This window comes from Mytilus trossulus, chromosome 3 (genome assembly GCF_036588685.1).
Source record: "Mytilus trossulus isolate FHL-02 chromosome 3, PNRI_Mtr1.1.1.hap1, whole genome shotgun sequence".
In the NCBI taxonomy this organism is placed as follows: domain Eukaryota; kingdom Metazoa; phylum Mollusca; class Bivalvia; order Mytilida; family Mytilidae; genus Mytilus; species Mytilus trossulus.
In genome coordinates, this window is record NC_086375.1 from 68,465,219 (window position 1) to 68,525,822 (window position 60,604).

The following is a 60,604-nucleotide window of genomic DNA, read 5'->3' on the forward strand; positions in this document are numbered from 1 at the left end:
AATATATAATTGCAATATCTTGTTGGAATCCAAAATCACAACAGAAAAATATTATCGCTTCATTAAAGGAAGTAGTTATTTCACAACATCTTTCATAAATGATTAAATTTGTCTATTCTGTGACTAAGGTTACCTTCGTTACAGTAACACGATATATGATATTTTACAGATTCGTTTTAAAAAATTTATAATTGCAAATAGTTGTACACTGAATGAAATATTTCGTTGTTTGAACTCATCTTATGGTTATAACGTCCTAATTTACAATTTAGAATTTATTGATGCAAATTTGCTAGCAGTTACAGGATAGACACAAATTAAATAGTATAGAACTTGTTATTGTTATTTATCCTTAACGTATGTTCCTGTTTCCAATAAAATAAAGACAAAAGTAAACCAACATGCGAGGGAATTACTTGTTGGGTTGGAAAATGTTGAACATACTGAAGTGTTATCTAAGTCTTGCATTACTGGTGATCTTTTTTAAAACCTTGAAACACAATTTATGTGCATTTTTCCGTACATCATGGACAATTGTCAATTAATATACAATTTCACGGAATGAAAATATTTTAAAATTTAAACTCTTAAAAACCATCTAAAACAATCTTAACATTTAATCGAAGCCTTTTCTTGATAGCCCGAAATTTCTTTTGAATATGGTAACAGTAGACACAAAATATTTCACCATCTATAAATTCTTGTATGACATTGTAAATATTATATCTTTTTACATGTTGCTCAATAAGTACTAATTGTTTTTGATTTGCTTATAAAGAATAAGTGACTTTAAATATATTTTTAAATTCTTTAATTCGACATTTTTAGAAAATGACCCTTTTAATGGATTCCAAAATGTTCTATAGAAACAATAAATAAAAAAATAAATGGTGCTTTAAAATACCAAAGACATATACTAATGAGTCATATTGTTTTACTGCAACGAAATGATGAATATCCTACTACTGTTACAGTTAAATAAAATACTTTTTTCCGACCCTTTTTGCATGCAATCGAATGTGACGTCCTATGATTTGGTGGTACTACATCTATACTAAAATCAATATGTATATAACCTACATTACGAGCAAATATTTCTGTAAAAACTTAAAAATATTTCAGTGTATGCTAAAATGATTTATGCTATCCTAAAACGGATTTTAGTATAGTCTAAAATTCCTAATTTTTCCTAAAATCCTATTTTTTATGAATGTGACATCACCGAAAAAGACTTATCGCCGGATTTTTTTCTTCTCATTAATCATTAATGACAACACAATGGTTACCACACAAACGTCTAAGCTTATATCCGCACCTTATTTAACACCCCGGTGTTGGTAGTATCGCGTTTCTCAATCTTGAAAACTCTTTCTGTGTAGTTGAAAGTAAAATCACAAAAATACTCAACTTAGAGGAAAATCAATTCGGAAAGTCCATAATGACAAGGCAAAATTAAAATACAAAACGCATAAAAAACGAATGGACAAAAAATGTCATATTCCTGACTTGGTACAGGCATTTTCAAATGTAAAAAATGGTTGATTAAACCTGGTTCTATAGCGCTAACCCTCTCACTTTGATGACAGTCTAATCAAAGTCCGTTCTATTTACAATGATGCGTTAACTAAAAAGACATAATAAATAAAACAGTCAAAATATGGGAACAGCAGTCATCATCGTGTAACAATTTTAAAAGGAACAAGATAACAGAACACGAAAACATCTATCTACAAACACATTGTAGATTAGTTTGTCTTTTCGTCTTTAAAAAAATTAGGGGGAATGGAGAATGTGTCAAAGAGACAACAACCCGATCATTGCGCAGACAGCAGCCGAATGATATTAAAGGGTCTTCAATGCATTGTTGCCTTGTATGTCTTTTTATCAACTTGAGAGTTTGAATAACCCCTTTGCATGAATCGCCTCCTTTTATGCCTTATCACTGATTGCAAATTTATTGTCGACATTTTATTTCTCATTTTCAAACCGGTTCTGCTGTTAGAGTAGTTTTGATTGTAAGTTCTATATGCCTTGTCAATACCCTTGGCTTCCACTAATTTAACACCGTTTTTATTCATCATAATTCAAAAATTTGATAAACCTGAGATTCTTAAGTGTGATCCCCAGGATTCTTACATAAACAAATCAGTTAGAGAACTTGACATTTTAGTATGCCCATGTTACTGTCAGTTGTCCTTATTGCCAACGGTAACGTAAGTTTTGTTTTAATGTGTCTTAATTATCCTACAAGTTTAGATAAAAATTGTTGACGTAAAAAAAACAAGATAAAATAGTTAGCAAAGGTACTAGGCTTATAATTTAGTACGCCAGACGCGCGTTTAGTCTACATAAGACTCATCAGAGACGCTCATTTCAAAATATTTATAAAGCTAAACAAGTACGAAGTTGAAGAAAATTGAGGATCCAAAATTTCAAAAAAAGTTGTGCCAAATACGGCCTAGTTTATCTATTCTTGGGATAAGACAATCCTTAGTTTTTCGAAAAATTCAAAGTGTTGTTAACAGGAAATTTATAAAAATCACCACATAATTGATATTCATGTAAACACCAAAGTGCTGACTACTGGGCTGGTAAAAAATGGAAGCAAACATGCAATATTTTATCACAAACATTAATTTTGTATCTTCTATTTATATAACTGTAGTTTTACCGTGTGTATCTCCTATAAATCGTCTCGAAATATCGAATAGTATTAAAAAATACTTCAGTTGTCACTTTTGATATCATATCTATTCGTAGTGGGTAGTAAGACCTTCATAGGTACATGTTTAAGTTTATCTATCTTCACCGAATAAAAAGAGTATGGTATATTGCTTACTTATTCAATTATTATTTTTGTTTACTGCTAACGTCAAATAAAAGATAGTACGTATCTATTACTAACTAACATATTTACTACATTTTTATTTGAAGCAAAATTTTAAGAATCGAAAATAATGCAGTTCCTTTCTCAAGTATGCAAACATAAGTACGATTTATTTAATGTGCAAACAGAATCATTAAGACTGGCTTGAAAAATAGCATTTCCTCCAAGCACTGAAATTGGAAAATCTGTATATAAATAAAACTTGATAGATGTGTCTCATTTTTGTTTTCTTTTTAATTCCCATAGCAGTCTTTCGTCTTCTTAATGTGACATTTCTATATAAGATAATTAAATTTAAAAAATAAAAGAAAGACGAAAGAGTACTTCCTTCATGATCACTTCCTTTTTCCACATTCATTTCTTGCAAACGGCTTTGATTTTCTAAGTAACCTTCATTTTTATCTAACATTCTTGTTATCTGTTACAATAATCATATAATATCTGTTTGACATTATTCACAAGTAAACACAATAAGATAATCCTGTTTGATTTCATTTCTATTTATGCTGAAGATACTTAACTCTAGTTACTGTCATCTCCGTGTTTTTAGGGGGAAAGTTTAAAGTTGTGTTTTACGTTTGAATAAATACCGATTGTAGATAAATTTAAATATATAGATAAATAATGAAATGTACATTTCTCCACACGCCACCTTTAAATGCGATGATAACGTCAAAAAAAAAAGTAAAAAGTAAACAAATTTTAAAAAAAAACTTTGCCTCAGAAAATCCAACTACTGGGCTGATAAAACCATCGGGGACTAATGGTTCACCCGCAGCGGTACCGACCCAGTGATGTATAAACATTCAAATACTTTATGAACTACATGCGTACGAATTTATTTATAGTCGGCATTGTGTACAAAACAAGGACATACCATTAGTCTTATTGATCTTTTAATCGACATAACCTAGTTTCAACTAAAAAAAAGAAGATGTGGTATGATTGCCAATGAGACAGACAACTATACACACAAAACCAAAATGACACAGACATTAACAACTATAGGTAACCGTACAGCCTTCAACAATGAGCAAAGCCCATACCGCATAGTCAGCTGTAAAAGCCCCCAATAAGACAATGTAAAACAATTCAGACGAGAAAACTAACGGCCTTATTTATGTAAACAAATTAACGAGAAACAAACATGTAACACATAAACAAACGACAACCACTGAATTACAGGCTCCTGACTTGGGACAGGTACATACATTAATAAAGTGGCGGGGTTAAACATGTTAGAGGGATCCCAAACCTCCCCCTAACCTGGGACAGTGGTATAACAGTACAACATAAGAAGGAACTATAAAAATCAGTTGAAAAAGGCCTAACTCATCAGACAGACAAAAATTACAATTAGACGTTATACACTGTAACTTGTGCTTATATCCAGACAAAGTGTTCTTTTAAATTGTTGTTAAAAATTTTATATCTATGCTGTGGGGTTATTAAATGGCAACATATTATTTGTAATAAGAAATTTCAAACTTGAGACCCAATCGACAGCTTTGTATTATCTCGAAACAAAAATTCAGAAATCATTAGTCGTAGATCGTATTCTTAAAAATGAATAAATGCGGAAAAATAATCAAGGTTATTAATGATTCATATTTGTAACGCATTTTGATCATGTGCGTCTGTCCTTCAAAAGACACTTCCTGTTTTACTTGTGATAAATTAAACAGGCTTTCAAATGTGTTAAGGTCCGTAAGATAACAAATAAATAATGATAATGTAACGATTAGCTTAATTTAGAGTCGACATGGTGCACAAAACAAGGACATAGCATAAGCTCAATTGATTACTTAACTCGATTTACACTAGTTTAAACTATACAAAAGGAGGATGTGGTATGATTACCAATGAGACAACTCTCCACAGTTATTTACTGCAAACTGTAGTAACATAAAAAATGTTGATTGCTGAATTGTTTAATTAAAATAGACATATTTATAATATATATATAACATTGTTGGGTTGATGTTTAGACGAGTTGTATATACATTATGTACACGGCCATGTATCACCATCATTGATGGCGATCCGATGGATACATCTGTTGTAGGGTTGTCACTGACTCAGACGTACTTATGAATATAATTATTTTCTGTGACTGTATCTTACATTAATTTGTAGGATCCTTTACTATAGATAATTTAGCTGATCTGTAACAATAACATCTTCATGCCTTATATATCATGTACTGTAGTACGCCGCTAGATTAAAACTGACGTGGAAAGGTAACATATGGCCACCGAAAGCTCTTTTTTTGAGAGCCCAGGTGGTCGTGTGGTCTAGCGGGACGGCTGCAGTGCAGGCGATTTGGTGTCACGATATCACAGTAGCATGGGTTCGAATCCCGGCGAGGGAAGAACCAAAAATTTGCGAAAGCAAATTTACAGATCTAACATTGTTGGGTTGATGTTTAGACGAGTTGTATATATATATATTAAAAATAAATACACAAAAATAGTTTTAAAAGCAGCAATGCTGCTTTTAAAACTCCTTTTGTGTATTTATTTTTAATATATAATTCTGTACACCGCTTGAAAAGAAACTTTTTTTGTATATATATATATATATATATATTGATAAGTACGTCTGAGTCAGTGACAACTCCACAACAGATGTATCCATCGGATCGCCATCAATTATGGTGATACATGGCTGCAGTGCAGGCGATTTGGGGTCACGATATCACAGTAGCATGGGTTCGAATCCCGGCGAGGAAAGAACCAAAAATTTGCGAAAGCAAATTTACAGATCTAACATTGTTGGGTTGATGTTTAGACGAGTTGTATATACATTATGTACACAGCCATATGTCACCATCATTGATCACAGGCACTCGTCTAAAAAAAAATTCCCTATATACCTTAATATAACACAAGGTACTTAACTATTTTAACTATTTTTTTTGGAAAAATGACACCCAGTCCCTAATTCCCGTTATTTTTTTTATTTCTCGGTTGTCAAACCTACTTTAACCTAATATGCCGTAAATCTTAATTGATTTATCTACACAATGGTATATGACACGAATATCATTGTTGTCGGGATCATTAGTAGCAGGCCTCAGAAGTCGGTCAACGGGATGTTTTTTTGCATTCGTCTCAAACTTTGGCAACACCCAGTCCGCATGTAATTTTATACTGGTTTCTCATTGGTCAATCGTCTGGCTAAAAATAAATGTGGGAAATTTTGGTCAATTTACAACTCTACATTAGTGTCGTTGTGTACATGTGTGTTTCATAACAAACTTATTTGGGTTTGTTTCACATAATCTGTAAAGAATTTACAATAAAGATAATAATTCATAGTCAGAGGGAAGCTGACAGTTTTTATTCTAATATTTTTTATAATAATCCAATCACTGCGGGCTGGGTGTTGCCAAAGATTGAGACGAATGCAAAAAAACATCCCGCTGACCGTTGTCATTGATGGCGATCCGATGGATACATCTGTTGTAGAGTTGTCACTGACTCAGACGTACTTTTAAAATTAAATTATTTCCTGTGACTGTATCTTACTTTAATTTGTAGGATCCTTTACTATAGATAATTTAGCTGATCTGTAACAATAACATCTTCATGCCTTATATATCATGTACTGCAGTACGCCGCTAGATAAAAACTGACGTGGAAAGGGAACACACGGCCAGCGAAAGCTCTATTATTGTAGAGCCCAAGTGGTGGTGTGGTCTAGCGGGACGGCTGCAGTGCAGGCGATTTGGTGTCACGATATCACATTAGCATGGGTTCGAATCCCGGCGAGGGAAGAACCAAATATTTGCGAAAGCAAATTTACAGATCTAACATTGTTGGGTTGATGTTTAGACGAGTTATATATATATATATATATATATATACGAGTCTAAATTGAAAACTACGTTCAAACCTATGACTGCGTTGGATAAAAACCGCAATTTTTATACGTGTGCATGTCAAACAAATTTCGTTGTAGAAGGGTCTAAAAACAGCACAAACAACATTTTCCAAAAGACCAAAAGAGTGAAAAAGTATATTTAAACAAAACGCATTTGACTAACAGGTCGAACAACTGATGTTCTTTAACCCTGCTGACTGCCATTGGCGATTGCCAAATAAAATTGATCACAGGTTGTAACAAAATGGATCTTATTATAAATTTAATACGTCACAGAAAAAAAAAATTGTTAACTTGTGGACAGGATGTTGTGCCACAAACATTCGGTGTCAATATTTCTTTAGTACACCATATCCGGATTTCGACAATAAATGTCTCTTCAGTGATGTTAGGGATCGAAACGGTATTATATATATATATACATTTATATTGTAAGAAATGGTAACAAATTATTTGTAGTGACGTTTAAGGCAGACATTATTTCCACATTATTTTTGATATTTCACTGTGCTTTAAAAATGATAGAATACCAGAAATCTGTCTTTTGAAATAGTTTCTATTTGTTTTACCTGAAATGTTATTCATCAATTTCATGATCAATAAAAGGAAAAAATGCGGGGAGCTGACCGCTATGTTCTCTTTTGGTCCTTCCTATCAGATATATTAAGGGCATTTGTTTTATTAAATTTTGAACACATTTAATCATTTTTGAAAAAAAAACATCACATTACTTAAGGGGAAGAAAAGCTTATTATCTGTTCTTTTGATGTCTTATCAAAATGTCTATGTGTTATAAAGTTGATAAAGAAAACAAATTTTGAGACGAATAACATTGTATGTCAAATACATATAAAAATCAAATAATATAAATCGGATAGTTTGTATAAAACACGTTTTACGCCCGATTGGCTGTATCTCATTCAAAAGAATAAACCTTAATGACTCACATCTTCATCAAACATGTTCGTTTCATTTCAAACACACACTTGCTTCTCTTACGTGAAGTTTAAAAGTTATCCTATTGTTATTACAATTTTTGTTACAAGTTTAAAGGGCCACTTGCTACGAGATATATAAAACATGTTTTGTTTAATCATTTAGAATAATTCGCTTTAAGCAGCAAGTATGGTTCAATTTTGTTTGATTGTCTGATTCAATCCACAAAACTCATTTTTAAATATGTTTAAGAAATAATTCATTGGGCTTGAATATATCGTGATTTTACCACGGGTTGGCCCTTTACGTCAAATATTTAACCCTGATTAACTGTTCGCAAACGTATGAATTGCATTCGAAATAATAAGAACTTGTTATCCCAAGGAATGGATTACCTTAGCCGTGTTTGGCTTTACTGTGCGTCACTGATGAGTCTTATGTAGACCAAACATGCGTCCGATACATTAAATCAATAAGCCTGGTACCTTTGATTACTATTTTAATGACCATCGGCAGTTTATGAAGGTCAACTCGATATTAAATGTGATGGCGTCACGAAACGCGTAACAAAACGATGATGCATATCATCGAACCCATGCCCTGTATATTGTTTATTTAAGACTTTTTATAATTTGGATATACATTTTAGTATGTGATATATCAAATATTAGAATATGAGTCAAATCGGTGAACATAAACTTGACAGTCAATGCCCCTTAAAAGTGTCAACGAATTGTGGCGCTTAGATTCGAGTGTTAAGCATGGTACCGCGTTATTCAGTCTGAACTTCAATTCACTTTATGTGCAATTCTTCTTTCAATCAGTTAAATTGAGCATGAAGGAGGGTAAATATCTCACCAAACATGCTTCTCCCATAGGCATGTTTGCGTCTGTTACAAAACGGGATATTGTTAGTGTTGTCTATTTTGCTAAGGGTAGAAGGAATTGATTACACAAAATAGTTTCGTTTTTCCCTTGCGTTCACCTAATATCTCAATATTGTTATTTTAGGCATGTCGACCAAAAAAGCAAAATGGATTCTCATTTCATTTTATGATTATGAATAAGCATACAAGATTCCACCTTTTTGGACACAGTTTTTTTTTTTAATCAGAATAACATGTATTATTAAAAGTGTAAGCTTTTATGTGGCACATCTAAATACACTAAAATAAAAATCTATACATGCGATATTTTCCTTTAGAATAAAGTCAAATATATGCGGGAGATTGTATAGCTTTTCGTCAGTTGGGATCATTGATTAACTAGGACTGTCAATAATTACCTACTTTTTAGAAAAACAAATTTCTTTCAAAGATTGGAATGGCGAAGATAGTTTTACAGACACTGATATTTGAAATCTGGCACATTATGGTTTTTCAAACACTTCATTAATAAATTTCTCCATTTCTTCAAAAGGAAGTTATAGTTAAAGTATATTCGCAAACCTTTACAGTCGATTGGTTCGATGACGAATATAAACCTTTCTAAGAAGTTAAATACTATAGTATTAATGTATGGACTTTTTCATATTGGCCCTGTAACATGCCCGAGGTATTAATAATGGCCAAGGATGGTTGTAATTGCCCTGAGGCAACTCAGAGGGCCATTACAACTGTCCGATGCCATTATTTTATACCTCAAGCATGTTACAGGGCCTATATGAAAAAGTCTATATATTGATACTTTTATTAACCAACTAAAGCAACTTCATTCAAGAACAGTCTTCGAGTCTCGGATCCAAAATTATACAGCTATTCACAAGCTACAACAGGACAAATACAGAAAAAGCCAGTATTATAACATTTTTATTAAATGGTTTTATTTCTTCGATTAAACAAAGAGTAGGAAACTCACCGTAAAGAAGAAACAGGAATTTCATAGCTGAACTTCAACTTGTCTTTTCGCATTCAATTTCGCTTGGAATTTTGGTCAACATTGTGACTGTTGTGAAAGTCGTACTCGAAAAAGACTGTGAAATATTTCCGTTTCAAGTCGTTACAAAACAATGAACATCATTTAAACTTGTTTTTATGATATAATGTTTAAAAAAAATTAAAAAAATGTCACATTTATTTAAAGAAATAAACGATATTTTGATTTAATCGATGTCCCGTTCATCTGTTCATAATGCATGACTGTGATTTCGTAATGCACGGGGGTGATTTCGTAATGCATGACTGTGATTTCGTTATGCACGCGGGTGATTTCGTAATGCATGGCTGAGATTTGTAATGCATGGCTGAGATTTTGTAATGACTGGCTGTAGCGATTTCTCCGTTCATAATGACCAGATGATGAAATTTTCCTTTTATAAAGCATGGGCATTTCTATACATATTGTAGTAAGTTGGCTAATAATAAATACACCTTAACGAGAGAGCCATGTCTCTTACACGTAAAAAGTAAAATCACAAAAATACTGAACTCAGAGGAAAATCAATACGGAAAGTCCATATTCACATGGCAAAATCAAATAACAAAACGCATCAAAAACGAATAGACAAGAACTGGCATATTCCTGACTTGGTACAGGCATTTTCAAATGTAGACGATACCCTTGTAGATTTCGAGAAAGAGAGCAGGATCAGGCAGGAATCGTACCCGCAAATTTGAAAGGAATCATTATAAGTTGCAATAACTTGTTTTCTAATCCACTATAAATAATACCTTTAAACTAACTAAACCTTAAAGAGTGAATGTTGTATTTTTTTTCGTATTAATAAATTAATTTATCAATAAAAATATTTTTTTATTTAACGTACGTTCTAAATAAAATTGAAAAAGGAAATGGGAAATGTGTCAAAGCGACGACAACCCGGCCATAGATCAGACAACAACCGAAGGCCACAATTGGATCTTCAATGTGGCGAGAAACTCCCGCATCCGTATATAAATTAATAACATGCTTATTACATATTTCGTTTAGATTTCTACTACATATACATATGAAGTTTAATGCATTTTTGACGAGTTTTGTGTATAATTTCGTGTCAAACTGTTTTGACCGCAAAAAGACAAGAAATTTTTGGATTGATATCTAATTCTAAACTTTTCTTATAAATCTTGGAAACACTTTCTATTAATCAAAATAAATTGTGTACCTCATTTCTGTTTTGTGTTGGTTCCCACATTATTATTCCACCTCTAAAATGTGTCATTTGTATGTAATCTATTTGAATAAAACAAAAAAGGCACACAAGAAATGCCTTCATTGTCACTTCCTTTTTCAACTTCCAATTCGTGTTACTAGTATTTATTTCTAAGTAGCCTTCCTTTAAATAACAGTCTTGTTATCTGTAACAAGTGTCATTGGACGAATTTTATCTTTCATAATATTTATCTTAAAACATGATATTGTAGGTAAATTCATATCCAATTTACATGTTATTATTTTTCATCAAGAGCTTCAGTGTAGCGTTTTGTGCTAAACAAATGCATGTAATAAAAGAGTGTGCACATTCCTCCTTGTAAAGGTCTTCTTCTCGTTGTTATGACAATACATGTTTTAAATGAAGACGCTATACGGTTAAATAAAAAGAACCAATACCTCAAGAAAGAAATGTTGTAGACGTAACGTGCTCAGTGTGTAGAAAATTTTAACATTCCTGTATTTGAATTTTGGGCAAAGCTTTAACTTTATACTTGTTAGGCGTGCTGACTTTTTTGATCGGAGTGTCACTGATGAGTCTTTGTAGATGAAACGCGCGCCTGATGTATTATTTCATAAGCCTGTTACCTTTGATAACTATAAGCATGTCGAAATGTATCATGGTATTGTTTATTTGTGTATTTCTCTGTCCTGAATGTTCTTGCATTTCTTAGCACTGTAGTCCTGTCATGTAATCTTGTCCTTTGAGCGTTATTTTTAACATTACAATAAAAGCTCAAGGTTTGGCTTGCCACAAAACTATGTTAAACCCACCATTTTTGTCTAAAAATGTCCTGTAACAAGTCAGGAAAATGGCAGCTGTTATTTTACAGTTTTTTCTGTGTGTGTTACATTGTCGTTTGGATTTGTCGTTGTTTTACTTTGTGCATTATTTTTAATTTGTGATTTTTTTCTTTAATTTTTTGTTGCTGTAGATTCAAATTTTCCTTTAAGATATTGGATTCAAAATTCCTTTTTGTTCTGTCTTGAAAGAAAATCATTTGAAATGAAAACATGCAGTTCCATGCCTTTTTAAATACCATTTATTAACCAAAGAGCTTATAATTAATGATAAATATGTATAACAGGGATCTTGTAGTTAGTAGATAGCGCTTTAGTGTTTGCATGAATTATCATTGATATGGTCGTAACTGTAAACTATTTAAACAACTTCAATTCTTTAAGAATTTTTACCCAAAGAATATATTATTTAGCTTTATTTGGCAAAACATTTCGAAAGTGTTGGGTCCCCAATGTTTTTCAGTACTTATTGCGTATAGTGGGTAAGATTTCGTACAATGGCATGAAGTAAAATAACAGACGTCTTGCTAGTTTGATAATGTAATGAAAGCTAAAGATAGTACGTCAACTATAGTGACGTTACAATCGAGCGGCGCGCTTAACTGTACATTTACAACAGTACTATTAGTTATCGTCGTGTAATCAGGGGTGTACACATTTGTTGAAAAATTCATACATTTTGAGGTGGAATAACAGTGTAAAATTCCGTACACCCCTCTGACTACAAGAAGATAACGTAATTATTTCTTTACTCATTTTTAAAATGTAAAATTGAAAATGCAAATGAAAATTTTCCTGTGCCAAATCTTTTCAACGTCGATGTTGCTGCGCGTTGTGAAATAGATTTTTTTTATAATCGGGGAAATTCAGAAGAAGAAAAAATAGTTTGAATATTTTTATAAATATTAGTCCTCAGATTAGTTTTTTTTTTTTTTAAACAATTTTTACATTTTTTTCTTTCTATATTTAGGCCAAAAAAAATAGCCAAAAAATAATTATTCCTGGAAGAACAAATGTGTGGTGTTATTTACACCGAGGTATTTAACTAATCATATTGCAGTACTTGCAGTACTGCATAAGAAATATTCATCTTTTTTGTATTCGAGCGTTACTGTTTCGTCTTTTGTAACTGAAACGCATGTCCGGCATGCAAACAAAATTCAAATCCTGGTATCTTTGATAAGTTTGTTTTCATGCCAAAAATGTAGGTCAAAACTCATTAATTTACCTTCATTGGTTTGATAACAATTACTAAAAGTATGTGAAATGAAATATGGTAACCATAATATTAACGGTACAAATTTTACTGGAAAAAAACATGAAAAAATTATATGATTTAATATCTTTATATATGTTCAAAAATAGAAGTGAACCATTGTTTGAATAAGATCAGATTTGTATTACTTGGCTTGTGCCGTAACTGTTACCAAAATATCGTATGTTTTTCTCTACATGCGCCTTATCGTTGGAATTCCTAATTCCATGAGCAATCCATTAAAATTTATAGTTGCTGAGACCACCAGCTATCATGCTACTTGTATATTTTGACATTTTTACCTACTTTGTCTGTTTGTTTTGTTAACATCGTTGTCAATAAAATGGAATTGTGTGCGACTGAGAGATTCAGCTAGCTTTAAAACCTGGTTAAATCCATTATTTTCTACATTAAAAAAATGCATGTACCAAGTCAGGAATATGACAATTGTTATCAATTAATTTGATGTGTTTGAACTTTTATAGTTTCGCCGATTGACGACGGACTTTCCGTTTTGAATTTTCTTCGGAGTTCGGTATTTTTGTAATTTAACTTTTTGCAATAATCTATTTAGGACGTTTTATTGATACAATGATTCTTGAAAATCATGCACAGCTAAAATCACTACTGTAACTTTACTAGATGCTAAACTTTTGTTCGCCGTTAAAAAACATTACTGACTATCCTTACTGCAAAAAAAAATACAGACCATTGTAAATTCTAAATTAGAAAAAAAATCAACAAGACTACGTAGATAGATAACTTAAGATTAATGATCAAATCGGAGCAAACATTCATCGACATATGAAACTTCAAAAAGAAAACTTGACAAAAAAATATTGATCTTTGTTTCTCTTTTCGATGACAAATACTTGTGTTGTCACTTTTCTATGTTTACACTGCGGTTTTAATAGGAATTTAAATCAGTGCCGATAAAACTGTTAAAAGAAGAACATTAAAATATTTTCTAAAATCAGTGTTAGACGAAATAATAATCTAATGAAAACAGAAAAAGAAAACAGTCAAAAATATTTAAAAAATTAGTTAATGTCTTAGAATATTATTCCTTTTTTTTTTTTTTTAAGTTCGTCTATATTACCCCGAGCACTTTTTAGGGGATACTTAAAATCACCTTGTCACAATAAAGTATACCTTTCATCTACCAATATCAAATCATTTATTCCTGTTTCGAATTTGAAAGGGCCTATCTATATTTACCCGAACAACTTCCATATGTTGAATTCAATGTTATATGCATTTGGGAAAAAGACCGCCTCATAAGAAGGTTATTGTTGTGTTGATTTATTTGTCTTTCTTTACAAAATGATTACATCTTATTCGTTTATATTTTATTATAGTGTCATTGCAAAACTCTTTAGACCCTAAAAAATCTTATTTGTGTAGCAATTTCATTTTCATGCTATGCGAAAGTGATTAAGCTTGTCTTGTGATTGTTGTCTTAATAGTCTGATACAGCACTAAGCTGTTTATTTTAAAACGCTTCAAAATTCGATCATCCTAAAAACACCAATTTTAGCACAACTTAGTTTAAAGGTTAAATGTGTAGTTAACTCAATAATTGCAACCAACGGAAACATAGAAATTATGTATAAAAGAGACTTGGTGAGAGTCTAGAGTGTCGCCCTGTTTCCAAAGCTCTTAACATTAAATTTAATTTCTTTCCGGATTGTACGTAAACTGCGTATGAACGCATATTCCATGCAATAACACAAAACTCGACACTCATATAAAAACAATAATTTGAACGTTGTCTTTAAGTACGAGTTATTTACTGAAATATCATCGTCTGTGTTTGTGAGAACTGTGTATTTCATTGATAGGTTGGGTACTTCCAATCAGTTCTAAATCATGATGCATGTCACCAGTGTCATGCTCAATCGAGTCTAAGTCCAAATTTGATGCCATCTCATCGGAATTTAAGTCACTGTCTTTAGCATTAACATAAGCATCGAATTCTTTTTGTTCTTCAGAATTCAATTCGTGTTTTATATACCTTTGTTTCATGAGTTCAATGTCTGCGAGGCTAGAATCTGAAATGGACACATACGTTCCTTTGTAATAATCGTCATCTGTATCTGATAATTTTTGTGTTTGCCATTTGCTGTAATCCTCTTGGTCTTCTGATAATACTGTTTTAAGAATTTCAGGATCAATCCCAAGCTTCTTTATTTCGTCAATATCAAATTTAAAAGGCACATTTTTTGACTCGTTGTGATCGTGGCCATGATCATGTCCAATGTCAGAGTCGCCATGCATCAGTATGCCATGCAGTGTCTCTGAGTTGGGCCCTGATGGAGCAGCTGGAACATTCGCTTTTTCTTCCGAATGATCGACATGCTCCCCACTATGCATGAGATCGTGCATTAGTGTGTTTTGGTCCATGGGACCTTTAGATTTTTGTGTTGTTTCCTCTGGTCGTGAGTGCACATGATGATTTTCAACATTTTCTCCTCCATGCATTAGATTTCCATGCATCATTTGTTCGGCGTCTGGTGGACCACTAGGGTCTTTGTTAGTGATTTCAACTGGTATCTTTTCATGTACATGTTCATGCGACTTTTCTGTGTCGCCATGCATTACATCATGCATAAGTTTATTAGTTTCTTTGGGTCCAAACGATTCCACTGGCTTCTTTGGCTGCTTCGTTTTATCCTCGTTATGGTTATTTGGATGATCCTTATCATCGTGCATTAAAGCGCCGTGAAATGTTTCCTCGGCATCTTGTGGTCCTGACTTTTGTTTTGGACCTGTTTCTAAAACTGGCTTGAATTTGAGATAATTGTCTTCTGTTTTATGAGAATCACCGACTTCGTTGTCGCCATGCATAAGGACACCATGGAGACAGTTTAACGGATCAACGCACGGCTCCATATGTGGTGCTACAAATTAGAGATGATATAGTAGAAATGATGTTTGTACCGGAAATTTAATTCAAAGAGAAAAATATGCTTTTCGTTTTGAAAATTGCAACGAATTGTTCAGCAATTAACGCAAACCAATTATCTAAGGCTGTATTTATATATTACTTTTTGTGTTTGGCTACAAAATTGTATCAAAAATTTAAGTCAACATATATCTTCTGTATGTGAGAACAAACTTATCTTTTCAGAATGAAAGCCAATTCAGATTGGTTTGGGCATTTATGAAAAAGGTAAATATAAAAAAGCTTCGCACACACAAAATAAAATAGTGTTATTTTCAATTTAGAGTACCTTGTAATTGTAAATTATGGTTTTATTTGGAATAAAGATACGAGTGAACCATATAAATATCAATACTCTTCTACACTACAAACGTATATTTGCAGTCAATTTTAGAAACACTTCATAAAGAGTAACTTCTAAGAAGATATAAGAAGATGTGGTAAGGTTAATATACTTAATATTAAGGAATATATGATGTTTATTCACACATAAAAATTCAATGCGGTAATCCCCCTGGTTTTATTTAATTATTTAGATCATTAACTAAAGACAGTATCATAGATTCATGTTTAATGACTTCTCGTCGTATTTCAAAGCCTAAAAACTGCAATTTGGATATGGTTTAGTTAAATTTTAGTAAGTATCCATAACAATGTATGAAATTTTTAACAAAAGAAGTATTTATAGTTTTAAACTTCTTTAAGATATCATAAATCAATACATGTTGGTTAGATTTTTCGAAACTTTTTTTTTTTACAAAAATGTAAAATATAAAAAAAAATGAATAGTTGATTATTTTTTTTTTAAGTTTATGACAAACAAAGAGGTTGTATCCCATCCTCGGTTTAAACGATCGTCTGGTTTTTAAACTTTGATCAAAACAAACACATTCTCATGGGAATAAAAGGTCATATTTCTTAAATCAATGGTTCTAGATTGCTCATTTCGAAAGTGTTCACCTTTTAAGGTGGAAATATGAATAAGTATAATCTCTTCGTCCCTACATAAAAATTTATTTTAAAATGTAACATTCAAATTATACTTGAAGATCCTAGAGATTTAACAAAACATACTTAACATACATTCTTAATTATAAAACTTACCTTTATCGGTAGGTTTACAAAATACTCCATTTAGAATAATTCCTAACAAAACGGCAACGAAAGTTTTCATGTTTATTTCGGATGAATCAAGTCGTAAACAAATTATTCGTAACGATTTTAGTTTTTATAGAAATCAATTTATGATGCAAGTGTACACGCGTTTTTCTCCAGCGTGGAAGTTTTTATGGACAAAGGGTCGATGGCGATCAAGCTGTTGCATTTTACGTCTTTGGATCATCTCATAGAATCAATTTTAATTTTCTATAATTATTGAACTGTCAATCATTTATGGATTATTTTTTAATTTAGAGAAACCCCATCCTAATAAAACTATTTAAAATGTTCATTCAATTTTAGCTTATTTATTTGATTGAGTATGATACCCCATCACTTAATTTTTATGTTCACACACTGTTAAGTGTTATCAGCTTCACACATGAACTACAATTCCATTTTCAAGATATATACGATTAATAAAAACATGATTATTTCTAGTAAAGGTCAATCAAAGTGAAAGTTTTTACCATTTTTATTTTGTTCCGTGCATTAGAGGAACTAAACTTAGTTTGATTTTTCAAATCTATAAGTTAATCAATCTTAATATTAGAATAGTTGTGTTTGTTTTTCGCTCTAACACGGGTATTATGCAACTCCTTCTCTTCAAAATTCTTTAAAAATCGGTTAAATACGAAAATGAAGAATCTATTATGTTCTCACGAGAATCTTTACTTTAATTTTAGGTACTAACATTAAATTTTCATCAAGAGTTGCATTTTGCTTTTTTTTTTTCTTCTATTAAACAAACCATTTAAATAGAAAACTTTTCTGGAGTGTCACGCTAAATCAAAGCAACAGTAGTATACCGCTGTTAAAAAGTCATAAATCGAAAACAAGTGGACAAAATTGGTTTTTTTTGGGGGGCATTTTCAATCAATTATTTCGACCTTATAGGTATTAAGAGTTACTTGTTATGTGTCTAGTACCTCTTCTTGAATATAAACGGAGAGTTGAATCTGCGTTATGGCTTGCCAAACCTCACGCTTATATGGTAATATAAAATATAACATTAAAATGACAACATAACGGGACATGACTGTTGTTTGACTTTTTGTTTTTTGCTTCTATGATCATACCGTTGTCTATTTTTATTTTAATGGTCTTTGAAAGCAAACAGAATTGTGAATGATTTTTTGCACAAAAAGGACATAATGCTCTTGGTTATATTTTCCAAAAAATCCATGAACGACTTTTATCTATCCTGCAAAATCTTAAATAAACTGTCTCTGAAGATATTTTTCTAAAAGTATTTGAAATATCAGGTCAAACGATACCAACTATACAGACATGTAAACTTTACAGTAATTCCATTCACCAACATAGTTGACAGAATCCTTATAGTACTTGAAAAATTTCAACAACAATTTTTTTAACATTGACTAATGAATTATGAGAATGAGGTCAAGATCAGATAAAACCTGCCAGACTCAACTGCAACCCTTATCCTTCCATACACCGCTAATAGTTGACCAACTGCTTTTAAAGTGTCTGAGAAATGGACCTAATAATGTAACTTTATCATTAGTTTAGGTTGAAACGAGGTTTAGGTCAGATAAACCTGCCAGAATGACATGTGCCTCTTACAATCTATTCATACAAAACATATTGCTGACCTACTGCTTTAAGGGTCTGAGAAAAGAGACAAGCTTTAACTTTGATCACTGATACATGCAATGAGGTCGAGGTTATGTGAACTCGGTCTGACGAACATGTAGACGTTGCTATGAACCCATATACCAAATATAGTTATCTTATCACATATAAGAAGGGAGAATTTCACAGGATAAAATAAACATTACTTTTCAGGCAGTTGCTAAACCATGAAATTGAGTTCAGTGGCTATGGCTATATGGCGGACAAAACTTCATAACATTAAGTACATGTATCTGCATACAAGGTATTGAGCACCCATGTCGTCTATCTTCTGAGATATAATGCTTTTAATTATACAAATAGTTAACATCCCTTCTTCCTCTGGTTAGTAATCCATATGTCTTCTATACTAACACAATAAACATTTAATCCAGTCCAATCGAGACTAAAACTATAACTATATATATTTTTATAAATATCATGGATCTTAAAATAGATTTTTTTTTAGTTATACCAAAGTATATTTGTTTTGATTGTTTTTTGTTTTAGTTATCAGTATTCATCAAAACAATTTCTTGTAAACTTGAAATAGCTTCCTTTCTATTATACTAAATACTAAAGAGTTTCATTTAAAGAGGGCAGATATTGCGATTTTTTTCATTGTTTCATTGTAACACTTATCAATGATTTTATGGAAAGGTGTTATCTTATTGTTATGAAGTTTCATGTGTTAAAAAGTGGATTTTTTATCACTAATATTTTTAATCATCTGTTTAATCTTATGAAGTTATGTCCAACTTGACAATTAAGTCTTCCTCTGTAGTAAACCCCTGAATCTTATGTATTTGCCCATTTGTCACATAATTGTGAAACACAATAGTTTGGAATATTCAAAATCAGGGCAACATGTATGCAATGTTCTGACTAAAATTCAAATATATTCCAAATAGCATTGACTTTTATTGAGCAGTACAGGTCAAATAATTTCACAGTGGAATATTGACCAATGATGAACCACAACCTTGAGTAACAAGGTCACGTTAAAAAACACCCACATTTGTAGGTGATGGCAAATATACATATATATCAAAGAACAAAAGAATTTCAAAGCAATCATCATTAAATAATTTATTATAAATATGTTGTATTTACAATTCACTGTACAGTAATAATAAAAACATTTTAATATTTCACATTAAATACACATAAAATATAGTAATTCATGCATACATAAGTGAGAATGAAAACAAATCTAAGATATCTACAAACCTCAATCAAACTTTAATTTGAATAAATTAAATACAATTATAGAATATAAAGTTGATCTAGCCTTTGATGTACAATTGAATTTACTATCATAGATAATCTAAAAGAACAAATTCTTAATTTTTGTTTTCTTTCCAACTGCACTTTTTACTTTGCTTCAACTTACAATTTTGAAAATCATATCCCAAAACCTCGAAATAATCATCTCAATATGTAAAATCTATCAGAGTGCACATAAGTTTTCCAGTAAGTCTGTTTATCTTGTGACAACATAAATCATAAATTTCATAGGTATAATCAACTTTATGGCTCATATGAAAATCTTCACATATACTCAAATAGAGTTCATGAAGTGGTTCTTTATTTTTGATGTTTGAACAAATACAAATTTTCTGTCAAATAATTCAGTTAAAAAATTGTGTTTAATGAATTTTCAAATACTTTCGAAGAATGGGTGATAAAAAGTATCAAAGAAAACATAACATTCTGAAAGTTCTATATGTTGAGATTTGTCAATTCTTGGTACCTTTGCAGTTCACAAGATTTAAAAAAAAAAACAATAATGAAGAACATGTACATGTATCAAGTAAATTATAAAGTTTAAAATTGCTGTGGGAATAATCAACTTGAATCTCTATTCAATTCAATGTCTAATATTCTATCTTTTCATTAACATTCATAGATCATAATGTTTTGAAACAAGCAAAAACATGTTTCAAAAATCTCTTTTAAAAATACATTTCTGGACGATTTATATATGTAAGGCAATACTACAGAGTAAACTTCATAAAGCATGGATGGACTAATATTATCACAGATATAACATGCAATCTCTTTTATTTACAAACATACAATAAAAACAAATGTAAAATATCAAATATGTATATCTAATTGGTAAGTATTTGTGGCCACTAGGTATATCATGAAAAATCTAAATATATCATTGGCTAGTATTTTACAACATTACTTAAAAAGCACATTTTACTAAAAAAATCATAAATCATGTAGCACATATGAATCAACTTGCAATAATATTGGACGGTTTCCCTACATCTGATATATTTTCTAATAGATGTAGCAGAGTGATTTTTCATGCTTCATAAATTATGTAATTTGCACTTTTGAAATCATTGATTTATATTAAAAATCTACTTATCAAATTCTTATTGAGTCTTTAGTTTAATTATTTCACTCTTGCAAAGTATTTTTACTAAAGGATATTTATCCTTTATGACTTGATTTAGTATATGATTTACGTATTGAGTAATGTTACTCATACATATTCATGGGGGTTGAAATTGAACTCTTGTTTTGATTGGTTCTTAGTTATTGGCGGTTAAATTGAGTTTTCCTTTGTGTACCTTGGGTAGAATTCACCTGGACACTGGTCAGTGAAAGATGTCCATTATTTACTCAGACTATTATAGCAGAAACCCATATTTACAGATTGGGTATTTATTATATTCAGCTTGACAGTTTTCTAGACATGACTAGTAAGTTGCACTTTCTTCTTTATTAACATTTTGACACGAATTAATAGATTTGGTTAACTTTCCTATTTTCGAGTAAATACTCTTCAGAGTGCATGTTTATAACATCGGAATGAAAGATTTGAATGAGCGTATTTTTGGTAAAGAAGCTAGGTCATATTTTTATAAAGTAATGTAATATTTGCCGCTGATCATAGCGTAATTATGTAATGTATAGAGATATCGTAATAACAGTATTTTACGAATACTGCATGTAGAAAAATAGCGGCATGTATGATAAGTTACAGTATATTGTAAAAAGAAGAACGAGTTACATGTCTGCATAATGCTATTTTTATATGGACGAATTGAATACAATTGTCATGTGATTAGTATTTTATATAATTACGAAGAGTCCGTTCTTATTATTGTATTTTGGTTTTCAGGACTCTGATGTAGATTACTTCTTTGTACTTTGTGCCGAGTTCCTTATTTACTAGAGAACTCACTCCACAAGTGGTAAGCGCATAATTTGTAGTTTTTGTATCATTTTATACTATAGAAATGATAGTTATTCATGGATTATTTCCATTGGCGATTTGCGCCTTTTTAGCAAATCAGTGGTAGAATTTATATGTTGGTATTCAGACATAGTAAATACTTTTTGAATGTTGTAATATTTAATAAGTTTAATTGTAAACTTTCATATACTTGCGAGAAGTAATTTTAAGATACATTTAATTCTATTTGGTTGTAAACGCATTGAAACTGGTTACCGTTATAATTAAATGTCGGTCAGAGAAACCGGTTTGTTAAAGTACATGTGACATGTGATGTACATTTCACTACACGATTGAATGAATGAACATTCCATAGTAAATGTGTATCTACTGTTTATAGTAACACCATTATATTAGAAATTGTGTAAACTGTATTAAAATTGTCTGTGATATAATATGTGTATAATAATATATTATATATGTTACATGAACTATCATTAATGTTTATAATCTTGTTATTTCAGAGTTTTTATTCTCTGGTAATAAAACCATCCGAACCTAAGAAAGTCTTTCGTTTATTTCATTATACCGGAAGAGACCCCTTTCACATATATAAAAGAATTTACCTCCTAAATTGAGTTAAAAATATTTCTCACTCTACTGCTTTCCAGAAAAACAATGTTATCAATTTATTTTTGATGGTGAAATATTCAGAGTTGATTTTGCTCACAGGAATAAAAAGTACAAAATTGTACTAGAAGCAAATCCATGTGTATAATGAAGATATCTGAACTTACAATTACAAAAACAAATTGCTGAAAACAGAATCAAGTCATCTCTTAATATTACAATAAAATTCAAACGTTTACAACTAATATCACAATTAATGAGTGTTAAATCAACAGAAAACCAAATATGTAAGTACAGTAATCACAAATATTTAAAAGTTTAAAAATATCATTGGGTGATGTGATATGCTACATAAAAATGCTTAAAACATTTGGACGGAACATCAACAAAGTGATTTTAAAAGTATATCAAATAGTACTTCTTTATATATCAATGCTGGGAACATTTAATAAGATAGACATTTAATTCAACATAATATCTTATTTATGTTAATCTATTTAATTTACAATATTCTTGAATAATTCACTAAGGCTTATAAAGTCATTTTGATATGAATTCTTCAAAATTAATGTATACCACATTATCATAAAATATATCTCATAATGTCTTTATTTCGGTTCTACTTTTTTCAGCATTATCAGACCTCTTCCAAATCTCAAAAAAAATAATGCTTTTATACTTCAGATTAGACATTAAGAAAACTTTCATACTAAAACTTGTCATACATTCAAGTTTGCAAACCAGTAAGAATTTGTTTCTTTCTAAATTTAAAAATAAAAATAATTCTGCATTTTGATATCAACTATATATTTTCTATATCCCTCATGAGTTCTTCGTCTGAGCTGACATCTGTTACACTGACGAATGATGTTCTTTCTTTACTTCCTGCTGGGGGTACAGTACTGCCACCTGGAATGATAAACAAGTATACAAATTTGAAAAAAAAGATAATTTTTCACATTCTTAGTTAAAGGTTAAATAGCCAATGATTTTATTCTAAAATAAAAACCTAAATTTTTCATTTAATACTCTTTACACAGAGATTTGTCTTGCCTGTTTTGCAGTAAAATTAAAAGCAGTTTTGATTTTTTTTCTTTCTGTAAACAACATTAGTACTCCTTGTGGAGTAGCGGACTATCTAAAATTGTGAACAGTCAGAACCAATTAAAGGACTAGTTCCCAAGATTTGATGGATCATCTTAAATGTGTGTCTACATTAAATATGATCACAAACGATTTTAAATGGTGGCACAGACAGTTTAATTTTCTTATTAAGGAAAAATATTAATATTTTTATATGACTGGTACCTTTTGATGATGATCCCCATACACTGGTACCATATGTATTTGATGTATCAGTTGCATGACTCCCTCTTACAGATGATGCTGGCTTCCTGTAAAAAAAAATAACAACTTAAATTCAAATCACAGATATTCAATATCTCAAAAAAAAATCATATGTTTTAAGGGGATCATTATTGGCTTGACCAATTGTTACCAATTATGTTTTATCTAGCAACAGATTTTGTATATCTATTTCTCTTTTAACAATTAAAAAAAGTCCTCATACAGAATTAAAAACATTAGCTACAAAGTTATTGTTCACTAAAAAACTTGAACTTAGGACAGTATCTAAATTTTAATTAATCATGGTACATACTGAATATTTTACTAAAAATATTTGTGAAAGAGGTGGTGACGATGTATATTTTTTCAGGAATCTGTCATGAATTTTGCTAAGATATGGGGGAAATCAGGTTTTAAGGTAATTCACCTTCATTTATAAAATCACAAATATGTTGCTTATGATGCAATTTGAGAAATTCTTTTTTCACTGAAACCATTGGACATTTTAAAACATGTTTCCACAAAATTTTCACACCCTAATTGCTGTAATAATTTTCTAATTTTACATGACAACATAACTAGCTAGTGAACCAACTCATTTGAACAAGATTATCAACTTACTTCACTGGTTGTTGTTTCTTTTGGGGAGATTCATCTTCAACTGGAGAGACATCCCAGTCACTATCAGAAAAATCATCCTGAATTAAAGAGAAACAAATTTACTTATAGATATCTCTCTACAACTTGTATTCATAAATATCGTGTAGTAACGACTTCTACACAGTGTACTCAACAAACAAACCTTGTTGTTTGTCATAGGTTTTCATTTATTAAAAAAGCAACACTCCGTGAAATAGTCAAATGAACGGTTATTGATTATTGTTTTGTTTTCACTGTGAGTTTTTTTGTCACATATGGATTATATTCCTGGTTAATTGTTGTTATACCTTGATTTCAGACGCTTTCTAGTTCTGTTATATATTTTTTTATCTTTCTGGGGTTTTTTTTTGTAAGAAATCTTCAGCTTTTTTCATCAAGAATTTGTTATGACAAAGGCTGAAAAATTTAGTATAAATGTTTTGATTTCAGATTTTTCCTCTCCAAAGAATGAATACAATGATAGGTTAGACTTTAACAAGAATGTTTCCATTGTACACTGATGCCGCAATCACATTATAATTTTCTAAGTTCAGTGGACCGTGAAATTTAGGTAAAAACTCTAATTTGGCATTAAAATTAGAAAGATCATATCATAGGAAACATGAGTTCTAAGTTTCAAGTTGATTGGATTCATCAAAAATGACCTTAAACTATATCCTTATCTAGATTGGCGAATGGACAAACAGATGAACGAACGGAGGCACAGACCAGAAAACATAATGCCCATAAACTGGGCATAAAATGGGGCATAAAAACATACCAAAACATCTGGTTGTTTAGAAGATTTAGATGGACTACCTAGTCCCATGATGTCAACAGCACCTGCTCTTTTCTGGTTATCTTTTCTTCCCTGCAATGTAAAGTGAATATTTGAAATTTAAATGACTTTTAGTTACCTCATACTGTTTAACATGTGGATAACAAGGATCAATACTTCGTATTGCTATAAGACAATAAATTTTCATAGATTATAGATATATTTACCTTTTATTTAACATTTCCCCATTAAGTATGTAACAGTGACTTAAAAATTACTTTCTGTTATGTTTTTGAATAATGTACCTTTCTCAATTAATGTACACTATTTTGTCAAATATTCCAAATTCATCTCTTCTCTGATATTCTTTCAAATGCAATAAAATAATTAGCTGTATCATACTTACAGCTAACTGGTGCTCAATAGTTCTTGATAATTCTGCAACCTTTTGACCTTGAGCAGGGGATGTCGACATTCCATAACTTTGTTGTTGAGGTGTCCTTCTCACAGGTGCAGTACTTGCTTTCGGACCTAGTTCACTAAAAATGTCAAAGCATACATTCAATGTACATTATCAAATTAAAAAACTTACCCTTCTTCATAATATTGTCAAGATAAAGTTCAGCAATAACTTAACAGGTAATTTCATCATAGTTTTTAGAAATAATTCCCATGTAAACACCTTGTTTTTTTGTATATTTCGTGGGCTTGTACAACTTTGACCCATACAACAATATTATGTCCTTCAATGTAACTTTCAATGACTTCTACAAAATTAATTAGTCATACTGGTACTCTTAGTCTTGGATATATCTTGATTTTTTTTGTTATGATGCTGTCTTGTTAACAAATACTGTTTCGCTCTTTTAATTTGTATGTTTCCAGCAATGACTTTAGTCTCCCAACCAAGACGTATACCTTGAAAACTACACCTTCATGTATATGGCATTAAACATGTTTCAACATTCTTTACCTCTTATTTGAATGATTATACATTGTAACTGATGCCTTTAGGAATATTATTTTACCTCATATCTTCTGAGTCGTCCCAGTCATCATCACCATCATTTGCCAGTGGTTTAGACATTATGACCTGTGACCTAGGTGCTGCCACAGGTTGTGTATGTTGCTGTGGTTGGCGGGCAGGACTAGATGGCACATGTCGTACTTGCTGGAATGCCGGTTGGTTCTCACTCTCATCATCATCATCATCTGATTCCCACTGTGTGCTGGTCCAGTCAATACTAGAACTAAAGACACAATTTGTATTATAATTTCTATATTTTTCAATGTCAAGTTTGATTTAGGTTTCAGATGAATGGCACATAGAGGGGTATTCATTATATCATGAGTTGAAATATGCTGTAATTGGGCATCTAATACAATAGACAAGTTAATAAATATTTGTATTCAAAAGCAATTCCTTTTTTTTTCAAACTTAAAACTTTTCTGGTGTAGTAGACTTCTACAAGGTGTGCTAGGTCGAACTTAATCATGAGACGAATTTGTACAAAATTCTATTAAAGCAAAATAATTTCTGTTCTGACATATGGTTTCTTGTATGCGGCTGAAAAATATTTAAGTTTGAAAAACATTAATATCTATTTATTTAGATATATAGACATAACTGCAACTAGTATATCTCTATAACAGCTTTATAAATGAAGAATGATGAGAAGAATTAATAAAGTATTTACCCTGACTGTCCAGTTCTCTGTGGACTTGCCACTCTAGGTGCTGCCTTAGGTAGTTGTTGACTCTGGACCGGTTGAGGTGTACGTTGCTGACTAGATATTGGTTGTCTCTGTGGTGAAGTTCCAGGGCCTGGTCTCTGTGGTGAGGTTCCAGGTGTTCTAGCTGGAGAGGCTAGAAACATTGAAGCTGTACCACCAGATGGCTGAGATCGAGGTAATGAAGCACTAGGATTAGGTCTAGGTGGCATATGGCTTCTTGGAGCTGTGATGAATAAATTTATCATACATGTATCACTCTTTTAAAGTTAGTTGAAACAATTTTGTATCTATGAAGTATTGGGTGGCTAAGTTGAACTAAGTTTTTAACAATGACTTCTAATATACAGTTAAAATGCTAGTTAAAATGCTTGTATATGACACCTTCTAGCAGCAGTGAATCATCATACAAATCTTTAATGAGTTTTAAAGTTAAATGGGTGAAACAATAGTGATTGACATATGCACAGACAAGCTGATTACTACCAGTCTTTGGTTGACTAATAGACAGAGCCCTAATCAAGTCATTAATATTTTTTTATTAATAATTTAACTTTGAGCCAACTTAAATTATTTAACTAAATGAAAACTAACCTGGTGGAGGAGATCTCTTCATTTGTTTTAGTTTTTCTCTGGCTTGTTCTTCTGCTGCAGCATCATACTGTCTACGGAAGTCTGAGAACACTGGGTATTTCTACAAAACAATCAGGTGTTATCAGAGGTAAATCATTTAATGTTTTCCTTTTACTGAAACTGATTTAAGGTATCAAACTATATATACTGTAAAGCAATTAATTTTTTAAGGATATCTTTTTTCGTTTACCTTTGCAGTTATTTAATTTCGCAATTATTGCATTCACTTGATTTAGTTAACTTAGAAAGGTCCATGTTTTAAATATTCACAACCTTTTTTTACATAATTAAATCACACATGAGAATCAGTTGGTTATAACCATATTCTTAGCTTATGCAACAGTCAGCTTAAAGTACAGTGTCCGTGTTGGTTACTGTCTATACGAGAAAAGAAAATATCTTAAATCCAGGTCTCCAAAAGCTATCGAACATACACAATAATCTAAAGATGTAAATAAGATTTGGTATGGACCAAAGTTTGTTCCAGTGCTATAATGCACTAATGGTTTATATCAACAATTGTTATTGTTGGTCACTGTATTGAGAATTACCTGTTGGGTTGTTTGTCTCCTTCCTCTTAGTATTTGTAGTTTATTCCGTAAGATGTCCACTGGTAATCCTCTTGTTTCCTGGAAAATTGTAATAAAAGAAATAAGAATAAGAGATAAGATATATTTTTTATATAAGAAGGTTGACAAAGAAGTAGTTAACCTTCAGAAAGGATGAAGTTTATCATTTCAATTAAATGTAAGTTTCTTTAAAAAAAAACAATCAATTTGGTAGATAGAACATGGAATATTTATTTAACTATTTGTTAGAGTTTTTCTTTTCTTTTCTCTAGAGAATTCTCATCAAAAACTTAAAACATTACTATATAGTAAAAGGATAATTTTCAGTAATCAGTTGTGAAGCAATTCAATGCTTCTAGTTTCTAGTTTTTAATGTACAATTGTTTAACTTTTTTTTCAAGAACAAAAATTTGATAATTTTTGCTTTAATTAGCTTGGTATATTTTTTTTTAATGAGACTGCAAAGCTCATGAGAACAGGCTTTACAGTGTCCATATCATGCATGCTAGTGAACTACCGTAACTAAATCAGAAATCAAGCTTACAGGTGGAACACCTATTTTCTCGAGCTGTTCTTGTAACAGTTGTTCCAGTTCATCCCTCATTATCTTTAGTGTTGGGTTCTTTCGTAGTTCTTCTAAGAACTGTTGTGTCTTAAGAGTGATCTCTCCACTTCTGTAAGTTCTGTTAAACAATATAATCTATAGTGAATTATTTTTAATTAACAAAAACAATATCATTGTAGATATGTTGATTTCATTTCAAAGTTAATTAGGATGGGACATTATAGTACATAGCTCTATGTTATTGAATGAACACATTCCAGATTATGAGTTTTTTATGACATAAAACTGATACATTTCCATCTTGGGTTGCATTCCTCTAATTTCAACTGTTTTGAAATATATTTTTTATTGCATTCTGTTTTAAATGTTTGCATAAAATTTTACAAATTATTAACTGCAACCTAAACATATCAAAATACCAGTTCTGTTAAAAAAAAAAGATATGTATCTAAGTATATATATAATAAATATAAAGCAAGTTTACAGTTTAAAGGAGCACTAGCTACGATATATATACAAAAATAAAGTATGATTTTTTTTAGATTAATCATTAATTGAATTGGAATAATGAAATAATAATTTGCTTTTAGCAATCAATTTGCTTTAATTTTGTTGAAATAAGCGATTATACATAATTTTTGACGGATTAACTTGCAAGTGAATACGTCATCATCATTCTAACCGATATTCATGTGAACTCAATTTAACCCCCTAGCTAGAGACTGACAACGCATGCATTGTACGTGAACTGGTTATTTAAAGAAACAAAATGTCAACAATTAAAGTGAAACTACGGTAAATCAGTTGATTACTAATTCGATCCACATAAATCATTCTTATACGGTTAAAAACAATAAGAAACTTATATTTTTAATCTATAAATTCAAATCAAACAGACCTATAAAAATCCAATTGCACGTGCTGGTTTAACCTATTCATATCTTTATTTGTGTTTACATCGCTTATATGGTCATCTGAGGTCAAATCGATAGTTAATTAGATGGCATCTGGATTTTAATACACACGAAACGAACCTACATATCATCTACCCCATGCTCCGTAAACTGTTTATTTTAAACGTTTGATAGATTGGATAAATGTTTTACATTGTTATTAATCAAATGTGAGAATTTGAGTCAAATTGGTGACCATGAATTTACAGCTAGTGCCCCTTTAATATGGTTTAAAAGAAAAAAAATCATAGAATTTGATAATTTCTGATGCAACAGAAAAAGAAATGAAATAAATCTATTAACCAATCCTAAATTCCATTTGAAATTATATGGTAATATATATTTATATATATTATTCAAAAGTTTGGCATAATATATCAGCTGACATCAAAGAAACATAATTTTACTACTCATAATACAATAGTAAAATGTGTAACAGTAATCCAAAAGAGATAAAAAAATAAAATAAAAGTATTATATTCTATCCAAACTCAAAATGCATTGCAATACATTGTCAAATATCTAACTGTACAAAATCATAATATAGGGTTATTGCATGAATATTGGGGAATATTGTCCCAAGTCGAATCTAATATTGTACGAGCTTGCGAGTGCAATATATGTTCTACGAGAGACAATATTCCCCAATATTCATGCAATAACCCTTTTATTGTATAGCAATATAATATTTGAAAGTAAAAATTGGTTTAAACTAACTTGAGTAAATTTTGTCGTTGATGACGTCATGAATTTTGAAGATTTATTGCATATTAGAATTTATTGCACGCTTACTTTTGGTTATTTTCTGTGGGAAATATTATATTGCTATACAATAACATAGGGTTATTGCATGAATTTTAGGAAATATTGTCCCAAGTAGAATTTTATATTGCACGAGCTTGCAAGTGCAATATATGTTCTACGAGGGACAATATTTCCCAATATTCATGCAATAACCCTTTTATTGTATAGCAATATAATATTTGAAGTAAAAATAAGTTTAAACTAAGATTTTGTCGTTGATGACGTCATGAATTTTTAAGGTTTTATTGCACTAGTGCAATAATAGAATTTATTGCACGCTAACATTTGGTTACTTTCTGTTGAAAATATTATATTGCTATACAATAAATATGACTATTGCAGTTTATTTGCAAAACTTATAACAACCAAATTTCTTGCATATATATATCTGAAATATCAAATTCACATCAAACTTAAATATATTGTGTGTAAATATATATATATATATATATATATATATATATCAAATGATATGAATATGAATATGTAAATGGAGTATATAGGGTAAATGAAACAAATATGTTGAATGCAGTACATGATCACAGGATATACTCTCATCACAATACAAATAAAACATATTATTTTTTTAAGTTTAAGCCTTTTCTTTTTTAATGATTTAATTCATATGGTTCAAAATCTATTATCACTATAAACTACAGTCCATTTCAATTTGAAAACTAGAAACTCGAATAGTTTTCAGTTTAATTAGACCATTAAATATTGTTGTATGAAAAAATTCCAAAATAAAAATATGAATACCGTGAATTCAGAAATTATTGAAGAGTTTTAATTATTGCAGGTCACTCAATAATAAGAACTTGCATTCAGACTTCTGTGACATTTATCTATATGCAGATTTTTCTATTATCACAACAATCAAATCTCCCATTTTTGTCCTTTCTTGAAAAATTGCATTTGTAAATGTCCACATAATTTCTGAATTAACAGTATACAAATTGATGAATAGTATTTGAAAAGATTAAATAACCCAGAAAATTTGCTTGCAATGACCAATTATATTGTGATGAGAGTTTTGAATGCATGTTATGAATGCAATGGAGTTTCAGTTACATATGATATGCTTTTGGTCACATGATATTGATGTGGTATTAGATATGAAAAAAAGACAAAACAATGGAGTTGGGGAAGATATTTTTCTATACTTAAAAATTATTTTAGAAATACTAAGTATATTGTGCCAACAGCGTAACAGACATACAATCTAGACAGTGGGTCTTGTAACTAGAATAAATACATTTTGTTTATGCCATTTTTCTCTTTTAGAGTTTTGTTACTGACACTACATTTAAGCGCTCTGAACTTTGTAGTTAACATGCAATTTTTTTTTATCATTACTGTTTGTCAGTTTTGAAACAAAAAGTAAAATGTGCCGTTAATCAAAATATCAAAATAAAGTTTCCTTAAAGATTTATATAAATATTACAGCATGATAAATATGAATGATTATGAATATGTTTCATAAAATGACTTTGACAAATGAGATTGCAGTGCAACACATTGCTTGCACATGAATTTTCCCCAACATCCTCGGTTACCTTGATCTAGTTATTATATTAAATATTCGACTTCCTTGGAAACTTTCAGCAGAAGTTTCCAACAGGGAACCAGAAGCTGAGGTTTCAGATTCTTCCTGAGATGAATCAGACATAGGCTCAACTGTCTGTACAATTGTTTCCCTGAAATCACAGTCCTTGGTAATTTGTAAAAGTACTTGGTTGAAATAAAGAACTATTTTGGAATACAGTGTAACCTCAGCAGTAAACCTGTGTTATCTGGCACATTGGGGGAACAGAAAAAAATGTCTGATTAAGCACGGTGTCAGAATACTCAGGTTTTTTCTGCAAGGATAGGCATATATTGGGACCATGAAAATGTGTCACTTTAAGCAGGATGTTAGAATACTCAGGTGCCAGATAAGGAAGGTTACACTGGACTAGTTTTATGATGCATATGGAGAAGTTGCTTGAAATTGTTTAAATAGGCATACACATTTTCCAAAAAAAAAGGGGGGAATAGAAAATTGAAAAATTGTGATTTGATTGTAAATAATCAACTTACCCCATGGTACTAATCATGGATTGTCTCCCTGTACCATAACTTCCTGTCCCTGTTCCAGAATTAAGTGTACCCGGTTCTAAATATTCAAATATACAAATGTATTATATGTCAAGTGAATTGAAATTACAACTAATTTTTCTTTAGGGAAAACTTGATTTTAGACATGTTATCCATTTAACTGATGTATATGTCAAGTAATTCCACTGTGTTGTGTCAATTGCTGTTTTCTCTATATAAGATTCTAATTCTATAGCAATTTCCATGACTAATGTGACCATGGATTATTTAATAAGCTAGTATTTGAGAAATTCTCTTGTCTCTAAATCCATAATTGTAAAAGATTTCATATCTGAAAGCAATATTAGTGATAATTACATTATTTATATATTGCTTCCAAATTGTAGTATCTGGTGTTCTGAATAGTTCCGCCCTAAATTTTGAGCATCACAATACAAAATATTTACTGTCACCTTTCAAAAGTATCCAGTTTGAAAAATGTCATTAAATCAACTGGCCTTAAAATTGAAATTAGTCTGGATAAAGTCCTAGTGCAAGATGTGTGTGTGTAGCTGTTTCGATGTGGAAATGTACAATTAGTAACATGTAAAGGGAGATAATCCTACCTGTTTCCTCATCTTCATCGTCACTAGGTTCCATATGCATCTGTGTCACTTTAGTTGAGGCTCCCATTGTGGCTTGCTTTATAGTAATAAAATTTTAAGTATAAATGTCATATTAGAGTTATTTTTGATAATAATTGATTTATGTTATAATGTGATAGATACAAAAATTAGCAAAAATTAAAACACATGATAGCAGTCAATATCTCTCGAGGCATAAAGAAAATTGTAGAGCCAACTGTTAGACTTCTGGAGATCAAAATGGAAAAATGACAGAACAACTGTGTATAGGTGTTTATATGTTCTTTTTATGCAAGTTCTTTCAAAACCATATGAGAAACAATGTTTTGGTTTTAAATCCAAATTTGCTTATCATATTTCATGTGTTCAAGGTGATATACAACACAGGAAATTAAGGATAATATTTTCACTGTCAAACCATTCTAAAACAAAGCAGAGAAATAATTTTCAAATATTATTATAATTCCTTTACATACCTCTGCTGCTATCATTTCCTCTATAGTTTCAGCTTCTGCACTGTGTCTTAATTTGATTTCTATTTCCCTTGAACTCTGAAATAATACAAGGTGTTCTGAATAAAGTTTATTGATTCAAATGTTTGCAAGAAATTTGTGCACGATCTTTTTCATTTACACATTTCGTTTGCGAGTGAAAAACAAGCCTTTTTTGCAGCTGCGTACAGTGATACCGAGGTCTTTGGCAATTCTGATGTCTACGGTGTTTTTAAGAAGCTCTAGATCTCAAGTATCGTAAAATGATTGACTGCAATACACCATCTTCACAACACAACTTAAATAAACTAATAGTATGCTACTTTCCAGTGACTTCTTATGTAACAGTTCATTAAGAAATTTTTGGAATTTAATTTTTTAGTCGACATATTGCCATTTACTCGTAATAACAAATCGGTAATGACCATCCGTAATGACCATCGGTAATGACCATCGGTATAAAATGTGTTTACTTTAAATTTGACAATTTTATAAGTAAAATAAACAATGTGAAACTTCTTATTTTTATTTAGCTTATCTTTTTATTATAATATAATGATACAATAACCTATATGATAGCGTCTTTTGAATGAACGGTCAAACCATATGAAGAGTTTAGAAGTATTAAAAGTAAACTGTAACAGAGTGTTAATTACCCCGACCATATGAGTATATACCCATATGGTCATGACCATACGCGTATGGTCCAAATACTCATATGGTCCGGAACATAGACAAGAATATAATTCATGAGAAGATTGTGTTTTGGACTTATTTGTAGATCTTACTTTGCTGTATATTATTGCTGTTATCAGTTTATCTGTATCTATAATAAAATTATAGATAACCCAAAACTGCAAAATTTTCTTAAGATTACCAATTCAGGAGCAGCAACCCATTGTCGGGTTGCCTGATTAGTCTGACAATTTCAGAGCAGATAGATCCTGACCTAGTGAACAATTTTACTTGTGTCAGATTTCTCTAAATGCTTTGGTTTCAGAGATATAAGCCAAACACTGCATTTTACCCTATTTAATATTTTAGTCATATTTGACCATTTTGGTTGGTTGGCCAGGTCATCAGATATAACTTTAAAATATATAATCCAATGATGATTATGGCCAAAGTTGGTTAAATTTTTCCCCAGTAGTTTCAGAGGAGAATATTTTTGAAAAAGTTAATGAAACTGGACAGCTAAAAATGAAGTTACACAACAATGCTTTAAAAGTTCTTATTAACATTTTAATACATTAGCATAAACCTTCAAAACATAGATAGGATTGTGTGCTTGTCTGAAGACATTTTTGTTCTGACCTCATATAAAATCCCAGAAACAACAAAGTTCATTTGTGAAGAAAAAATCTGTGGTTTATGATTAACATACAAATTTTAAGACACAGTATGATTTTTCATCTATTTGTTAGTACAATTACAATCTTTACACAGATCATGAGACAAAAAGCACATCATGTTTATTTACAAACTTACTCTAAGTAAAGCTTCATTTTCTTCATGTTGTCTCTTGTTGAGAGGTGCTTTACTGACAGCAAGAGCATGGGTAGTTTTCTGAAGAGCATCATTTAACTGAAATGTAAAACAGATACAAAATAACTCAAATCAAAATATTCTTTTAAGGACAAAAATGGTTCAGATACAAATACTGTACAACACAAAATTACAATTACCACTTAATTTAATTTATATCAAAACATTGTTCAACAGGTCAAACTCAAATAAATAGTTCTTTATAATATTTTACAAATATCTAACTGTAAGAGTACAAGGTGTTTTTGTGGTTGTTTTTTTCTGTCAATGTTATGTTTTTTTTAGTAAGTGTATAGATAAAAAATATGGCTTGCAAAGAAATTTTAATGAAAGTAGCAGATAAAAAATGGCAATGAACAATTTAAAAAAACAAATAAAGTATTTGTAGCTTTTAAAGTAAAATAATGTATTTGTAGGTTTTAAAGAACAATTCATACCTATAAAGTGTTTGTAGCTTTTAAAGGAAATCATTACCTTTCTAAGATCATCAGCATGTTGTCGATTTAGTTCTTGAATGGTCTTCTGGTAATTTTTTTCTTTTTTACCAAATTTCCTATGCACTTTTCCTTCCATAACCTGAATCTAATAATTATTTCACAGAATAAACAAATTATAAATCTTTTATTTTAGCAATTTACTGTAAATCAATTTCCAAGTCTGGGTATTGTTAATTGATACAATAGAGAATTCAAACATCATCCAAATAATATAAAACAAAGTCCCACATTGTATAAATGAGGTGCAAAAGGAAAGGAGTTGCAGATAATCAAACTAATATAAGCAGAAATTACATGTCCATGTTTTTACCATGTTTACATTAAAAATCCCAATCAGAGATAAAAAAAAATTAAAAAAATACAGGAGCAAAACTTCATTTCTTCAGGAGGAATTTGTGAAATTTTGGGTAAATATAAATAATAATGAATTGTGATGTAAAATAAAGAAGAAGCCTCCAACAATTTGATGATGTACGAGTCCAGCTGTACAATTATTTAAGTGACACAAATTGTATTACCTTGTCTTGTAACTGTTCTTTCAACATAGCAAGTTGTTCTCTTTGATCTCTTAAGTTTTCCCTTTCAATATCATTGTCGTCCGTAAGCTCCCCTAGAAATGATCGATTACTCTGTCTGTGGTCAAACTGATCTTTGGCAAGTTCTGCAGCATGAAGTCTTTCATTCAGTTCCCGTATTTCGGTCATAAACTGGCCTTTCATTCTTTCTAACTGTTCCTAAAATTTGATAAATAAAAACATACAAATTTTATCCAATAATTATTCATCTGCAAAACTGATTGTGCTATCATATTTATAATTCTAAGAATGATTTAACTTGTGTCAATATAAAACTTTCAGTAGATAAAGATGCTTGCAACATGAATCATTCACATTAATAATCAAATGACTGAAAAGTATTTTCAGACATCTAATATTTTTTTTCAAATTATGACCCATCAACGTAACGGCATTGACACTGCACACCATTCACGGTCCATTGATAAATCTACCAATTAGCGTTATGACTGTGTTCACCTTCATAAAGGGAGAGCAATATTTGTATGTTATATTATAATTCTAAATTACCTTGTGTTCCTCAGTTCGGTTAAGGTCTGTAGAGATGACATTCCTTGTTAAAGTTGTTTCAGACTTCCTAACAACCTCTGATTTCTAAAAAAAATATATAAATAAATAAGAATGACACTTAAGTTTTTCCTACACTCTAACAAGCAAACATGTTGCTCTTGAACAAAAGAAATCCTTGATTTTTGCCAGAAGCTGTGATTTTTTGGTTCAACTTTCCAGTGAGACAGTGCACCATGTATTAACTTTGTTTTAGTTTATAAAAATTCAAGTTCTCCATGTTTGTTTTATTTCATTATATCAAGTTGTGAGATTTATGGTTAAATTTGTGTCTCTAACTTGGAACTCCATCATCCCAATTGATAATTAGATAAATTAAAAATAATAAGATAATTTGCAAAATTAATATATAAAATGAGTAATTTTTATAAACAAACTCTCGTGGAGTCATTACTTTGTGACCAACATTAAAAGATGTCCAAATTAAGGACCACTTTGTAAAACCCACTAAAGACTAGAATATGCCGTTAAACTATCCCTACTCCTGAGATAGTTTTGTAAAACTGGTCCTAGAGACTCAAGGATAAAGTTGAACATGACACCAGTTGATTGTACAGATGCAGCATCATATCTTATAGTGTGACTATTGAGACAATCATATTAGTGAAATTCGTTTTATTCTCTGTATGTGTTGGAATTAATAGTGAACATGTAACTTAGATATTTTACAGGAGTCAGTCTTTATGAAATACACAAACTAATACCTTTGTGAAATAGATATCCTCAACACACCCAATTTATACGTACAATTTCACTAAAACTTGTAAAAAAAATATATTGAGTATTCTTTAATGCTAGGTTTAAACTGGTTGTAGATTGATTAGCCCCTAATTAATTTATGTTTTTATAACACTTAATCTGTAACAAATTATTCAACCTATGCCAACATTTTTTCACACAATTTTATAACTAAATTTCAAAATGTTGGCATAGGTTGAATGAACCCAATGATTTATCAAAAATAAGCCAAAACAACTATACATATAATTTATGTCTAAATATCATGATGATTAAATAACTCATTCAAATGTAAGTATTTAAATCACTGTACAACTTCTGCTTAAATTGTGTTTAAAAGTGATAATTCAATTATGTGAATTGTGCAAATTAGATAACTTTGCAATTTCTTTACAAGATTATAGAAAATTCAATTAAGGTGGAACCTAACACTACAGGGAGATAACTCTGTAAAATCAGCAGAACGTTTTAATGATGTCACGTTGTTAAGGGAATATTAAGCTTCTCAATGATCAAAATAAGTTTTTTGTCAAACTGCTATATAACCAGTGTATTTTTTCTGATTAAACAGTTGGTTCAATTTTTTTGAAATTTTTATATTTTTGTCAAAAGTTCAAAGTAAATACTTTGTCAAATTTTAAGAAAATTAAACGAGCCAAATTTATTTTAGTCTGAGTGTTGGGTACCACCTTAAAACCATTATGATCCTCTTGTGATCATTTGGGGTTACGATCATAAATCTTTGGAGTACTACATGTATTATGATAGACTCAGAAATCAACCAATCAACATATTGGATTTGGCATCAGAAGCACAAATTTTGTATTCTGAGTTATGAGTAAACTTTAATGACTTTTGCATTTTTCCAATTTATAACAACTACTTAAAGTGGGCCTATTTACCATATGCATTTGAAATCAGAATGTTATCCAGATATGCAGCATAAGAATCCTTTCATTTAGTAAAATAATATTTTGAAAAACATAAATAAGCAACTGAATCTATATTTCACTTTTCTTTATCAATCCAAGATTACCTAAGACTATGAATAGAATCTTTTATATGGAGGAATAAAGATAAAATTGAGAATGGAAATGGGGAATGTGTCAAAGAGACAACAACCCGACCAAATAAAAAAACAACAGCAGAAGGTCACCAACAGGTCTTCAATGCAGCGAGAAATTCCCGCACCCGGAGGCGTCCTTCAGCTGGCCCCTAAACAAATATATACTAGTTTGAATACTAAACCATATGTTGGTTTGAATAAATCATATTTTTTTTATTGGAAATATGAAAGCTCTAACTACTGTTATATTATTTCAGGCAAACAATAATCTACTAACAGACATGCGTTCTTGTTGCAGTTGTGCCTCAGTAGCCTCCAATCTCTGTTGGAGATCCCTCAAACCCGGTGATTCTGCCATAATCTGTCTGTCGTTAGGGGTAACAGCTACAGATGCTGCTTTCCCAGAATACTCCCCATGGCGTCTCATTATGTGAGACTGTAAAAATGTGCTATTCAGGAAAGCTTTAGAGCAATATTGGCACTGTAAACAATACAAAACATTTATTAAAGTTTTTAAAAAGATGATACTTGCATGTTTGTTACTGATATAACATCATAACCAACAGTGGCTACTATAACTCAATAAAAGAATATTTTTTTAAATCATAGTTTTTAAGCCTTGCATGATTTATTCAAACATTGTTTAACAATAATATTTGAAATGTATTTCCCATTTTGTAAAAACAGTTGTCTCTTGCATTCAAAATACATATACAATTTTTAATATTAATTAAATGACATTTAATTTGAGGTTTTAACTATCAGACATATTCAAAACAAATTCTCTTAAATATCTCAATCCAGCTAAAGAAATTTCAATTTATAATGAGAAAAGAAATGTTTATCTTATGATCATGATGATTAGGTGAAGAAAAAAAGTATACAAACTGATCACACTGCATATTTTTTCCTCCCTAAATTGGAAAGTCTTCATTGCAAATAAAAAATCTTTGTTTTTATAGTTTAAGAACACATTTATTTGTCTGCATAAAACAACATTTCAATAAAACCTGAAAAAGAACAATGAACACAAGATTGACATAACAACTTTTGGGATAATGTCAGACAATACATACCTTGTTATAACTTCCAGATCCAGCATGTATTAAATGTTGCTGAGCTATTAAAAGTTTCTTCCTTTTATGACTTTCTTTCTTAACATCAGCAAGTTCTTTCTTCTGCTTTTCTAGTTCTTCCTTGGTTTTGGTACTTTCCTATAAAAAATGCAAGAGCATTTCAGTTTTTTGACAAGATGTAATGGGAGCTTTTACTCACTAAAGATACCATATACATGTGCAAGTATATAGTAAACATGAAGTTCTTGAAGTTGAGTGAATGAAAACACACCAAATTGTAAAGCATGCTCACATGAAGCTTGGTACGATTTTAAGAAGTTCTTATTTAAAGTTCCTCAGAAAATGCAACAAAAATTTCAATCGACAGGGAGTCAGAAGGCACTTTAATAAAAATTTGATGGAAGGTGGTCATTTCAGAAAGCTTGCTTGAACATTTGAACGAATTTCCAATAAAACATTTAGGCATGGTGGGTTCAATCTATGTTGCCTTCTGACTACCCAATACATTTATTTTTGGATCAGCCCTACGAATATCTCTCTAGAGCTATCAAAATTTCCCTTGGCATCTTCCACCTTTTTTTTTTGGTGAGTTGCTCCATTCAACCAGTCTATGTTGTGTTTTGGTAAGACAGTAGATAACTTAATCCAACTTGGTTTTTATTTAGGTGGTACGTGCTGGTACCCAATTCTGCAGTATAATTCAATGAACACTGAAAAAATGATTCCCATTATTTAAAATTCTTAATGTGACTTTTTTTATTTCATTTGAATCAGGTTGTGCTCAAATATTATAAAGCAAATTGAGAATCTTGAGTCTCATGTGCTTGTTTTCCAGTTGTCTATTTAAAACATATAACTGTGGATTCATTTAATTTTTGTGGGTATCAATTTTTTAAGATTTAAGGGAAACTTACACTTTCATGGATATTTAATTTTGTGGTTTTGCTATTTTTGTCAACATACAAGTCTATGAAAAAGTTTGCAATTCGTTGAACTTTTAAATTTGTGGTTCCTCTGTAACCTTGAAATCCTCAAAAATTGGCTTCCAATGAAAAAATAATAAATACATAACGTTATCTAAAATACCTCTTGAGCAGCTTTGATTTTCTCTTCAGCAGATCCTACGACACCTGTCAAATACTCCTGTGAATGCTGAAATTAGAACATTTGGTACACCTATATACAACAATTATTCAATGGTTATTCTGCCTTGTGTTAATTATGTTAGAATTTATATGCATGTATGAATAAATGGGGAATGTGAGAATTTATATATGAATAAATGGGGAATGTGTCCATGGGACACAGATGATGCCCCCTCCCCCCATATCAAATAAAGTTATAAAGGGATTCAACTGGAGTACAGTAAAAGTGAACCTACCCAAATTTGTACTGAGTTTTGTGGTAATAAGTATTTCATATAAGTTTCATAAAATTTGGTTGATACAAACTAATTTAGAGAACAGAAATGAAAAATACAGCAATTTTTCCAATTTGTAAAAGGGGCACTACTCCAAAAAATTTAGTGACAATCCCAGAATTCATTTTGAGATTATAAGCATTGCATACAAGATTCATAGCACTTTGATGAAGCAAACTAAAGTAAGAGATTGGAAACAAAAAAATCTGCATTTTTTTTCATTTATGAAGGGGCATAACTCTAGAATGATTAAAGTGACGCCCCTCCCCCCCCCAAAAAAAAAATGAATAATTCAACCTTGATTAATCATCTGTATTTTGTGGTTATAAGCATTGTGTATAATTTCAAAGCTTTTGGTTGAGGAAAACTGAATCTAGAGAACAGAAACTAAAATTTCAGCAATATTTTAATTAGTAAAGGGGCATTATTCTAGAACAATTAGAGTGACGCCCCCAAAATTCATACTTGATCTGTATTTTGTGGTAATAAGCATTGTGAATAAGTTTCATAACATTTGATTGAGGCAAACTGAAGATAGAGAATGGAAATCAACTTTTGGCATACAGACAGAAGTATAGAAGGACAAGGACTCAATGCCCCCTCTGCTAAGGCGGGGGCATAAAAATCTTAGCATTAGATACTCAGCTCATTTACCAGTTTCAACATTTTAAATTCATTCTTAAAAGTAATCTTATACACAATACCTTTACGCCCATTTTGGTGTACATTTTTTTTTTTAAATTTGATGACACCATTTTACACTGGAAAACAACATTAAACTTACCAATAAATATTCTATAGTCAACTGTGCTAGTTTGAAAAGCTTTACAAAGTTTGGATCAATCATCCGCAAATCCTGAAGTACAAAATGTATAGACATGTACAAAAGGTTATTAACATATAATTCTAATAGCAACAGTTATATTTATCAAGTCAGAGGCTTGTTTCAGAGAATTTTAAACTTCTTGTATGTGCTGCTTTAAGTTAATCTATAAAAACATTAATGAAATGTTTGCCTTCTTTGAACCATAACAAACAGGAAATACATTATTATAATAATACCTTGTTCCATATGCAAGAACAGCTTGTAGGATATACATTCAATTTTTGACAAATTAATTATACATGCACCATAATATTAAATAAACAGACATATAAATAATAAAATGTTAACTACATTAAAATACATTAAATCACTTGTAAATAATACAATTTCGAGTAAAACGCAGAGTATGAAATTCATAAAATTATTAAAAGTTAGTAGTGTAGTTTCTCTGCTAATTTTAAGTATTTACCAAGATTGTTCAGTTCTTTAACATACTGTACAGATAACAATTGTATCAATTTATAAGTAGAGGGGTGTCTCCAATAATATTATAGACTATAGAGAATAAGTCTTTATCGTTAATTCATATATTTTTCGAGTATCAACATACTGGCTGTATCACTGAAAATATTTGGCAATACATTGTGTGACGTCATAATTATCAATAAACAGAATAATAGGTAGTTTCGTTTTTGATACTGACTATATCATGTGGAATATCTCAACTCGTCCTAACGGGCTCGTCTCGATATTCCACATGATATAGTCAGTATCAAAAACGAAACTACTTATTATTCAATATATATATTGGTTTAACACTGTCTAACCAGTGCTTGCTTTAAATTATTAAGAATTCTCATTCTAGCTTATAAAACAGCTTAAAGCAATGCATAACTATTATTCAAATATCTTACCATTTCAGATTCTATATTGCAAAATGTTATGTTTAAAATGTTTTCCTGTAGGGCATTAAAATCTAAAGTCCTTGAGATATGATCAAGATCAACAGAGGAAATCTTTCTCCAATCCACTCTTTCATATCTTTTTCTAAATGCAAAACTTTTCCCATTTCCCATTTTTGATGCATTATTGTTAGGATATCCATTCATATAAGAAACTGAGTGGTCAGGCATCGGAGAATACATCATTTGTGTTGCCATGGTGTCCTAGGATATAAAAAAACAAAATTATACCATGTGCATCTTTTTTATAATGAAAATAGTTAGTTTAAACATATTTATTTATAGTGGATTGGGAAACAAGTTTTGCAACTTATATTAATCCCTTTCCACTTTGCGGGTGCGAGTTCTGCCTTGTAGCGGCATTAGCCTACTCTTTTTCGAAATTAACAAGGGTGTCTTTTACGTGCAAGAGATATGGCTCTCTCTTAACACGGGTCAGCCATTTATCGTCCCCTTCCGACGGACTATCATCGTTTCCTCAAGACCATACTCGCAAATGGTGTCGAGGGAGAGACGAAAATTGAGTTCCTGAAATTTTCATCCCAGACGGGAATTGAACTAGGAACCTTTGTGTTAGTAGTCCGATGCACTAACCACTACACCACGGCTCTCTTTATTACATCATATATGACAATGTATGATGTGTCTCACAACCATAAATAAATTATGGTACAAAAAACTATGCATGTCAATGTGACCAAATGCTGATAACTGCTGTAATAAAAAATAATATATATATTTTAACAATATGTCATGTATGTGCTTTTAGAAGAAAAAAAAGTATAAATTAGGCTACATACATGTACATTCTAATGTTAAATTTGTTCTGCATATTCATAGGCAAATCCAGGACCCCCTTAAGTGGAAAAAGTGGTTCATTATATATAGGGTATCACTAAAACATGACTTGAGTGGGTCCCCTCTCATAGCATTCACACCAATTTAAGAAGGGGTTTTGGCAGTTTTACTTGCAACTAATATCAAGGTTAAATGTGGTAATGAAATATGCAGTTAAATCTAAACATGACATGTTGGATCATTTTAACCATGTCCCTCAATCATAGACTTACAGCATGAATCACATTATTTTCTGATTGAAAGTTTGACTGTTTTAGTTGTTTTTGACAATTAATTTAATACAATCTAGTTAACAGGCATAAATTCGTAATAATATCTGTATTTTCTGTAGGTCATTTCAGGTAATCATGGTAATAATGTGCATTGGTGTCATAAAAGCCACAGTCCAATAAGGGTCACTATAAGGCTAATTCTTAGACAAGAGTGGAAAATCTTGTGTAATAAACGATAATTCCTGTCTTCCTAACTTAATGTAATCAACATGTTATTGACATTTCATGCTCAGAACATTTCCATACATCGTCCATGTAAAATACATATTTAAATTTAAATATAACTGTTTTACCTGAAACGCTATCTTCCCTTTTAAGTATAAATGAAATCGCTCAACTCAAAATAATTGTCTGTACATATTTAGTATTGTAGTTCTATATATCTACTTCATATAGATTATTGTACATGTAAGTATTGAATGTAGGAAAGAAAGTCACAGGACAAAAAGTCACAATTCATTTTTTCTGATTATTTCTTTTTTTAATAAAAAACGCTTATTTTTACAAAAAAAAATTTGTATTTTTCTTGAACTATTGTCATGATTGTATAGAAACCAACTTTGTAAACAAAATTTATCCAAAAAATATCAAAGATATGACTTTTTGTCCTGTGACTTTCTGTTCGTTTACCTATGTACATGTATTATAAATCCAACACCCACTGGCACTGATGTATTAACCCTTACTATGCTGTAAAGCCTATATTTAGGCTTTCTGTACTCCTTTCAAATGCCAACGGGCTTTATTTAGGCTTGACAACGGTTGCCTATTTTGCCTGTTCTGTAACAATACACGGTACGTCACAGATTTGTACGGTATTACATTGAGGCTCGACACGGGGTTGAAATACTTGAAAATTTCGGTTTATTACAATTATCAGACTTCTCATTGGCGCCGTTATATGACATTGACGTAATATCAAAATATGACGTCATACATGTAGAAACCATCGTAGAATAATGGCCGTTTCAAGAAATATGTGAAAGAAGCAAGCAGGACAACTAACCGTCAGTCTTTTTAAAACTAACATAATTATTCCAGTCAAGGAGAGCTGGGTTTTATAAGTTAAAAGAAAAAATACAGAACTAGTACATATGTTAAATGAAGACAGATTATGATGACCCGTTTAGTTATCAATTTCTGTGTCATTTGGTCTGTTGTGGAAAGTTATCACATTGGTAATCATAGCACATCTTTCCCCTCTTTCTTTTTTTAATATCATTTTGTTTTTTAAACTATGATGAAAAGACGTGATACAAGTTTAAATGAGGAACTCAATTTCTTAAATAAGACTTTTCATTTCAATGAAGTTAATTATGTTTTTTTATTTTATTATTCCAATAGTTTAAAAAAAAATTGCAAACCCTGCAGCTTGAAAGTCCTTGAAATAAATCTCTGTGACTTTTTATCATAGTTATAGTGAACGGTCGTGTGCTCTTTTATTCTTCCGCTGACGACCTGCTGCCTGAAAATAATATTGTTGACTTCGGCACTATTTATAAAAAAATAGTGTACAGTCTTCGACACAATACTTCCAAGTGTATACAACAAAAGAGCAAATATTTTAGTATATTGTTTCCAAAATAAAACCTTCTTTAAATTTAACATATTTCAGCAAATATCAATATATTTCAAAAAATGAAACTGATATGATGGAATAAGAACTTTTGCAATGAATTACACTGAGAGGGGGCGGAGGGTCCTGATCCCGAAATTCCGGGTTAAAAACATGAAATCCCGAGGTCCCGAAATTAAAGAAATTTAAATTCCGATATCCCGAATTTCGACAAAAGAATTCCCGGATCCGGACGTCCCGAAAAAGGTCATGCCCCTTCCCCCTTATAAAACTATTACCTTTACTTTACAATACTGATAAAGGGTATTCAAGTACCTGCAATCAACTTCATTTCAACGTCTTACACATAAACGTCACGAATAACACTCTTTTTGATGACGTCATGTAATTTGTCAGTACATTTTGAAAATAAAATAAAAACAATGTTTTTATAATGTGAACTATGTAAACTTAATGTTTACAAAGTCAAGTACATCAACAGAGACATACTAGGTCAGGAATGTGTACACTTATTGTATAATATATGCGGAAAATATGCATTTTACCTCGAAATAATGGGTTTTTCTATGTATGAAAGTGATCATTATTTGGACTGAATTGTGACAGACAAACATAGAATAAAAATATGTGTGTGGGTGCACTCCCCCTTCTCCCAATAGGACAGTGGTGAACCGGCACACAATTTATAAACAAAATATGTATTATTGAAAATTATAACAATAGTATTACAATTTAACAGGAAATTCAAATATGGAATTCAGAAACAAGTTTGATTTTTTATTTTAAATCTGGGTCCCTTATTACTCGGCATATTTAAACCAAAAACAATTATCAATAAACAAAACACAAATAAGACACAGTGTAGATCTGACAGTATTCGCACACTGAAAGCTAGTTCAAAACCACACAACATAAACTGTTCATGTCATTTCCGAAATCCCCAATAAGTTTATAAAAAAAATGTTTTTATGAATAGATATCGCATGCATGTTCAAAATCAGCTTTTACAACTGTTCAATATAAACATGTAAATTTTAAAATAGTTCGGATTTTGATAACACATTCTTCATCTTGATCATTCTTGATGTAAAATAGGCCTAAATATTTGATTTTCAATATTCAGGTTTAACTGATTTTTTTATTAGATTCAAATTTAAAGAAAAAAATGCATCGCTTAAAATAACTACGGAACCCCTCAAATACTTAAAACCCACATTCAATTCTTCTGCTGCACCTCGGATCAAAACGATTTTTAAAACCAAAGACAGTTGTTGTTCGCGGCACGGTACATGCTTGTATACCTCCGGCTGTGCCCCTTTCCGTGACGCTCTCTTATTGTGGACGTCATAAGAGGTACAGTTGTTTTTTGAATACCCAAAATTTGTCTTGGCAAAGTATCGAATTGGCGTGGCAGCGTAAGGGTTAAACAAACTAGATTATCTCCCCTGGTTTTCAATCTCAAACATATTTTCTGTAGCTAGTACTTAGTCAAGAATTAAATAAGTATGCACTAAATTTTAATAAAATCATTCAAAAACTTGTGTGTCCATAATCATGCCTTGACAAATGTTCATATTCGTACATTTTATACTTTTCAACAACCGTACCTACATGTTTGAACATGAAACCCGCGGGAGATAAAAACGAAGTCTTCAAATCTTATTTTGAACGTTATAATTGGCACCAGTAAGGTCAACAAAATATCCCTTATTGAGAACTAAATTAGTTCTAAATTGATTACGTGCATATCCTTTTCTGTAACATACCTGTCCCAAAATCGATCTTCAATTTGCTGTTTACCTGTCTAATCAATCACTTTGAGCAGGTAATTTTAATCGTGTCCCTTAATCATAGACGTACAGCGTGCATCTTGAAATTTCTGATTAAAATTTCGACTGATTTAGTTGTTTTGGACAACACAGTACTGATATAATCATATGAAAAGCAATAAAAAGAAAGGTTGACAAATGTCAACAAAAATAAAATTGAAAGTCAACCATGTTGGAATTCGTCTCGCATCTAACGTGATTTGAATAGAACTAAAAAATTTTATTTATTTTTACTATTTTAAAGCATTTAAGAGTTTCTCGTTTAAAAAAATAAAATTCATAATAATATTTTTATTTTCTGTATTTCATTTCAGGTAATAATGAGATCTCGGACTGATCAGATTTCAACGTTGCGAGATATCATGACCCGGAAGAAAATGCTTTAACCAATCCAGGGACAACACGAAAGACAACACGAAAGTGGTAAATTTATACTCAGCATCAACTCGAGTAATGCGTGTCCTGTTAAGTTGACAGATATGATGGACTACAGAAAATTGTGGAGTTCGACTAATTGGGAGAAATCTTTCGTTTTTTTTCTACTGAGTCTTGACATTTGTTTAATTGGTAAGGCAATATTTTATTGAAAAATAAACTCTTTCAACTTATAAATTCTTTTTTCTATCTTTTTTGTAAAGTTACTTACTAAGTTACTATACTCAAATAAGAAAAAAGATTTCAATTAAAACAATCATTCAAAAGAAAGCACTGTCCATTATGAATTAAATGTCAATTTCAGCGTTTACTGATATATTTCGAAACCTTTTTTAAACTATATTTTCAAATACTATTTGATTGAAAACGTAACTTAACTATTAACTATAGTCTATAATGTCTTTATACATACATGTACGAGAGAAGGAATGCCCTCTACTGTAAGGTGCCAAACCGCCATTTTGCGCTTCCATTACCTGTGTGTATTAGGCCAGTATAATTTGGTACCAACAACGTCCATTACGTCTTCATACCGATTAGGCGTTGGCAGCTATAATTGAATAAAAGTTTACCATGATTTGTCAAAATACACCATATCGCTATTTGTCCGCCATTTCTGAACATTGAACATGTGCCAGTAACGACATCACATTAGAAAATCTTTCATGCCACAACAGAAAAAGCTACTATTTTTGTCAAAATCAGTTGATTGATTTGTCGTCTATAAGAAAGACTACATTTTATTGTCATGCACTAAAAAATACAAAAGAATGCATCATTTGGTAAGAATTTTAACTATTTATAGTGTAATATACTTTAATGTACAAGTTGTGCCTTTTAATGGTACAAGGCCTGAGTCATAATTAATGTTTTACATGCAATGGTACATGTATCAGTACAATGATAATGTATTGGTGTTCAACATGCAGTGGAATGGTGGAATCAAATTTGATCATTATCCATTTGACATCAATTTTGAGGGATCTTGGTAAAGTCATGGTTTTCTTATTCTTAGAAAATGCAACCCTTGTTTCTGTTTTCCCTAGAACCTTTCATCTAGGGTCCTTTTTCTCATGTCTGATATCAGTCAAACTTCATTATTATTATTTGTTTTTTGATTTTCAGGTGTATATAGTGCAAATAAAGATGTTGAAGAACATTTAGCAATGGGAAAAAAGTTGTTAGCAGCTGGACAGTTAGCAGAAGCCTTGTCACACTATCATGCTGCTGTTGGTAAGATTTATTAGGATTTATTCCTGACTTATTAAGATTGAAGTGGAATATTTTCAAGTGAAGTATTTTATAGAGAAAACATTTAAAATATTGCAGACCCTGCTACTACAAAACAATTTTGGAAACAAATACTCACCAGATATAAATAGAACGGAATAACTGCTTTCTTTAAGTTTCTCTACAATGACAATTTGGCAACCTAACTTAAGCAGTTGAGATTGCAGCAAAACTGTTGTTCAAACATTAATCCATGATTTCCTATTCTTTTGAAAATGATAAACCTTCATTATTTTTTGTCAATAAAGTATCCAAATTAAGACCAAACACTTACAAGTCAGTCAAGTTGCTGTCAGTTTGAATCTGTGTAAAACGAAAATGGCTAAACAAAACATGAAAAAGCTTTCCTTAATTACAGCTACGTGTACACCATAACATCAAAGCAGTACCTATTTAACGAGCTACATGTAATCATGTTTTGCATGTATTTAACTTTTTCACATTCAAGTATTATTTATACTACATGTATTGAAAAAAAAGAGGCAATAATGCTATTGGTATTCTGGCATTAAAATAGATAGTAAAACCTGGTTTCTTTATGTTCATTATTTATTTGCAGATGGAGATAGAAAGAACTACTTGACCTACTTCAGAAGAGCTACTGTATATTTAGCTTTGGGGAAATCCAAATCTGCACTTCCTGATCTAGACAAAGTGATGGAACTTAAACCCGATTTTACAGCTGTAAGTTTCTACTCCCACAAACATTTCCACAACTTGCAAATTTCTTGTCATTTTTGAAAATTAAATTTTTCTGCAGTTTGTGCATGTGCATCAAAGTTACATTATAAAGAACAGGAAAGAAAAGAACTATTACATAATGGATATTTAAAAAAAGAATGACAACTCATCACTGGAGACCAAATGGCATAGAAGTTATCAACTATCCGTCACCATACTGCCTTCAACAATACTGAATTGTCAGCTATTAAAGGCCCCAAAATGAAAATGTAAAACAATTCAAATTCAAAAATAAGTTAATCATGTGTATAATCTGTTATTTAGATATAAGAACATAACAGCATACATGTACATTGTTAAACTTTATTTTTAGGCAAGACTGCAGCGTGGTAATGTTTTACTGAAACAAGGAAAGCTTCAGGAAGCTAGACAGGATTATGAAACAGTGGTAAGTTTTCCTTTGCTCAGCTCATATACCAGTCTGTTTTATGATTTGGTTAGGTTCATATTAAAGCCAGGCATGTTTAATTAAATATACTATTGTTTATTCACACCTTATATACAATATATATATATACAAATTGTAAATGAAAGTTATGTTTTTATTATTTGAGTTTTTAAAAATATTTTTATTTAGATATACATTCATGACACTTATGAATAAGTATTTTTAAATAAAAAAGTTTAGTATTTTTGTTTATCGTTGACTTTAATTTTGATAAATTCTGTAATTTTGCATATAACATTGACCTATTTTACAGCTGAAGAAAGACCCATCAAATGAAGAAGCTCAGCAACAGTTACAGCTTTTATCTCCTATACACAGTGATATATTAACTGCTAAAGATTTCTATGCAAACAAACAGTATGATGCTGCTATAGATATACTGGGTAGAGTAGTAGATGTAAGTTTCTCAGCAAATCATTACTATTTTTACAGAAATATACAGAATTATTTTTTTCACAGTCTTGTTTTAAACAAAACTCCCTGTAATTACTTTATAAATGTCATACTTGAAATTTAAAAATCTTAAAGGGTTATGTAATACTTACCATTTCTGTTAGTACATAAGTAGACTATCCTTTTTTCCAGGCAAAATGCATCTATTTTTAAACACCCAGATCTATGCAGTGTAAGACACCACCCCTCCATATATAAACAGCAGATCATACAGATATAGAGCAACTGTTTCATTAATGAAGCGTTTCTTTATGTAAAATTTCAATAATAAAAAAAGGTCTTAACAAAGGCTACTTGCATTGTTACTAAATGATCAAATATGTATCTATACACTTACCAGTCAAAAACAACAACATAATTTGGGATTAATATCAGAGTCATGTATATTGTAACAATTGTTTAAAGAGAGAAAAAAAATTGTATTTTTCTTTAACAGATATGTCCCTGGGATGCTGAACTAAGAGAAATACGATCTGATTGTTATTTAGCCGTAGGAGATAATTTTAAAGCTATTAGTGACATTCGCTCAACAACGAAACTTATTAGTGATAACACCAATGCATATTTAAAATTAAGTCAAATCCATTATACCATGGGAGACGCTGAAGATTCACTTGTGTAAGTTATTTGTATATTAAATAAAGAGACAAGTAGACAATATTGACACTTTTTTAGTAATAATGAAAAAGAACAGAAGATAAATTGGAGTTTTTGCCATTACACAAATAAAATATGTGAATCTGCTGAGTTCATTGAAATGGTGTTCTTTTGTGAATTTGGTTTCGTCAGCTGACATTGTTTCAGACAGTTCCTCTTAAAATAAAAATAGTCACAAACTAATTATTAAAAAAGACAACACTACAGCATTGGATCATAAAAAATAGACAATTTTTTAGGGAACATAACAAAGAAGCTTTTAGATAATTAGAGAAACTCTGTTAACAATCAGTGTGTTCATTCTTGTATATAAACCATAACTCTTATTTTTTCAGACAAATCAGAGAATGTTTAAAATTAGATCAAGAACATAAAGATTGTAAAAAACATTATACAAAAGTGAAGAAACTTGTAAAACAGTTAAATTCAGCACAGGAATTTAAAAATGAGAAAAAATATCAAGAATGTGTAGATAAAGCCAAACAAATATTAAAGACAGAGCCTAATGAACCAGAATATTTATTAAAGGCCTATTCATATTTATGTCATTGTGATCATGGGGTAAGTCGAAATCATTGTGTAATTGAGTTTTTAAAACATGTGTCTTGATTATTATTCTGACAGCTACAATGAAGGTTTCTGATTTTTACTTTGACATTAGGACCAGGAGTTCTGCTATGCAGTATGGGCTTTGTTGAAGGCTGTATGGTGACCTATCGTTTCTAATTTCTGTGTCATTTGGTCTCTTGTGGAGATTTGTCCATTGGCAATTAAACCACATCTTCGATTTTATATTTACTTGACATTGGTCCAGTATGTTCATGTAACACACTTTAACTATGATTCTGATGGTTTCAGATCTTTACATTGACACTCCAGTAAATACATATAACACTATTTTTACTTTAATCAAAGTTATAACTGAAATTTTATTGATAACACTTATGTTTTTCTAATTTTAATCTGTCAGAAAGATTTGTTGAAATACCATTTCATACATGTACATGACAAGTAACTAAAGCTATGGAAAGCTATGGATTTTTGATAAGATTTAAGAAAAAAAAGAAAAAATAAATGTAGCCAAAAAACAAGCAACATAAATATCCAAAAGGTCATGAACTAATATTAGATGCATTTGACCAAAGATGAAACATAGGAAAAGAGTGATCACATAGGCAAGAAAATATGTTCAAAAGAATTTTAATGGAAAAAAAAGCCAACATAAAGATGAATGACAAGAAAAAATATTTTCATTATTTGCTACATGTATAAAGTTATGGTCAATAAACCTTCATTTATTTGTTCTTAAAACTATTTACAGGCAGGACATATAAAAGAAGGTTTTAAAGATTGTGATACAGTATTAACAATGGATCCAGAAAATGTTGATGCTGTTATAGATAAAGCTGAAACCCATATAAGTAATGAAGAATTTGATGATGGTAAGAAAATCATTGTACAATAGTATATAGTGCATCAGATTTATGTAAAAAGAAACAAAAAATATAGGAACTGTGGTATAGAAATAACATTCGTTGAGAATTCAATTTATTTTTTAAAGGAACTCAATATGGTACAGTTACTCAATGAAATTGTTGTTGTAAAAAAATGAATTGTGCTCAAACAATAAATGATAACGAATAGGGCTTTCTAAAATATGTTATCATGCTTCATGCGAATATGTTTTTCATGTGTGATATATTTTTAGATTTATTGCTCATCAACTTCCTATTGTCAGAACAAATATCAAGATATTCTAGCACATAATAGCCATGTATTGTTTGAAATTTCTGTTGCATTTTTCTAGTTACTACAAATATTTATTTTTCACAGCGATACGATTATTCCAAGATGCTCAAAATAAAGATCAAGAATCCAGAAGAATACGAGATGGAATGAATAGAGCTCAAAAATTAAAAAAACAGTCTCAACGGAGAGACTATTATAAAATTTTAGGTGTTAAAAGGTAAAGATACTTATTTAGTTAGAATTGCTTTGACATGCTAATTGTATTTATGATGAAACCTCATTTAAATGTTGTTAAAAAAACTGGTACATAAAAAAAAAGCATTGAAGACATTCTTAATTTTGTTTGTTAACTCTAAATCCCAGATGTCTCCCAGTGAAAAACTTCAATGGCCCTCCCTTTGAGTTGAATGTTGAGGAGGAATTGATCACTGAGATAACTAAAGTTGACTATATTTGGTATTCAAGATTTTATATGATAACATTTTCTTGTATTTAAAGTGGAATCAGTTATAGGAGTAAAATATAGAAAAGCAATCAGCATATCGCTAACACATGTAACACAGCAGAACAAGGACAATCCACATGGAATTCAAACAGTATTATCACAACACTGCTTTAAGCTGTAATGTCAAAATTCATTTGATTTGGTATTCACCAAAAAAAAGATTGCCTAAGGGTTGATCTTCAATAAAAATCTATACAACAAATGGTCAGTAAGGAAGGTTTTATGGGTTTATAATTTTACTATTAAAGTCATAGTAATTGTCAAAAAGAGTAGAACAGTTATTTCTTGTAAAAAATAGCAATTTTTATTATAGGAAGAATATGGTTTATGATTTAAGAAATAACTGATGCAAGCTATACTTTATTGTAGTTTTAACATGGGTAGGCATTATATTCATGATTATTTTTGCGCGAGCGAAAGTGAGGGCTAAAATAACACGAATATAATGCCTATCCATGTTAAAACTACAATAAAGTATAGCTTGCATCAATTATTCCGATTCTGATAAGGACAATTCGGGTAATTTCTATGTCCCATGTGTATAAGGGTAAAGTGATAAGGTAGGCTCTTCCATGAACCTTCCTTGTTTATTTGTATAGAAGCAAATAGCTTGCACTGTGATTTTTCAGACGGAGGAGTTTTTGAACGGCCAGTGAAAGAAGCATGTCATATTAGAATATTTTGTATTATGATTTCAGAACTGCATCGAAAAAACAGATATTAAAAGCATATAAAAAATTAGCCATGAAATGGCATCCTGATAAATATGAAGGAGATGATAAAGATATGGCTCAGAAAAAATTTATAGATATAGCTTCAGCTAAAGAAGTTTTAACAGATCCAGGTAGGTTTATAGATATAGCTTCAGCTTAAGAAGTTTTTACAGATCCAGGTAGGTTTATAGATATAGTTGCAAATAAAATAGTGTGAAATTGAATTTTATATGTTTATTTAAAAAGTTTTAATTGAATCAAAATAGATACAAATTGCTGGACTGTTAGAAAGCACCACTGTAAAAAAAGGAAAACCATAAATCAAACAATTGCGTTTTTTCTGTTTTAAAATAAATAACATGAACATTCATAAATACACTGATTCACCAAGTTTATGTAATTCTATGGTATACCAGCAGGAAAAATCAACTATACCTAAGATTAATAAAAAAAATATAGACAGCTATCCGCTTTCACTTTACAGGCCAGTAAATCATTATCTGCCACTAAGATATAAGATTCTGATCAGGTCATAAAATTATACAACCACTTAATGGGTGTGAATGTGGCAAGCAAATTAATTTGCTTTCTTCTTTCTTTTGAAAATAGGTTTGTGATCAATTAAAATTAAAACATAGTTTTATGAGTGGTGGGGTATAAAAAAAGTGCTGTCCAACCCAGGGACTTGTAGAAATTCTTATATTGCAGTATATTTTAAATTAAATAGCTCATGAGATTCTAATCTTCATAGATTTAATGTATTATTATTGTGAAATTTGGAATTCACAGAAATAAAGGAACAAATAGAATCGGATAAATCACATCTATTCTGTTGTCTGCTCTTTGGTCAGGTTGCTGTCTGTTTGACACATACCCCATTTTCATTTTCAATTTAATTATCAAGATATTTTCAATTTCTTGTTTCCTTTTTAGATAAAAGAAATAAATTTGACAATGGAGAAGATCCATTAGATCCAGAAAGCCAGCAGGGACAGGGATTTAATCCGTTCGGACAAGGTTTCAACCCATTTGGCGGCGGCCAAGGAGGAGGAGGAGGAGGCGGCCAAGGATTCAATTTCAAATTCCATTTTTAATGACAACTAATACTTAGTTTTATATACAAATTTATTTTTGTTAAAAGTGCTGTGAAAATGCAATTGAGTGTGATTGTTCAAATATAGATGAAAATAAGCCTTATGTCAATTGCATGTCCTTCAAAGAGTATCCTGGTAAATAGACATCCAAAATTCTATTTTTTGATGTATTGATATTATGATATTTTTGTCATTGAACTTATTTCTTCTTAACTTGTTAATATGTCTTATGAAGGCTAGAGGTTAAGGGAGGTAATAGATTGTAGGATAAGATATGTAAGCATAAGATTTATATTTATTTGTCACAGCCTGCTTGTTATGAGAGATTTTAATGTGTATGATGGGAATGTTTATTATTGCTAATAGAAATGAAAGTGTGTGAATGTTTGAATTATGTGTGGAGTAATGTACATTAACATTATGCAATCTCAATAATCCTAGTACAGATATGTTAATGGACTTATATGTGAACTGTGCTTACGTTCTACATTATTAAATACAAGTGCCTTTCATCAACATAAAGGAATGTCAGTATATCAATCTGTTAAGTCCATGTTAAACATGCAGTCTGGAATTAATAATTTGTTCATCTTTGAAAGCTCTTGGCTGTGCAAATCATATTCTTAATTTTGTCCCATTATTTATGAAATCCAAATTTGTACACATGTTTTAAATGTGCATTTAAAAAAATAATAAGTTTCTTATGCTAATTTTTTCTGCTATTTGGATTTCTGTTATTTGTCATCTGCATGTCTGAGAGATTATTAGCTCTAGGTATATGTGTACAGAATCAACATGTAAGGGGGTTTCTTGTAGAGAGCTTAAGAAATTTAGTTGACTCTCCTCTATTTATATATATAAAGAGAAGGCAAGAATCATATGTTGTTATGGTGGAGTCTCTAGAAACAAATGTTGTTAATGAGGAAATTATAGGGTAAAAACTTCTGTTTACACATTTGTAAAAATCATATTATATTTTTCTTTGCACATATGGTAAAATTTCACATATAAGGCTTTAGGATATTTTAACTTAAGGTTAGTGCTATTTCTGTGTTATATCATATAATTTTCCTTATAAAATAAGGAAAGGAATATGCTTTTTTATCATATTTTGCTGTATTCACTTTTCTTTTATTGTTATTTTCTTATCCCACCTTTTGCTATCAAAATGTTTATTTTCTTTTGCTTAGGCTTAATAAATCCTGTAAAATCTTTTATACCTTATCATATCTGATTTCACAAACATGGACAGTTAACTTTTTCTAACTTCTGTCTTGAATCTGAAGGGACAGGCAGCAATATTTACTTCAAAGATATTAAGAAATTTTGATGTTTCTTAATTGAAGAACATTTAATGATGTTTAAAAAACGATTGAGAAAAGAAAATACAAATAAAAACAGTTCATGTAATTGGGTTTTTTCCTTGATTTACATCATTAACCAACTGCTTGTTAAATAAATTTCCTTTTATCTTGTCAGCTTATTTGCATACTGTTTAGAAACTAATAGGAGATACTGCTCAGGTTTAACAGCTTGATTTAAGTGAATTTATCTCCTATTTACTTAAAATTTATTAGAGTAATTTAGGCTTTTTTTTTAAAGTAGCTCTTGATGAAATTGAATAAAATTTACAATTTGTTAAAGAACTGTTTTTTGCAATATTGGAGCCATGTTTACAAAATTGTTAAAAACTAAATTACTGATTAAGGTTCAACTGTTAGTAGTTTTATGTCCATTATTCGTTGAAATAAGTATAATTGAAATCTACATACACAAAATATCTTCTGATATTCAAAGGATTAACACTGTATTTATGTCTGAATTTCCAAACTTTTGCTCTTGTGTGATATTAAATTTGGCAGGGATTATTTTTTTGTACACTTGCACATAAAGAGCATTAATGTATGAATGAGTGAGCTTGTTTTCACATATGTCATTACTTACTGTGGTCAAAGTATCCAATTGTTGAAGTATGAATTTGTGTCTGTTATGTTGTTTGCTGCACAATGTCGTCGCAGTTTGATAAATTGTTTATTTATAAAGAAAAAACAAAACCAGATATTTAAAAAAAAAACCTATGTGTTGTTTTTTATAGTGCTGAATGAGCTAAATATATTGCCATCATTACATCTTAGATGAACAATTGATTCCTGAATCAAAATGATTTGGTTGATTGAAACTACAGTAGTTACCTTGTTTCAAGTATTTCCATCTTTTCTTCATGCTTACAAATACAATAGAGCTGTGTGCTTTTATGTTTATAAAGTTGAAACGTCAATATAAAGATAACGAGATGTGGTATGATTAATAATGGGACAACTATCTACCAAAGTTTAAATGGAAGTGGATGTGAGCAATTATAGGCAACTGTACTACTTTTAACAATGAAAAAATACATACCATTTTAGTCGGCTTTAAAAAACCCTGAAATGAAAAATATGAAAAAAATACAATTGAGAAAACTAATGGTCTAATTTATAACAGATCAATATATGAAAAACAAATAGTGCAGACCAGGAACCATCCAGAACCACTTAATTACAGGTTCCTGAATTTGGACATGCACACAATAATGTGATGTTTTAAAACATGTTTGTGGGAGCTCTACATCCCCCTTACATCAAAAGAATTTGTCTGAACAATCAAATATTTTGAAATTGATTTTAAAATTACAAAATGACTTTTATGTGTATACTTCTGCAAGGCTACAGATATACTATGTGTCTGTCTGTCTCCATCAGTTAGATCTTTCAGTGCTCTCACCTGTACAGTCCTTGTCTGATTTATGTTTATGCTGTATCAAAGGTTAATTTCAGCAATGTCTCGTGACTAGTTTGAAAATTAGTGGTGATTAGCTATTTCCCTAATTTTCAGGCTTTTTTAACATTTGATGAGAAAACTTTGCAAATAATTGGTCAAAATTCAATTTTTGTCGCAGAATGCTCAACATAGGGATAGTTATAGTGAGACGATGGCGGTGACAGCGTTAGCTAACTTCATAAAAGCTTTATATTTTAGAAGGTGGAAGACCTGGATGCTTCATAGTTTGTATATGGATGCATCATGTTACGAAGTTTCCATCAGTCACATGTCCAGTGTGCTTGACCTTATTTTATGGTTCAGGGACCGCATACAAAAAAAATGTTAAGATTTTTTGTAATGTTCAATTCTCTCTTATTATAAGTAATAAGATAACTATATTTGTTATGTGCGTACCTTGCAAGGTCCTCATGCCCGTCAGACAGTTTTCAATTGACCTCGACCTTATTTCACAGATCAGTGAACAAGGTTAAGTTTTGGTGGTCAAGTCCATATCTTAGATACTATAAGCAATAGGTCTAGAATATTCGTTTTTGGAAGGACTGTACGGTGTACATGTCCAACTGGTAGGTGTCATCTGACCTTGACCTTATTTTCATAGTTCAGTGGTTATAGTTGAGTTTTGTGTTATGGTCTGTTTTTCTTATACTGTATGCAATATGTCTACTATACTTGGTGTATGGGATGATTGTAAGGTGGACATGTCTAGCTGGCAGGTGTCATTTGACCTTGACCTGAATTTCATGGTTCAGTGGTCAAAGTTAAGATTTTGATTTTTTTGTCTTTTTCTTTAATACTATATGCAATAGGTCAACTTTATTTCATGGCTGGGCTTCTAAAATGTTGTATATGACTTTTTTGGCTAAAAATACTTTTTGACACCAATGGTCTAGGCGGGAGGAAATCTTTGGTATATTAAAATAGTATACAGTTAGACCAATCAAAATCTTTGTATAATGGCTTTGGAAATAAAATGATTCTACATTTCTTTATTTCTGTGAAAATAATTTAAGTTCTCGGATAAATCAGAAATGTCACAGTTTTTTATTTCACGTCTACTTACAAAATTGTTCAAGTGATCATACAACATTTTGGAAGCATGCATTTTGTCAAAATTTTCAAAGCCTGTTTGTGAGATATTTTTTTCTTGAAAAATTTGTAATTTTCAACATTTAGGAAGCCCAGCGGGGATTTGCTGTATGGAAATATTTTATGATCTATATGTCAGTCATGCAGGTTTATTTGACCTAGACCTCATTTTCACGGTTCATTGAACTTTTTTTGTTTTGGTCTGATTTTCTTAAACTATTAGCAAAGGCTCAACTATATTTGTTGTATGGAAGAATTTTAAGCTGTACATGCCTGCCTGGCATGGTTCATCTGACCTTTACCTCATTTTCATGGTTCATTGGTCAATGTTTAATTTTCTTCTCTAATGTTAAGTTTATGTGACAGTTCTTTTAAAAGCTTTATATTTAGGACTATCAACATAATATCAATGATTAGTAAAGAAGGCGAGACATTTCAGCGTGTGCACTCTTGTCTTGATTTCTTATGCATCCTGTTTATCCGTATTTTACTTATAAATAGACTTTTTTAAATTTTAATAGCTTTCTTACACTATCCTGGATTTGTACCAAACTTGGAAAAAAGCTTGTTAACGATCAAAAGCTAGTATCTAGAAAAAAAAATTGTAGAAATTTATTTTCTGTTTACTGTATATGACTTATAAATGGACTTTGTTTTTCATATAATCTGAAGTTCAAGTTTTTAAAACATTTATGAGGTTCATAAACCATCACTGATGTTTACCAAACTTTAGCAGAAGCTTCTTACTATCAAATGATAGGATCTAAGGTAGATGAAAATTTGTAATACCCAGTAATTTTTTCCCCATTTTTGTTGAGCCTGAGACTTTTGTCACAAAAGCAAGACAGCAATCCTACATTCCATCGTCATTGATAAAAAAAAAAAAACGTTATCACACTGAAAACATAGACAACAGTTAAAGTTGGTATTACGCTGGGTTCTGCAAAACCTGTGAGCTCACAATGTCTTTAGAATTCATTAAGTCATCTCTTTAAAACAACTAGGATATATTGTTGTTTGGTATCCAGCAAGGTCTTGAAATGTAAATTTCTCCAGAACAAATATCAGAAATACAAGACTAGGGTGGCACATTTCTT

At 30.7% G+C, this 60,604-nt stretch overlaps 3 protein-coding genes across 5 annotated transcripts; 1 reads left to right on the forward strand and 2 right to left on the reverse strand.

Annotated features, from left to right (window-relative positions):
• Window positions 1-14,202: 14,202 nt before the first annotated feature.
• LOC134712227 (uncharacterized) lies at window positions 14,203-17,120 on the reverse strand. Its single transcript, XM_063573569.1, has 2 exons — window positions 16,963-17,120; window positions 14,203-15,814 (listed from the first exon to the last, which is right to left on the reverse strand). Exons 1-2 carry the CDS (start codon window positions 17,030-17,032, stop codon window positions 14,715-14,717), a joined length of 1,170 nt encoding a protein of 389 aa, XP_063429639.1. The 5' UTR covers window positions 17,033-17,120; the 3' UTR covers window positions 14,203-14,714.
• A 6,123-nt stretch (window positions 17,121-23,243) lies between these two features.
• LOC134712228 (cilium assembly protein DZIP1L-like) lies at window positions 23,244-47,718 on the reverse strand. 3 transcript variants are annotated; one of them, XR_010106267.1, is made up of 23 exons: window positions 47,451-47,718; window positions 42,931-43,182; window positions 41,975-42,046; window positions 40,857-40,922; window positions 39,771-39,908; window positions 38,972-39,175; window positions 36,834-36,917; window positions 36,267-36,482; window positions 35,726-35,833; window positions 35,195-35,290; window positions 33,692-33,766; window positions 33,198-33,273; window positions 32,575-32,650; window positions 28,718-28,856; window positions 28,156-28,233; window positions 27,566-27,665; window positions 26,939-27,197; window positions 26,270-26,491; window positions 25,648-25,780; window positions 25,245-25,334; window positions 24,442-24,522; window positions 23,786-23,867; window positions 23,244-23,386 (listed from the first exon to the last, which is right to left on the reverse strand). XR_010106267.1 is itself a non-coding variant. In XM_063573571.1 (23 exons), the coding sequence occupies exons 2-23, from the start codon at window positions 43,174-43,176 to the stop codon at window positions 23,280-23,282; spliced, it is 2,748 nt and encodes a 915-aa protein (XP_063429641.1). In that variant the 5' UTR covers window positions 43,177-43,182; window positions 47,485-47,718; the 3' UTR covers window positions 23,244-23,279. The 3 variants fall into 3 exon arrangements, 2 of the variants coding, with proteins under 2 accessions (XP_063429641.1, XP_063429640.1); XM_063573571.1 differs by having other exon boundaries at window positions 23,786-23,871; window positions 24,446-24,522; window positions 47,485-47,718; XM_063573570.1 differs by having other exon boundaries at window positions 23,786-23,871; window positions 24,446-24,522.
• Window positions 47,719-47,813: 95 nt separating this feature from the next.
• Window positions 47,814-56,825, forward strand: LOC134712229 (dnaJ homolog subfamily C member 3-like). The gene is made up of 11 exons (XM_063573572.1): window positions 47,814-48,080; window positions 49,074-49,181; window positions 49,798-49,922; window positions 50,293-50,367; window positions 50,681-50,824; window positions 51,317-51,498; window positions 51,873-52,098; window positions 52,859-52,979; window positions 53,371-53,503; window positions 54,490-54,635; window positions 55,438-56,825. The coding sequence occupies exons 1-11, from the start codon at window positions 47,993-47,995 to the stop codon at window positions 55,596-55,598; spliced, it is 1,509 nt and encodes a 502-aa protein (XP_063429642.1). The 5' UTR covers window positions 47,814-47,992; the 3' UTR covers window positions 55,599-56,825.
• The last annotated feature ends 3,779 nt before the right edge of the window (window positions 56,826-60,604 follow it).

Excerpts from the sequence above, each read along its gene's own strand:
- LOC134712227 (XM_063573569.1), bottom strand. The coding sequence starts at position 17,032 with ATGAAAACTTTCGTTGCCGTTTTGTTAGGAATTATTCTAAATGGAGTA. Across the intron at positions 15,815-16,962 it reads TTGTAAACCTACCGATAAAG|CACCACATATGGAGCCGTGC; the intron begins GTAAGTTTTATA and ends TCTAATTTGTAG.
- LOC134712228 (XM_063573571.1), bottom strand. The coding sequence starts at position 43,176 with ATGGCAACACAAATGATGTATTCTCCGATGCCTGACCACTCAGTTTCT. Across the intron at positions 33,274-33,691 it reads AGGAAATGATAGCAGCAGAG|CAAGCCACAATGGGAGCCTC; the intron begins GTATGTAAAGGA and ends ATTACTATAAAG. Across the intron at positions 27,666-28,155 it reads GGAGACAAACAACCCAACAG|AAATACCCAGTGTTCTCAGA; the intron begins GTAATTCTCAAT and ends ATTGTTTTGTAG.
- LOC134712229 (XM_063573572.1), top strand. The coding sequence starts at position 47,993 with ATGATGGACTACAGAAAATTGTGGAGTTCGACTAATTGGGAGAAATCT. Across the intron at positions 50,368-50,680 it reads GACAGGATTATGAAACAGTG|CTGAAGAAAGACCCATCAAA; the intron begins GTAAGTTTTCCT and ends CCTATTTTACAG. Across the intron at positions 51,499-51,872 it reads GACGCTGAAGATTCACTTGT|ACAAATCAGAGAATGTTTAA; the intron begins GTAAGTTATTTG and ends TTATTTTTTCAG.